Source organism: Elaeis guineensis, chromosome 14 (genome assembly GCF_000442705.2).
Source record: "Elaeis guineensis isolate ETL-2024a chromosome 14, EG11, whole genome shotgun sequence".
NCBI lineage: Eukaryota > Viridiplantae > Streptophyta > Magnoliopsida > Arecales > Arecaceae > Elaeis > Elaeis guineensis.
Window position 1 is genome coordinate 42,029,499 of NC_026006.2, and position 72,089 is coordinate 42,101,587.

The window sequence follows — 72,089 nt, forward strand, 5'->3', positions numbered from 1 at the left end:
TCTTCTCTTTGGTCTCTCCTTTGGATTCTTCTAGGGCTCAAGATCTCCTATGATTTTCAGCCTGAAAAATCAAATTAGATCTGACTTTCATCATAAAAATCAGAGAAAAAAGTTCTTCTTAAGAGTGTGAAAGGAAGAGAAAAATGTTCTCTCTTATGCGTCGGAATTGAGAAGAAAGGGTTTTTCTCTTGATCTCTATTGTAGAGATCAAATGCATGGATCCAAGAAGAAAAGAAGAGGGTCTCCTTATTCTTCATCTTCATCATGTTCCTCTTAGATTAGCCAAAGGATGGTGTCTTCGCAAGCTAGCACTCCCGAAGAGATTGATCAGCACAAGGGCTTCGTGTGGATACCCGTAGAGGCCGGATGCGTGTGCGGCTGTCAAGCATCATGAAGAACTATCTATCATGGATTTCAGATGCGGTGATCTGCTATCTGTGCTCAGGTATGAAGTTTTGAATTCAACTAATATTTAGATATGATCTAAATATAAATTAAATATGATCTATACTTGTTGGATTTTAGATTTCAGATGTGCATACATACGTATTAGTTCATGTCATAGATCCTGTATGGTAATTTAGATTTGATCTATACATGTATTGTAGATTAAATTGTTTAATCTATGTACGTTCTGCTGTAAAAAATTTGAAAATGCATGCACATCATCCACCATATTTTTTTTTCAGTGCCTTACTGACTTGACATCCCAAGCATGTAGGGGAATGGCATAAAGCGCCAGTAGCACCTTCACTTGGATATTGTGGGATTGATTTTCAAATATGAAGGACCAAGGTCGAGCAGAGATCAGAAAGTAGTCACGCCTCCTCTCACCTTGCCTAAGAGCTCGAAGCAGGCAACTCCTTGAGGTGAACTAACTGATGTAGAGGTTGTACCCCATCGAAATAGGATCCCATTCAAAGTTGGTTGTGTATCAATGCAGGATCCACTTCATTTGGCTAATGGAAGGGGATCTAACTCCCACTCTATTTGACTTAATACAAATAATGTCAGTAGAGGCAAGCTCCTCATAGCATCTTTGATCAGCATCGTCAAGGATCAAGAAGTTGGGCAAGTTGTTTGGCCTACCTGAGATGAACATACCTCTTTGAGCCTTCTTACCCCTACCAACACTACAATATTTAGTAGAATGCCCCACACAGAGGCACCAATGATAAGCCTAGTCATTTCGTCACTGAGATTTGAAGTGCCCAAGCTCCCTGCAGTGCAAGTAGGACCCAGGCTTAAATAAGGAAGAACGATGGTTGACAGGAAGAGAAGTGCATTTAAAGAGGTCATTGCGGGATGAGAACAAGGCATTACAGGGATTAAAAGCAGTGGAACAACTGGACAATGAAGATTTAAAGAGGTCATTCCACTTAAATCCATTAATGGAACTGTTGGGTATGAAATACTCACAGCCGAAGTCCTCAGCAGAATCAACTCCAGGAAGACTTCGCCCGGACTCCTACAGGAACCGGGCTCCGCCTACGACTCCGACCCCAAGGGGGACTTCGCCCGGACTCCTACGGGAGCCGGGTTTCGTCGCCAACGTCAACCGCCGGTAAGATTCGTCCGGACTCCTACGGGAGCCGGACTTCGCCTTTAACTTTGATTGCAGGAAGACTTCGTCCGGACTCCTACGGGAGCCGGGCTTCATCCTCGACTCCAACGGCTGCAGACAGACTTCGTCCGGACTCCTACGGGAGCCGGACTCCGCCCACGACTTCAACTGCAGGTAGACTTCGTCTGGACTCCTATGGAAGCCAAACTCCATCTTCTATTCCGACTGCGGAAAGACCTCGCCCAAACTCCTACAGATACCGGACCTCACTACCGACTCTAACCGAACTTCGGCCGACAAGTCTGGACCCCCTGGCAGGCCACAGTAACGGACAACATTGCTCCACTCCCTGCGGCGGGCCCTACGTAGCTCCATTACTCCCTGACAGGCCGTATTAACGGCCACGATTCTGCCCCACTTCCTACGGCGGATCCTGTGCGCCCCCACCACTCCATGACGAGTCACGACAGCGGACGTCGCTCTACTCCCCGTAACTGATTCCACGTGGCGAGCCACGATGATAGCCACGATCCCACTCCATTACCCTCCGCAATAAATTCCTCCTGGCTCTGGGCAGCCCACGACCAGACGGTTACGGGCGTCGCTATCAATTTGTTGCCCCCTCCGTCTATAAAAGGGGGATCCCAGATACGTTATTCTATAAGCTCTAATCTTTCATCTAAAAACTCTGCTAAATTCTCCGTTCGAGCACTCCATTTTTGTTGAGGCAGAGAACTGACTTGAGCATCGAAGGGTCTTGCCAGAGCAACCCCACCTCCGGTTTAGACTTCCTTTGCAGGTCCCGGCGGCGACCGCGACTTCCCCGACTCCAGCTTCTCCGGTGCAAGCGAGTTTTTGCACCAACAGGATTGACGCTAGAGGAAGGACTGTGTCTTCGCAATACCCTTGTTCTTAAAGGAGCGCTCAACGGATCCACCTCCGGTCATCTTATCCGGCACCCACTCCTCCTTTCCTCATCTGATGCCTTCTCGCGAGGCATTCGCACAACTACCTCCGGCTATGGTCGCCGACAAGGAGTGGCCGGACGATCGGCCTCTATCAGATTCCGTCAACACCATTTCGGGGGGATCCCAGCGGGAGGCAACCAACATACCAGCTGTATCCCCCAAGCGGCAAAAAATTGAAGAACCCATAACCTTTACCGAAGAAGACACCCAGGGAGTCCAATTTCCTCATAACGACGCGGTCATAGTTTCCTTGAATATAGAAAATTACGACATCCGTCGCATTCTTGTCGACAACGGAAGTTCGGCCGACATCTTGTTCTACGATGCCTTTTCAAGAATGTCTGCTCTTGACGGTCATCTGAGGCCGATTTGCTCCCCCCTGGTGGGGTTTACCGGTGACGCCGTTCCGATGGAAGGAATGATAGCTTTGACTGTGGCCGCGAGTCAATATCCAAAGCAATCCAGGGCTCTGATGAATTTCTTGGTGGTGAAGGCGCCATCCGCCTATAATGCAATCCTTGGCCGACCCGGCCTCAATGCTCTCCGAGCTGTCGTTTCGACCTACCATTTGAAGTTGAAGTTCCCCACCAACCAAGGGATCGGAGAAGTCCGGGGAGACCAAGCCCTGGCCAGACACTGCTACAGCATCGCCTTGCAAAGAAGCGATCAGGCTGACCCCTGTTCCGTCGATGGACTAGATGCTCGCGATGACCTCGCCGAAGAAAGGGGCAGCCCAATCGAAGATCTGGTACCAATCCCTTTGAATGATGGGAACGCGGAGCATGTGGCGCTAATCGGCTCCAACCTGGGGGAGGAGGTGCGGACGCGTCTTATTGACTTTCTACGGAGGAATGCGGACGTTTTCGCTTGGGTTCCAGCAGATATGCCGGGGATTGACACAGAAGTCATGGAGCATCATCTGGCCGTCGATCCAAAGCATCGACCGACGAAAGAAAAAATCCGGAGTCATGCCCCGGAGAGGCAGAAGGCGATAGCCGAGGAAGTGGATAAGCTCCTCTAGGCCGGATTCATTAAGAAAGTCAATTATCCTGATTGAATTTTCAATGTTGTTCTGATCAAAAAAGCAAACGGCAAGTGGAGGATGTGCATAGACTTCAAAAAGCTGAATAAGGCTTGTCCAAAGGACAGCTATCCCCTTTCCAGAATCGACCAACTGGTGGACGCGACCTCAGGCCATGAGCTCATCACCTTTATGGACGCATTCTCCGGCTATAATCAAATTAGAATGGCGTCAGAAGATGAAGAAAAGACAGCTTTCATCACTAATCGTGGCTTTTACTGTTACAGGGTCATGCCTTTCGACCTCAAGAATGCGGGCGCAACCTACCAACGGTTGGTGAACAAAATCTTCAAAGAGCAGATCGGCCGAAACATGGAGGTCTACGTGGATGATATGCTCGTAAAAAGCAAGTCTTCCAGGAATCATGTCACCGACCTCGAGGAGACCTTTGACGCCCTCCGAAAGTATAGAATGAAGCTGAACCCAACTAAATGCGCTTTCGGAGTAACCTCAGGAAAGTTCCTGGGCTTCATAGTATCGGGGCGTGGGATTGAGGCCAATCCAGAGAAAATTTGCGCCATCCAGGAGATGACCGCCCCAAAGTCGATCAAAGAGGTTCAGCGCCTCACAGGGAGGATAGCGGCTCTTAATCGCTTCGTCGCGAGGTCGGCCGAACGGTGCTTGCCCTTCTTTCAAACCCTCAAGCGGCCGAAGAACTTCTGTTGGACTCCTGAGTGCCAACAGGCGTTCGAGGAGTTAAGAAGCTACCTTAGCTCACCCCCGCTGTTGGCAAAGCCTGAACATGGGGAGGAACTATTTTTGTTCCTAGCGGTCTCTCCCATGGCCCTCGCGACCGTCCTTGTCAAAGAAGAAGCGAAAGTCCAGCGACCAGTCTACTACATTAGCCGCACGCTGAGGGACACCGAGACCAGGTACACCAAATTAGAAAAACTGACTTACGCCTTGTTGATTGCAGCTCGGAGGCTCCGACCCTACTTTCAAGGGCACACCGTGACACTACTCACCGACCAACCGATCAAGGCGGTCCTGCACCGGGCAGATACCTCCGGGAGGATGGCGAAATGGATGATCGAGCTCACGAAATTCGACATCAATTATCGACTCAGGCCAGCAGTGAAGGCCCAAATACTGACAGATTTCATAGTAGAGTGCACCATCCCAGAGGAGGCTGAACTTGAACAAAGCAAGGGTGACGACCTGAAGTCCCAACCGAACTCCCCCAATGAAGAGGCTAATCCCTCCGATCGCTTTTGGACCCTCTATGTGGATGGATCTTCCAACATGTAGGGAGCAGGCGCAGGCCTGATTTTGGTCAGTCCAGAGGGGGTCATCGCGGAGTACGCCCTGCGTTTTGAGTTTCCCGCAACAAACAATGGAGCAGAATATGAAGCTCTGATCGCAGGGCTAAGGATCGCCAAAGAACTGGGAATAGGTCAACTTCGGGTACACAGTGACTCTCAACTGGTGGTGGGGCAAGTCAACGGGAGGTATGAAGCGCGGGAGGACAGTATGGCCAAATATCTTGAGAAAGTAAAGGAGCTTACCCCCGCCTTTAGCAGCTTCGACATTAGGCAGATTCCAAGGTTGGAAAATACCAGAGCTGACCTTCTCTCCAAGCTGGCAACGTTGGCTCCGTCCGGGTTGCGCAAAGGCATTCTTTTTGAAGTTCTGAAGCATCCAAGTACAGAAGAATCGCGGCCCGTAATGGAGATCGACCACGAGCCCAGCTGGGTCGATCCGCTGATAACCTATCTCAGAGATGGAGTCCTCCCCCAGGATGCGAAGGAGGCTCGGAAGCTCCAAAATCAAGCCTCCCGATACATCCTTTATGAGGGCAAATTGTACAGAAGATCATACTCTTTACCCCTCTTAAAATGTCTCCGGCCCTCGGAAGCTGACTACGCCTTGTGGGAAGTACATGAAGGAATTTACGAAAACCATTTGGGAGCTAGATCTTTATCCCACAAGTTGCTCCGCCAAGGATATTACTGGCCAACGATGCATCATAATTCGATTGAATATGTCAAAAAGTGTGATCGATGCCAGAGATACGCCAACGTTCAGAGACAGCCCGCCACCGAGCTCACACCCTTGAGCACCCCATGGCCTTTTGCACAATGGGAGATGGATATCCTTGGCCCCTTTCCCATGGCATCTGGACAAAGGAAGTTCCTCCTTGTAGTGATCGACTACTTCACCAAATGGGTTGAAGCCGAACCACTAGCGAAAATCACAGAAGCGAAAGTGCAGGAGTTCGTTTGGAAATCGATCGTATGCAGGTTCGGTTTGCCTAGAACCCTAATCATTGATAATGGACGATAATTCGCGGGAGCAAAATTTGCCGAATTCTGTGAAGATCTAAACATCTCCCACAACTTCACATCAGTAGCCCATCCCCAGACGAACGGCGAAGCTGAGGTGACTAACAGAACCCTTTTGCAGGGGATTAAGACAAGGCTTGAAAAAGCAAAGGGAACTTGGGCGGACGAGCTTTATCATGTGCTATGGGCGTATCGAACTACCCAGAGGTTACCTACGGGGGAGACCTCCTTTGCCTTAGCCTTCGGTACGGAAGCCGTCATCCCAATCGAGCTTAAACTCCCATCGGCACGAGTCGTGGCATTCGACGAACATCAAAATTCACAAAGTCTTAGAGCCAACCTCGACCTGCTGGAAGAAAGATGGAAGATCGCTCAGGTTCGAATGGCAGCCTACAGACAGAAAGTTGCTCGATATTACAACGCCTGGGTCAAGAACAAAGCCTTTAAAGCAGGAGATCTAGTACTTCGACGAGCTGCTATCTCGCAACCTCAGGATCGGGGGAAACTCGCCCCAAACTGGGAAGGACCGTATGAAGTCAAAGAAGTAGTCCGGCCAGGAACTTATTATCTTAAGGAACTCGGAGGAGCCGACCTTCCGCGACCGTGGAACTCGAAAAACTTACGGGTGTACTAACAATAACTTCATTTTAATTGAAAGTTGCATACCTGCATGTCTTTAAACAATTCGCACAAACTGTGTCAGATGCGAAAGGGAAACGTCATCCCGACAAAGTCGAAGGTCCGGTTCCATTTAGACCGGATGGGGGGAGAGGCCTTACAATGCCCATATGAGCCCCCACAGCCCTGTTAGGGACAGGAAGAGAATCTCGCCCTAACTTGAGTAAAGTCGAAGGCCCGGTTCCATTTAGATCGGATGGGGGGAGAGGCCCTACAACGCCCATATGAGCTCCCACAGCCCTGTTGGGGACAGGAGGAGAACCTCGCCCTAACTTGAGCAAAATCGAAGGCCCGGTTCCATTTAGACCGGATGGGGGGAGAGGTCCTACAACGCCCATATGAGCCCCCACAGCCCTGTTAGGGACAGGAGGAGAACCTCGCCCTAACTTGAGCAAAGTCGAAGGCCCGGTTCCATTTAGACCGGATGGGGGGAGAGGCCTTACAACGCCCATATGAGCCCCCACAGCCCTGTTAGGGACAGGAGGAGAACCTCACCCTAACTTGAGCAAAGTCGAAGGCCCGGTTCCATTTAGACCGGATGGGGGGAGAGGCCTTACAACGCCCATATGAGCCCCCACAGCCTTGTTAGGGACAGGAGGAGAACCTCGCCCTAACTTGAGCAAAGTCGAAGGTCCGGTTCCATTTAGACCGGATGGGGAGAATGTTGGGTACAAAATACTCACAGCCGAAGTCCTCAGCAGAATCAACTCCAGGAAGACTTCGCCCGGACTCCTACAGGAATCGGGCTCCGCTTACGACTCCGACCCCAAGGGGGACTTCGTTCGGACTCCTACGGGAGCCGGGTTTCATCGCCAACGTCAACCGCCGGTAAGATTTGTCCGGACTCCTACGGGAGCTGGACTTTGCCTTTAACTTTAATTGCAGGAAGACTCCGCCCGGACTCCTACGGGAGCCGGGCTTTGTCCTCGACTCCAACGGCTGCAGACAGACTTCATCCGAACTCCTACGGGAGCCGGACTCCGCCAACAACTTCAACCGCAAGTAGACTCCGCCCGGACTCCTACGGGAGCCGGGCTCCGTCCTCAACATCAGCTGCCGGTAAGCCTTGTCCGGACTCCTACGGGAGTCGGACTTCGCCTTTAACTTTAATTACAGGAAGACTCCACCCGGACTCCTACGGGAGCCGGGCTTCGTCCTTGACTCCAACGGCTGCAGACAGACTTCGTCCGGACTCCTACGGGAGCCGAACTCCGCCAACAACTTCAACCGCAAGTAGACTCCGCCCGGACTCCTACGGGAGCCGGGCTCCATCCTCAACATCAGCTGCCGGTAAGCCTTGTCCGGACTCCTACGGGAGCCGGACTTCGCCTTTAACTTTAATTGCAGGAAGACTCTGCCCGGACTCCTACAGGAGCCGGGCTTCGTCCTCGACTCCAACGGCTGCAGACAGACTTCGTCCGGACTCCTACGGGAGTCGGACTCCGCCGATAACTTCAACCGCAAATAGACTCCACCCGGACTCTTACGGGAGCCGGACTTCGCACCTGTTTTGATTGCAAGGAACTCCGTCCGTGACTCCAATCACAGGAGGGTTCCGTCCGGACTCCCACGGGAGCCGAACTTCGCCTTGACTTCAGCGAAGAAAAACTCCGAGCGAAAAGGAAAAAGGAAGGCAACGGACTATGACAGCTACGATTGAAAAACGGACAGCGATCGAGGTACAGAAAATTCTGTCACCGCAAGGACTGGGGTTCCCATCGGGAGTCCCAGCTTTTGAGAAAGTTTTCAATACAAAACAGGACAACTTACTTAGGGTGACAGAAGCTCGGATCCCCGAACTCAAGCCCTAGGAGGGACCCCAGGCCCGAATGGCCCCAAGCGAGCCTGCAGCCATTGATGGAAAAATGACAACCAGGTATCTTCGAACGGCGTAAAAGTCGAAAAGGAGCTCGGCAAATAACAATCCAACACGAATAAAAGAGATCGTCGACGACCTTGGGACGACGTGAAAAAGAAAAGAAGAAAAGAAAGAAGAGAGAAGAAAGAAGAATAAAGAAGTTTTACAGACGACTACTCGATACAAGATGCAGACGAGGTAACAAAATCTCCTTTTCATTTTTCAACTGACAGGATGTACGTTACAAGACCCGGTGGGCCAAAAAAAAAAAAATGTGTATACATCATTGCAAGTCTCGCGAACACGGTTTGGAAAGGATGCACCGGAGGCCGCTTCAAGCTGCAAACTTCTCTTTCCATTTCTGTCCTTCCCAGCCGCATCGTCCAGTACGTGTGACGGGCTCATCGGCTTTCGCCCCGCCTTGTTTCGCTCCACCTCCGAAGTCCCAACCTCAGGGGAAAAAGGATGGGATAGATTCCCGGGGGCGGTAAGGGCAACGGCAGCGGCGACGAAGACCTGTTTCAAGAAGAACCGGAGTCACCCTGGGGGCAACGATGGCGCCGGAGATATGCGTCATTACCGAATACTCCGTGGTAGCCACCGTCCAAAACGCTCCGGCAAGGTCGGCATGCGCTACTTCCACCGTCCCCGCAACAAGTTTTACTGCCCCACCGTCGACGTCGACCGCTTCTGGTCCCTCGGCCCCGACGGCATCAAGGATCCCGCCACAGCTTGTGACGACAGCTCTGCCCTCTTGACCGGTATCACCCCACCTTGCTACTCCAAAATTCTCGGGCAGAATATCTTTACCGATGGCCCCCGTTATTAAACCCCTGTTGTTGAAGGAATTCTTCCTTGAGCCCCCTTTGAAACGACGGGGATCCTCAGCGGCCACTTGATGACCGACGAACTCACCGGCCGCTGTTCTCCTCCTCGCCTTCCTCCAGGCCCTATACATCCCTTCGAGGATGGCCTCCGGAGTGGAGGGCATGACGTGGGAACCCCTTAGAGAAGAATCGAGGGGCTGAAGACAGCGAGGGCTGGTGCGGAGGAAGTGGCTGAGTAGTTAGGCTCTCAGACGAAAGAAAGATGCTGTCCTTTCGGCAGGATGGAGTCCCGAAGGAAGAGTAGGGGGTTTAAATAGCCAGCGGATCTTAGCACAGTTATGGCGGTGGGTGTCCCTAGGCCAACTGGTGCATGCCACGTGTCCCACTCGCCGCTATCGAGGATTGACTGTTCGCAAATTTCTGTAGCGCAATGCTTGGGATCACGTTTCGACGGGAGTTCCGAAAAGACTCTTCAGGTCGCCCCGATCCGAAAAGACTCCAGCACGCGCACATTTAATGCCAAAATATCTGGGGGCGGCAGTGCGCAGGATTCGAGGGGACGATTTCGGCTGTGCCCATCTCTCTGTACTTCCTTCGTTCGAAATTCAAACTCGAAAGTAGGGGGACTGGTGTTGGGTATGAAATACTCACAACCGAAGTCCTCAGCAGAATCAACTCCAGGAAGACTTCGCCCGGACTCCTACAGGAACCGGGCTCCGCCTACAACTCCGACCCCAAGGGGGACTTCGCCCGGACTCCTACGGGAGCCGGGTTTCGTCGCCAACATCAACCGCCGGTAAGATTCGTCCGGACTCCTACGGGAGCCGGACTTCACCTTTAACTTTGATTGCAGGAAGAATTCGTCCGGACTCCTACGGGAGCCGGGCTTCATCCTCGACTCCAACGGCTGCAGACAAACTTCGTCCGGACTCCTACGGGAGCCGGACTCCGCCCACGACTTCAACTGCAGGTAGACTTCGTCCGGACTCCTATGGAAGCCAAACTCCGTCTTCTATTCCGACTGCGGAAAGACCTCGCCCAAACTCCTACGGATACCGGACCTCACTACCGACTCCAACCGAACTTCGGCCGACAAGTCTGGACCCCCTGGCAGGCCACAGTAACGGACAACACTGCTCCACTCCCTGCGGCGGGCCCTACGCAGCTCCATTACTCCCTGACAGGCCGTATTAACGGCCACGATTCTGCCCCACTTTCTGTGGCGGATCCTGTGCGACCCCACCACTCCATGACGAGTCACGACAGCGGACGCCGCTTCACTCCCCGTAACTGATTCCACGTGGCGAGCCACGGCGATAGCCACGATCCCACTCCATTACCCTCCGCAACAAATTCCTCCTGGCTCTGGGCAGCCCACGACCAGACGGTTACGGGCGTCGCTATCAATTTGTTGCCCCCTCCGTCTATAAAAGGGGGATCCCAGATACGTTATTCTATAAGCTCTAATCTTTCATCTAAAAACTCTGCTAAATTCTCCGTTCGAGCACTCCATTCTTGTTGAGGCAGAGAACTGACTTGAGCGTCGGAGGGTCTTGCCGGAGCAACCCCACCTCCGGTTTAGACTTCCTTTGCAGGTCCCGGCGGCGACCGCGACTTCCTCGACTCCAGCTTCTCCGGCGCAAGCGGGTTTTTGCACCAACAGGAACCAATGCCTGGTTGGTGGAAACCATGAACGTCAAGAGCAATCCAAGAAGTAGAGAGCTGGTGCCCTTTGATCAAAGATTCCCTGGCCTTCAGAAGGTACTGAAATGAGAGAAGGCCTTGATCCTAAAGTAACGGCGTTGGCACCCGTGAGGATAGTACAGCCTCAGAATCTAGACCCACCATTACCGTAGTTGATGGAAAATTGTGAAAAAAGCTGACCCCCTGCCCTACGGACTCCCTGAAGACCGCCATCCCTAGCACCACCAACCCTGCCACTACAATGGCCACCAGCTCTTCCACCACCACGACCATCAACTCGTCCGCCTCTACTACCTCACCTCCTCAGAATCTAGAATCTTGATGCGATCACCATAACCAATGTGGTCTTTGGAGCAAAACCACCCATCTCCGATGATGTTCTTGCCGAAGCCTTCCAACTGAATCTATTATTAATTATGAATTCAGCTTGTTTTTATAGAAGTTAGAAAAAGAATCTCATTCTTTGGAGTTTTAAAAATAGTTATTAGATTGAAATTGTGTCTTTTCCTATAACAACCGAGCCATATATCTCTGGTAATTCTTGGCCACCAAAAATAGACAATCCCTTCATAAAACTTGGCATAAGTAGAATCCTAGATTATTTTTTTGAGGGAAAAGAAAGCGATAAGTAGAACCCTAGATTATTTAAAAAAAAAAACTTTAAAAGTTTAGAATCTCTGTTGGTAGCAACTGTAAATACACTCTCCTACGGAGGAATAAGGGATTCTCCTGCTCTTCTTATAGTTCTCTTCTTTTTATCTTTTATCTTAGAATTTTGGATATTTTAGAGAAACTTCTTTTTTTTTTTTTGGCTTATGGCATCATGTAATTCATGTGTGAATGCTTCAATGGATGAATCTTTTTTATTACTCCCGTATCCTTGTATCTTCTTTAGTTTAGATCCTTTATTTGATATAGCTTATATCTATTAGTTCAATTCATTTTAATTGCTTTATTTTCATTTTTATATTTTGTTTTGAATCTGGTACAACTCCAAGATGGGCGGATAGGCCAAATTCCTTTGACCCCTATCCTCTTGGATTTCTGGAGATGTCACCATCCAAACGCTAAATCCAAGCCACCAAGATAAAGCCGGTTTGAAAGCTAAAACACCAATGGACGCCACCTGAAGGTTTCTAGAAGCAGACCCATATTTGTAGTGCAATGAAATCAATTCAGACATAAGGATCATACATGATTTACATTGTCATTCCACTTTCAATTATGGTTGGGAGGCAGCTACAACTCACATCGGTTCCGCAGGCTACAAATTGCCTAAACTAGTTGTATCCAAGTCTTTCGACAAAACAATTTAGCTCTCGTGCTCTTGACCAAGAAATTTCATGTATGATTTCTATGAAAAACCAAGTGTCCATTGATTGATTATATATAGCCAGCTCTAGTTGGTACTTTGTGAAGTTTAATGAAAATTAGATAATTCTTAATGCCAACTAAGTTGAGGGAAACAAATGAACCATAACAGAGTAAATTATGAAATAAGTGGATACCAAGATATGCCATTTCATCCACTGCACTTTATGATCATGTGACTAAATTTTGTAACACAATGGAAAGGATTAAGTTCATTTTATTTTATTACTATAATTTCCTTCTCTAAATGTTGTACAATCATAAGCATTAATTAGACAACCCACTTTTGGTACCCTACCCACACTTTTTGGATACCTCCCCTGTGATGCCCCGCACGGTAAGTCATTGCCCTTCGAAGGCAACAAACCATGGAAAAGTGTTGATATACATGCCTTGTCATGGAATAAATTTTTGTTGCAACGGTGATATCAGGTTATTGTTGTAATAAATCAATTAATAATCAAAAATTAGTGAAATATAGAGAGTAATATAAAATATTATTTATAAAAATTGATAAAATATATGATAATTGATAAAATATAAAAATTTTTATTGATTTGTTATAGATTTAACATGATATCATCATTGTAATGAATTTTTTTTTTTTGTTACGGCGGTGCCTCACCATCTAAAGGGTTCAAATCGTATCTTTCATGTGAAAGAGTAATTAATCTTTTTTCATGATGCCGTTCATTGGATCATGTCCCACACAACTTTCAAAGCAGTCTAAAATCTCTCATTCATTGGCTAGCACAGAAAGTAGTGTTTGTGCAATCCATCGGTGGATTCGCATGGAAGAAAGTAAATTATTCCTCCATACAAAAGATACAACCCGGCCCTTCCTTATCATAAACTAAAAAAATTCAACTCTTGATTCTCAAATAATCTGAATGGTAAATAGCCATCATCTGAGTGCCCTCTCACAACAAACCTCATGCTACATGCACCTGCCTCTCAAATTTAGAAGTCCAGATAGCTCAATCCTGTCAGTGAGATGCCCTCCATAAATGCCCCACTTCCCGTCCCCTCCAAAGGCACGCAAATAGTCATGGATTAGTTACTTGCCTTACATGCCATTCCATTTCAAAATTCTGAGTGGCCATCACATCTTCGACGATGTAATAGTACTCCATGTCAGAGTCGAGCATCACATTATAGAACCACATTCCATTGGAGATTGTCACAAAAAAGTCCTACAGATTGACCATCATGGTGGGACTTCTAAAATCATATTAGGTCATTGTAGCTTTCCTCATCACATAAGAACTGCCCTATGATAGCTGCAATCTAGGGTTAGTAATGTTTAGATCTTGCTCTGATTAATTAGGATTATGCTTGAGTTACTGGCCTAATTAAGGATTAAAGGAGACCAATGCTAATGTTATTGGCATGACCATCTTAGAGTTGACAGCATTGGTGTACCATCTCTAGTCCCCTTGGTCTTTCTTTGTATCCCCTTCTTCACTGCCCTTGCATAGATCCTTAGAAGGCGCTCATCTTGCTACAAGGAAAACTCCAACAATTGCACACGTTTTGTTAGGCTGGATACAGAGCCTAGCCCCTATAGGTTGGTACCAGACACATGGAATACAAATGGTAAATCCATATCCATTTTTATGGATTTAGATATGGTTACGCCTCGAATATTAATTTATATGTATATCTAGATGGGTTGGGATATAGACATAAATCTGGATAGAGACTACCCTTCCTACTTTCATCCCTAAAGGTGAAACACCATTCTGTTAAGGATTCAATTGTACCCACCAACGAGATGCCATCCTGAATTATGCTATATAATAGTATAAGAAATATGTTATAAGAACTATAGAATTTATAATTATTTGTGTGATTGACAATTAAAAGCTCTTCAGAAAAGAATCAGCAAACTCAATGATTATTGCTAAATTGGTGGTCGACACCCCATCCCATTTTGTGAGTGGCTTCAACTGGCCTTGGCAGCATAAGTATCTTGGCACGATTGCTCATGGTAGATATGCCCAACACCTTGGTCACTGGTGGCCCGACATGGACCTAACACCACCAGTCCAGACCCAGTAGGCTCTACATAAATCCAAACACGTACCTTGGGTTTCTACCGACAAAAAAAAAAAAACACGTACCTTGGAAAAACAATGGTGTTGTCGCACTTATGATTCCTCCAACTCCTTGACATCCTTTGCCCTGCTGCAAATCTAATCATGTATTCAAACAAGCCAACAAAATTAAATGCTCTCAGGTAAATGGACCATGCATCTAACCCGTACAAAACACGGCAAAGCAAAAAGACTGTTATAGGAACTTTTGCCGGTTTTTTTGGGAACGGCAAGAGAAGACGTGTGCGGCTGCGAGTCACGATCAAAAAAAGGTTAGTTGGTATTTATCTGGAATAAAAAACGTGGGAATAATAGTGCTCTGGGGAAGATGATTCCAATTGGCAATACCAATCCTGGTAGCTTCCAACAAAAAAAATTTACGGGGTGGAAATGGGACATCCTATCCTTTACAGATAAAGCAACTTTTCCGCATTCTATATCTTTATCCATTCCTACCTATTCTATACCTTGTGTGCATATATCTTCTCTAGCACTTACAGCCATAGAGGAGTTTAGAGCTTTTTCATGAAGCTACTCATCTCATTGTTAAAAGGCTTTATTTTATTTCATAGTAAATTATTTATGAACCTAAGGGTGCAGGTGGACTTGGCTTTCATTTACGGTAGACTGGATAGCAAGCTCTATTGCAAGTGAATAGACAATCTCATATTACATCATTATACATTGTAGGCACAATTGGTGTGCTCCAAATATAAGCTCGCAGGATCTTGACTATGTTACAGAAAACCTAAGATGCTCAATTGTATGGGCCAAACCTTGTCGGAAAAAAGTTCAGCACTAGTTCCTTTGGATAATTGGGAATGGTGAATCTATCAATATGTTTATGGATGCTTGAATTTTCAATATACCATTGAACTAGTGGCCTGCTTATACTAATGTTAATATGGATTTCCTTATCATACCCCGGATCCAACTTTCAAATCGGATACATGATGGCCGCACACTTCTTAGAGTAAGATCCTAAAGAATATATTAGGCCAATCTTTTTATCAGTATATCAACTCAACTCAGGTAGTGATAAAAATAAATCCAATAATTTTTATTTAAAGGAAAGATAAATTTTTCAAGACTAACAAGAAATTAAAACAAAGATCCAACAAAGGTCGAAAATAATTTTTATTCAAGATAACTAAACAAATAACACCTAAATCCTTATGCTTCTCAATGATTGCCCAAGCTCTATAGAATCTTCTAGATCTAAGACAAAAAAATAGAAGAAAAGAAGTGAGCTGTACAAGTTAGCAATATCTTTGAGGAATCAAGTATAATTAATTTTTAAAATATAATAATTTAATAGTAATATAATAATAATTTTTTTTCAAAATATGTCATACATATCAGTAAAATTCAAAAATTCTCTCTCAATCTTTTTGTGACTACGGCCATAATTAGCCCCATAATAAGATCCAAAAAAGACTAGCTCCAAAAAAACAAATATGCAATGCATCAATATATACCAGTAATCAGTCCTAACTGACTAGGTCCGAAAGAAACTAGCTCTGTTTCACACGACCAAAAATAGCATCATGATAAAGCAAAGAGACTAGTTCTAAAATATATACATATAATACATCAGCATATATCAGTGATTAGTCTCAATTGGCTAGGTCTAAAAGAATTAGCTCTACTAGCGATTAATCCTAACTGGCTAGGCTTAGAAAAAATATATTTTTGATATATAGCCAATGATCAGTCTTGTTGGCTAGATCCAAATCATAGTCAACTAGGAAGTTTTTCATAGATTTATAACATCCAGTATGAATATAAAATATTTTCAAAACTTATTTCTCTGATCTCATATAAATACTTATGCCTATATTAGTATCAACCAATTTTTCATATTTTATAAATAGGAAAGAAATTTTTATTTAAATTTTGTGCAAGCATAATATCATGCAATAATAAAAACAAAGGAAGTTTTGCATTCATGTCATAGTACCATTATGCTTGATCCAAGGTTTTGGAATTTCCTCTTATGCATATCTTCTAAACTTCAAAATTCCAGCATATATATATATATATATATATATATATATATATATATATATATATATATATATATATATATATATATATATATATATATATATATATATATATATATATAATATCTAGTTTTTGAAAAATGTCTTAAGAAAATCTCAGAGATAAAGAGAACGTACAGGCGACGAAAGCTTTGATCAAACAAATTATCAAGGCCATTAGCCTTTAGTTGAGAAAAAATTGGATGAAAAGAGAAAAAGAACCTCAATCTAGGTCAAGATTTGGGTCGATTCACAAGTCATATATATATGGTTTAGGTCGATCTAAAACTCAATTGAATTGAGATTTGATTCACAAATGGGTTCGGGAGGTTGAATCCATTTTTTTCTCTTTCTCTATCTCTCTCTTCTCTTTCCTCTCTCTTTCTCTCTCTTCTCTTTCCTCTCTTTCTCTCTCTTCTCCTTCCTCTCTCTTTCACTCTCTTCTCTTTTCTCTCTCTCTCTCTCTCTCTCTCTCTGGCTGAAACAAAGCCCTCTTATAGCTCTTGGAAATCGAGGAAAAAAAGGGCTGGTGGCACAATCGAGACAGCTTGAGGGGAAGGGGAAGTGATGGTGCGGTTGGTGGCGGCCAGGGACAGCGATCCAACCATGCACAAGGGAGCTGAAAGAAGGAAAAAGCACTGCTCCTTACTACCAAGGCGGCAGCATCCCAAGCCAAAAGAAAGATTGGGAGGGAGGATGGCTTACCGATGGTGGCAGATGGTGGAGAACGATCGAACGGGATGGATTCTGATAAGATTGACAACGACAAAATTTAGAATAGAGATAGTAGGGCAAGCTCGAGGTTTTGAGGCAAAAAGTCAAGGTTTTAGAGGGATTGCGGGACTCAGCAAGGCAACACGACAGTCACCGGAGATGAGGAAGAAGGAAGGGAGAGGAAGCGGGATGAGTTTTGGTGGAGACATCAATTGGAGGGGGGGAATTTAAATACTGGGGGGGTTGGACTGGATATGGCCGGCCTAATATCAGTCGTTCGTCAGTTGCACTGACCTCCAACAATTGTCGATCGTTCCACTAGCTCGCGATACCTACAACGGCCATGATTGTGTGGCCATATCCCCCACAACAAGCAATCAGAGTAGGAGATTGTAATTTCCCTATTTCCATCCATTTTTTTTGCAAACTTTAAATTGAAGTCGGCAATGCTTGCCGACTTCAGCCCAAAGCAAGCCCAATTGGGTTGGGCTTCATATTCTTTCCTCTTTAAAAAAATTTCATCCTCAAAATTTGAAAATATTTAAGTCTTTCAAAATTAAAATTGGGCACTAGATCAAACTACTCAAATGCCTGCAAGCAATCAATCACTCAGATCAAAAATGATGTTCATATGCGTTGCTATACTATAGCATAGACTCTTCCCAAGATTGCTTCACAACTCAACACCTTTGTGCCAACTCAAGAATTTTTGCCTCTTAAGTAATATATAATTCAAGATCTCATCTCTCCTCGATCAAAATTAGTGCGATAACTTTACTTGAATCAATTATCAAATATATTCCATCACATTTAAAATTAAGATATAGATTAGTATGGTTCGCACTAAAGAAGTGACTAATAAGAGTCCGAGATTAAAATTAAGTCATGAATATTGGCACGTTCAAATTTGGGTTGGGATTATTTGGATGCTAAAACCTCATAGTAAGATCGATCATTTAAATCAATTATATTTGGAATAGAGTTTGAAATAGATTTAGCATAGATAATATAGTGGAGTTTTGATCTCTAAAGATAATGACCAATCTTGATTAGAGTCACATCATTTGATGGCTAAGAAAGTGATCATGATTACATAGTGACGACATAAATAACAAAAGTCCATCATAAAATATGAGAATGATCAACATTGAATCATAAAAGTAAGTATGAGAAAATAAGGTACTTGATAGTATGATTTTTATGTTGAAGTTGAGATCATAAGGAGAAAACAACTAATGCCTGATTGATTTAGATACTTAACAAATTAAACTAAATTAGATCAGTAATCAAGTAACTCTAGACATAAGATGTTCAAAGTTTTCCTTAGTGCAGCCCACAATTGTTGAATCTATCCAAGAGAATAACATAGCCACAACATGGTTTGCCTAAACACCAAATTCACTTTTATTGAAAAATTAAAAGATACAAGATAGAGCAAGAAATCAGAGCTAGGATTGAAGACTGTGGAAGAAAAATAGATTCAAGGCACTAGATCGAATCAGACTGAGACTAGATCGATCAAGTCGTAGAGAATAGAAAGCAGATTCTCAAAAAATCTGGCATGACACATAGGTTAGTCAGCTCAATCTCAGTTTAAGTCGCCTCAGTCCCAGATTAGTTGACTCAGTTTCAGATTAGTCGACTCAGTTGCGCGGATAGAGCAACATGAGATTTCAGTGTTGGTCTAGGATTGAGTTTTGATCATAAGGTCTTAAGACCTGGATTGATAGGTCTTAAAGAGGCTAACTCAAGGGTTTGGACTAGGATTAAGTCCAAGGGATGAGAGCATATGAGACATGGGTTTACAAAGTTTTTGGTCGGACTTAATGGTTATATATATATATATATATATATATATATATATATATATATATATATATATATATATATATATATATATATATATATATATATATATTGTATTAAGATTTTCAATGAAGGGAATATAATTGATCTTTTCTTCCTAATTCTCTCTTGTTGGGTATAAAATACCCACAGCCGGAACCCTCAACGGAATCGACATCAGCAAGTGCAGCTCCGCCCGGACTCCTACGGGAGCCGGGCTCCACCGCCGACAGCAAGTGCAGCTTCGCCCGGACTCCTACGGGAGCCGGGCTCCATCGCCGACAGCAAGTGCAGCTCTGCCCGGACTCCTACGGGAGCCGGGCTCCACCGACGACATCAGTGCAGCTCCGCCCGGACCCCTACGGGAGCCGGATTCCGCCGCTAACATCAGAACAGCTCCGCCCGGACTCCCACGGGAGCCGGGCTCCGCCGCCAACATCAGAACAGCTCCGCCCGGACTCCTACGGGAGTCAGACTCCGCTCTCAGTATCAACTGATGGTAAGCTCCATCCGGACTCCTACCAGAGCCAGACTTCTCCCTTAACTTTGATTGCAGTGCAGCTCCACTCGGACTCCTACGGGAGCCGGGCTCCATCGACGACATCAGTGCAGCTCCGCCCGGACTCCTACGGGAGCCGGACTCCGCCGCCAACATCAGAACAGCTCCGCCCGAACTCTTACGGGAGCCGGGCTCCGCTCTCAGTATCAACTGATGGTAAGCTCCATCCGGACTCCTACCAGAGCCGGACTTCTCCCTTAACTTTGATTGCAGTGCAGCTCCGCCCGGACTCCTACGGGAGCCGGGCTCCACCGCCGACAGCAAGTGCAGCTCCGCTCGGACTCCTACGGGAGCCGGGCTCTACCGACGACATCAGTGCAGCTCCGCCCGGACCCCTACGGGAGCCGGATTCCGCCGCCAACATCAGAACAGCTCCGCCCGGACTCCCACGAGAGCCGGGCTCCGCCCTCAGTATCAACTGATGGTAAGCTCCATCCGGACTCCTACGGGAGCCGGACTTCACCTCTGACTTTGGTTGCAGCGCAGCTCCGCCCGGACTCCTACGGGAGCCGGGCTCCGCCCTCGACATCAACTGCAACACAGCTCCGCCCGGACTCCTACGGGAGCCGGGCTCCGCCCTCGACATCAACTGCAACACAGCTCCGCCCGGACTCCTATGGGAGCCAGGCTCCGCCCTCGACATCAATTGCAGCACAGCTCCGCCCGGACTCCTACGGGAGCCGGACTCCACCTCCGACATGAACTGCGGGTAAGCTCCGACCGGACTCCTACGGGAGCCGAACTTCACCTCTGACTTTGGTTGCAGCGCAGCTCCGCCCGGACTCCTACGGGAGCCGGGCTCCGCCCTCGACATCAACTGCAACACAGCTCCGCCCGGACTCCTATGGGAGCCGGGCTCCGCCTCCGACATGAACTGCAGGTAAGCTCCGATCGGACTCCTACGGGAGCCGGACTTCACCTCTGACTTTGGTTGCAGCACAGCTCCGCCCGGACTCCTACGGGAGTCGGGCTCCACCGACGACATCAGCGCAGCTCCGCCCGGACTCCTACGGGAGCCGGGCTCCACCGACGACATCAGCGCAGCTCCGCCCGGACTCCTACGGGAGCCGGGCTCCGCCGCCAACATCAGAACAGCTCCGCCCGGACTCCCCCGGGAGTCGGGCTCCACTCACGACCCCTACCGCCAGGAGGACCTCACCCGGACCTCAACAGAAATCGGGCTCCGCCCGTTGCCGAGCTTCAATCGACAGATCCACGCTCCCTGACAGGCCCTCAAAACGGCCACGACCCTGCTCCACTTCCTGTGGCGGACTCCGCGCAGTATCATCATTCCCTGACAAGCCGCAGTAACCATAGCCGCCCTGCTCCACTTCCTGTGGCGGACTCCGCACAGCTCCACTATCCCCTGGCAGGCCACAGTGACGGCCACGAACCTGCTCCACCTCCTGCGACGGATACCATGCGATTCTCCTGTCTGCTGACAACGGACGCTGCTCCACCCCTCATAACAGATTCCACGTGGCGGGTCGAGGTGATGACCACGTGTCTACTCCATTATCTTTCGCAATCAATTCCCCTGACGATGGGCGGCCCACTACCAGGCGGTTACAAACGTCACCATCAATCCGTTGCCTCCTCCGCCTATAAAAGGAGGATCCAGATACGTTATTCTTTAAGCTCCTTTTCTTTATCTCAAAACTCTGCTAAATTCTCCGTTCGAGCACTCCATTCTTGTTGAGGCAGAAAACTGACTTGAGCGTCGGAGGGTCTTGCCGGAGTAACCCCACCTCCGGTTTAGACTTCCCTTGCAGGTCCCGACGGCGACCGCGGCTTCCCCGACTCCAGCTTCTCCGGTGCAGGCGGATTTTTGCACCAACAGGATTGGCGCTAGAGGAAGGGGCCTGTGTCTTCGCAGCACCCTTGTTCTTGAAGGAGTGTTCAACGGAGCTGCCTCCGACCGTCTCTCCGTCATCCACTCCTAATCCTCCCCCGCGAGATCGACACTCGATGCCTCCGCGCAGGGCATCCACCCGGCGGTCCACGGCCTCCGCGGCCAGATCTCAGGCTCCGGCCTCCCCTCCCGTTTCACAGCCTCCTCCTCCTCCCCCTCCGACGACGGCGGTCGGCGCAGAGCAGTTTGACTTGCTGGAGCAGCAGGTCAAAGGCCTCGTCGAGGCCGTACAGGCAATGCAGCAGCAGCCACCGCAGGTGTCGGCGCATCCGGAGGGGGCATCTCCGGAATGCCAGAACCCGGCGGTGGGGCGGGCCACCTGGGCCAGCCGCCCCGTCCTTCCCGGGAAGGCGAATCCGATGGTAGAGAGCCCTCAATCGGACCACGACTCCACCCCTGGAAGATCTCTGCCCCCGTTCTGCCAAAGGACCCTCGAGACTCGAAGTCGAGAGGATTTCCTGGACCGGAGGCTCGAGGAGATGAACCGGCGGATCGAAGAACTCCGCCACGTGCCTCCCGCTTATGGTGAGGATATTTGCACTGACCCTCCCTTCTCCCAAATGATTATGCAGGAACCGATCCCGCCGAATTTCAAGCTCTCCCGGTTTGAAAGCTACGACGGGACGTCGGACCCGGTGGACCATCTGGAGGCCTTCCGAACGATGATGCTGCTTCATGGTGCTCCCGACGCCATCTTGTGCCGGGCTTTCCCATCTACTTTGAAGGGAGCAGCAAGGAACTGGTACTCGGCTCTAAAGCTGGGTACCATATTCTCCTTCGATCAAATGAGCCATCAATTCGTGGCCCATTTTGTCAGCAGCCGGCGTCCCTGGAAAGGTTCGGAGTCCCTCATCAACATCAAGCAGAGGGAGGGGGAGTCCATACGGGCCTACGTCAACCGCTTCAACATCGCGGCGCTGGAGGTCCGGAACTTGGACCAGTCAGTTGCCATGGCCGCCCTGAAAGGTGGCCTTCAGAAGAACGACCTCTTGTACTCCCTGGAGAAGAAGTACCCCAGGGATTTTGCTGATCTACTAACTCGGGCTGAAGGATACGCCCGAGCGGAAGAGGCCTTCAAAATGAAGGACGAAGAGACTGCGAGGGAACGTCAGGCGGGAGATTCTAGTAAGCCCGCAGTCGAGAAGAGGCCAAAGGAAGCCCGGCCTCGCTCCCGATCCCCTCCTGGACATAAGCGCGCCCATACTCCCCCCAGGGCACGCAGGCAGAGGAGCCCGAACAACAGGTTTCGGCGGGGTTCCCCGCCAGGGAAGTTCCGCAACTACGCCCCCCTCAACGCCTCGAAGGCCCAGGTACTGATGGAGGTCAGGGAGCTGCTCCCTAGGTCGGAGAGGATGCGCACACACCCCGGAAAGTGCAACCCCAACAAGTTCTACCTCTACCACCGCGACCACGGCCACGACACCGAAGAATGCATCCAGCTCCAGGACGAGATCGAGGAGCTCATCCGGCGAGGTCGACTCGACAGATTCATCTGCCGCAAGCCTGAGGGTAGAGGAGACCGGCCAAGAGCCCTCCCACCGCCCGAACTGCAGAAAAGGGAGGAGCAGCCCGAGGACCGGCCTCCTATCGGGACCATCGACTCCATCGTCGGAGGGCCTCAAGAAGGAGCGGGAATACTGTAAATGTATCGCTTACTATTTCGCTTTGAATCTACCTTTCTTTTTAGCTAACATGCTCTTCCCACCTAGCGTGGATGTATTATGACCGGATATGATTCCTCCAAAAACACGGCCATGTCAGGAATAGGAGGAGAACCTCGTCCTGACATGAGCAAGGTCAAAGGCCCGGTTCTTTTAGACCGGATGGGGGAGAGGCCTCACAACGCCCTAATGTACCCCCACAGCCTTGTTAGGGACAGGAGGAAAACCTCGCCCTAACATGAGCAAAGTCAAAGGCCCGGTTCTTTTAGACCGGATGGGGGGAGAGGCCTTACAACGCCCTAATGTGCCCCCACAGCCTTGTTAGGGACAGGAGAAAAACCTCGCCCTAACATGAGCAAAGTCAAAGGCCCGGTTCTTTTAGACCGGATGGGGGGAGAGGCCTTACAACGTCCTAATGTGCCCCCACAGCCCTGTTAAGGACAGGAGGAAAACCTCGCCCTAACTTGAGCAAAGTCAAAGGCCCGATTCTTTTAGACCGGATGGGGGGAGAGGCCTTGCAACGCCCTAATGTGCCCCCACAGCCATGTCAGGAACAGGAGGAGAACCTCGTCCTGACATGAGCAAAGTTGAAGGCCTGGTTCTTTTAGACCGGAGGGGGGAGAGGCCTTACAGCGCCCTAACGCGCCCCCACAGGCCAGGCTGATAACGAGAACCTCGCGCCGGCTCAAGCAAAATGGAAGACCCAGACTCCTACGGGAGCCGGGTTCCGCCGCCAAGGAAAGCTTCACCCGGACTCCTACGGGAGCCGGGTTCTGCCGCCAAGGTAAGCTTCACCCGGACTCCTACGGGAGCCGGGTTCCGCCGCCCAGGAAACCTTCACCCGGACTCCTACGGGAGCCGGGTTCCACCGCCAAGGAAAGCTTCACCCGGACTCCTACGGGAGCCGGGTTCCGCCGCCAAGGAAAGCTTCACCCGGACTCCTACGGGAGCCGGGTTCCGCCGCCTAGGAAAGCTTCACCCGGACTCCTACGGGAGCCGGGTTCCGCCGCCAAGGTAAGCTTCACCCGGACTCCTACGGGAGCCGGGTTCCACCGCCCAGGAAACCTTCACCCGGACTCCTACGGGAGCCGGGTTCCGCCGCCAAGGAAAGCTTCACCCGGACTCCTACGGGAGCCGGGTTCCGCCGCCAAGGAAACCTTCACCCGGACTCCTACGGGAGCCGGGTTCCGCCGCCAAGGAAAGCTTCACCCGGACTCCTACGGGAGCCGGGTTCTGCCGCCAAGGAAAGCTTCACCCGGACTCCTACGGGAGCCGGGTTCCGCCGCCCAGGAAAGCTTCATCCGGACTCCTACGGGAGCCGGGTTCCGCCGCCAAGGTAAGCTTCACCCGGACTCCTACGGGAGCCGGGTTCCGCCGCCAAGGTAAGCTTCACCCAGACTCCTACGGGAGCCGGGTTCCGCCGCCCAGGAAAGCTTCACCCGGACTCCTACGGGAGTCGGGTTCCGCCGCCAAGGAAAGCTTCACCCGGACTCCTACGGGAGCCGGGTTCCGCCGCCAAGGAAAGCTTCACCCGGACTCCTACAGGAGCCGGGTTCCGCCGCCAGGAAAGCTTCGCCCGGACTCCTACGGGAGCCGGGTTCCGCCGCCAGGGAAGCTTCACCCGGACTCCTACGGGAGCCGGGTTCCGCCACCAGGGAAGCTTCGCCCGGACTCCTACGGGAGCCGGGTTTCGCCGCCAGGAAAGCTTCACCCGGGCTCCTACGGAAGCCGGGCTCCATCGCCAAGAAAGACTTCGCCCGGGCTCCTAAGAAAGCTGGGCTCCATCCGCTACTTCGCCAGCAAGGGTTAAAAATGGTGGCGAGGCTTGGCCACATGACGAGATCGGATGGAAGGGAAGAGCCCCTTCCCACGACGACCTCTAAGCCAAACGACGAGAAAGGGTCAATGAACGACAATATCGCTGCTACGCGCGGACAAGGTAACACAAAGTGCTTTTTCCTCATTTCCGATATATGTACTACAGGGCCAGGACGGCCAGAGAAAGAGGGACAAAACGACAAGAAAAAAAAGGGCAGCTGCAAAAAGGGGGTGACTACAAAAGAACTCTAAGGAGGTCCTGCTCCCTCTAACCTAGGGTGATCACCTCCATCCCTCAACCAGGACTGCCTCAGGCTCTCCACCGTTTCCTCTACTTCTTCCTTCTTTTGCAGCATATCCTGGAGCGCCTGACGAAGTCGCCGGCTCTCAGCCTCCGCTTCCCGATGCCACTTCCGCAAAACTTCGGACTCCACCTCTGCGTCCGCGACGGCCTTCCGCTCAAGCCCCAGTTGGATTTTTACTTGTTGCAGCTCGGCTGTCTTCTCCCCAAGGGAGACAGAAATCCCTTCGACAGTGCCTCTCAGGGCTTGGAGCTCTTCGGTATCTTGAGCGTTAGCAAGCTGCACCCTAGTAACCAACTGCCTCTGGAGACGAACCACCTCGTCCGCCGCCTGACGGAATCTCCCTTTGTACTCTTCTACCTGCCGGCGCCAGCTGGCCCGCTGCACATCGTGGCTCACCTCAGCATCTTGAAGCTGCTTCTAGAGGTCAGAAACCTTTTGTGACCATATCTGCTCATCCCGCGCTGTGAGCCGGGATGAGTTCCCTTCCAGCTGGCCGATCCTCCTCTTCGCAGCTGACAGCTCCACCTTAAGGGCGCTGATCCTAGCTTCTTGAGCCCAAGTTCGGTCGCTGGCGCTCTTCGTGCATTCCTCAAGCTCCTTTGTGAAGTTCGCCTTCCTCCGGCTGTAGTCCATGATTGCCTTCACTTGGAGACTCCTGAAGTGGGCGACCTCAGCGGCGGCCTCGGAATAGCATTTTTTCGACTTGCGGAGCTCGTCCTCCGACTTTTTCAACTTCTTCGTCAGGTGGAGGACCTCCTTTTTCAGCCATTGGATAGTTGACTTCAGCGAGACCCCCAGGGGCAAGGGGAGTGCTTCGACGGGGCGCTGCCATCGGAAGATGCAAACGTCAAAGACCGACTCATTACAAGAAGAAAGGCAGAAAAGGAGGAGCAGGGGGAAGAAAAGACCATCCACAATAAGAAATTCGACTTTATTGATTAATTTTAAGACAAGCGGAAAGGAAACATGGCGACAAAAGAAAGATACAAGATCGGAGGTCTCAGACCTCGGGGGCAGGGGGTGGAGAGCTCGGCGCGGGGGGTGCGACTGCGGCAGGGCGCGGGATTCGAAGGGACGGTTCCGGCTGTACCTCTGTGTACTTCCTTCGTTTGAAATTCAAAACTCAGATGTAAGGGGACTAGTGTTGGGTATAAAATACCCACAACCGGAACCCTCAACGGAATCGACATCAGCAAGTGCAGCTCCGCCCGGACTCCTACGGGAGCCGGGCTCCACCGTCGACAGCAAGTGCAGCTTCGCCCAGACTCCTACGGGAGTCGGGCTCCACCGCCGACAGCAAGTGCAGCTCCGCCCGGACTCCTACGGGAGCCGAGCTCCACCGACGACATCAGTGCAGCTCCACCCGGACCCCTACGGGAGCCGGATTCCGCCGCCAACATCAGAACAGTTCCGCCCGGACTCCCACGGGAGTCGGGCTCCGCCGCCAACATCAGAACAGCTCCGCCCGGACTCCTACGGGAGCCGGGCTCCGCTCTCAGTATCAACTGATGGTAAGCTCCATCCGGACTCCTACCAGAGCCGGACTTCTCCCTTAACTTTGATTGCAGTGCAGCTCCGCCCGGACTCCTACGGGAGCCGGGCTCCATCGACGACATCAGCGCAGCTCCGTCCGGACTCCTACGGGAGCCGGACTCCGCCGCCAATATCAGAACAGCTCCGCCCGGACTTCTACGGGAGCCGGGCTCCGCTCTCAGTATCAACTGATGGTAAGCTCCATCCGGACTCCTACCAGAGCCGGACTTCTCCCTTAACTTTAATTGCAGTGCAGCTCCGCCCGGACTCCTACGGGAGCCGGGCTCCACCGCCGACAGCAAGTGCAGCTCCGCCCGGACTCCTACGGGAGCCGGGCTCCACCGACGACATCAGTGCAGCTCCGCCCGGACCCCTACGGGAGCCGGATTCCGCCGCCAACATTAGAACAGCTCCGCCCGGACTCCCACGGGAGCCGGGCTCCGCCCTCAGTATCAACTGATGGTAAGCTCCATCCGAACTCCTACGGGAGCCGGACTTCACCTCTGACTTTGGTTGCAGCGCAGCTCCGCCCGGACTCCTACGGGAGCCGGGCTCCGCCCTCGACATCAACTGCAACACAGCTCCACCCGGACTCCTACGGGAGCCGGGCTCCACCCTCGACATCAACTGCAACACAGCTCCGCCCGGACTCCTACGGGAGCCGGGCTCCACCCTCGACATCAACTGCAGCACAGCTCCGCCCGGACTCCTACGGGAGCCAGGCTCCGCCCTCGACATCAATTGCAGCACAGCTCCGCCTGGACTCCTACGGGAGCCGGGCTCCGCCTCCGACATGAACTACGGGTAAGCTCCGACCGGACTCCTACGGGAGCCGGACTTCACCTCTGACTTTGGTTGCAGCGCAGCTCCGCCCGGACTCCTACGGGAGCCGGGCTCCGCCCTCGACATCAACTGCAACACAGCTCCGCCCGGACTCCTACGGGAGCCGGGCTCCGCCTCCGACATGAACTGTAGGTAAGCTCCGACCGGACTCCTACGGGAGCCGGACTTCACCTCTGACTTTGGTTGCAGCACAGCTCCGTCCGGACTCCTACGGGAGCCGGGATCCGCCGACGACATCAGTGCAGCTCCGCCCGGACTCCTACGGGAGCCGGGCTCCACCGACGACATCAGCGCAGCTCCGCCCGGACTCCTACGGGAGCCGGGCTCCGCCGCCAACATCAGAACAGCTCCGCCCGGACTCCCCCGGGAGTCGGGCTCCGCTCATGACCCCTACCGCCAGGAGGACCTCACCCGGACCTCAACAGAAATCGGGCTCCGCCCGTTGCCGAGCTTCAATCGACAGATCCACGCTCCCTGACAGGCCCTCAAAACGGCCACGACCCTGCTCCACTTCCTATGGCGGACTCCGCGCAGTATCATCATTCCCTGACAGGCCGCAGTAACCATAGCCGCCCTGCTCCACTTCCTGTGGCGGACTCCGCACAGCTCCACTATCCCCTGGCAGGCCACAGTGACGGCCACGAACCTGCTCCACCTCCTGCGACGGATACCATGCGATTCTCCTGTCCGCTGACAACGGACGCTGCTCCACCCCTCATAACAGATTCCACGTGGCGGGTCGAGGTGATGACCACGTGTCTACTCCATTATCTTTCGCAATCAATTCCCCTGACGATGGGCGGCCCACTACCAGGCGGTTACAAACGTCGCCATCAATCCGTTGCCTCCTCCGCCTATAAAAGGAGGATCCAGATACGTTATTCTTTAAGCTCCTTTTCTTTATCTCAAAACTCTGCTAAATTCTCCGTTCGAGCACTCCATTCATGTTGAGGCAGAAAACTGACTTGAGCGTCGGAGGGTCTTGCCGGAGCAACCCCACCTCCGGTTTAGACTTTCCTTGCAGGTCCCGGCGGCGACCGCGGCTTCCCCGACTCCAGCTTCTCCGGCGCAGGCGGATTTTTGCACCAACATCTCTCTTTCTCTCTGGTTCCAACGCCAAACCCTAGCATCTCCTAGAGTAGCGCTCTATTGTTTTGCTTCTGCTTTCTTCGATCTTCTTTGTTGCTGGATTAATATTTAGGTCCGTGCAAAGGCAATCCGCATCTGGTATGGGAGTTGTACCGGAGGTTTGCCTAATAGAACACTTTCAATGTATGTGGACTTCCTTTACAGATTTTCTCAGGCATCTCTAATCTCGGACGGTATCCAACTCCAGTCACATCAGCACTCTCTCGAAGTCTTGCGGCAATATGGACTATATGTAGGACATATCACATATTTACTGGTTTGTATTTGGAAGACTTAGAAGTTTATTTCATAATAGGTTGCTTTTGTAGCCGTTGTGGACTGTTGGCAGTGTTCTATGTGTGTGGACTTTTTTTACAAATTTTCTTAAGCATCTCGAATCTCAGACAGTATCCAACTCCAGCCACATCAGCACTCTCTCGAAGTCTTGCGGCAACATGGACTATATGTAGGACATATCACATATTTACTGGTTTGTATTTGGAAGACTGGAAGTTTATTTCATGATAGGTTGCTTTTGTAGTTGTTGTGGACTGTTGGCAGATTTTATGGCGTATGTGTTTGTGAGAAAGACAGTGGGTAGTGATAATACTACAACAGTTGCATGACTTATTTAATTGGTTTGTTCGATTTTCAACAGATTTAGCTATATATTTTTTATGGCTATTTGCTCAAGAATCAAGATCTTATCTGTTAGTTGGTATGATTTAATTGCTGACTTATGATAAATATTACATTGGTAGATTGCAAAGAGTTTGAGGTAATTTTATTGAATTGGATTTTTTTTTTGAATGATTTGTTGTTAATTTGAATTTAAATAATAATACTAAGTTCAGGTATAATTCTGCAGTCTAAATAATGAAATTATTAAAAAAATTAATAAGCCCAAACCAAAATCAAAAGTCTAGAACAGGAAAGCCCAAAATCGAATTATCGAACCAAACCAAAATTACTTTGGTTTGGTTTGTTCAATTTTAGGCTACTTCGGTTCAGCTTTGGTTCTATAAAAATGTAAATTCAAAAATTTGGATTTTTAAAGCATTGGTTCGGCTTGGACCAAAATAATCAAATGCACACCCCTATCTAGGCCTTCTTGTGGCAGTGCTTCACCATCCAGAGGGTTCGGGTTGTAGCTTTCGTATAAAAGAGTAATTGATCTTTTTTTTTCATGATGTCATGCACTGAATCATACCCCACAGAGCTCTCAAAGTAGTCCAAATCTTCTCCTTCACCATCTTGCATAGATCTTGATGTCGCATTGGTGCAATCCATAAGTGGATTCACATGAGAGAAAATGAGTTATTCTTTCACACGAAAGTTACAACGCCCATCCCTATCATAAACCAAAAAATTCAACTCTTGATTCTCAAATAATCTGAATGGTAAATAGCCATCATCTCAGTGCCCTCTCAACAAACCTCATGCTACATGCACCTGCCTCTCAAATTTAAAAAGCCAGATGGCTTAATCCTATCATTGAGATGCCCTCCATAAATGCCCCACTTCCTGTGCCCCTCAAAGGCATGCAAATAGTCATGGATTGGTTACTTGCCTTACATGCCATTCCATTTCAAAATTTTGAGTTAGAGGAGGTTCCACTGAAGTTATAATGCAGTGCAGGTCCCACATTTTAAACAAGGTATCCAAGCAGCCACTGGTTGAGCGGCCATCACATCTTCGACAATGCAGCAGGACTTCCACGTCAGAGTCGAATATCACATTATAGAACCACATTCCATCGGGCATGGAGATTGGCACAACAGAGTCCTATAGAGTGGCAATCATGGTAGGACATCCTAACATCATATTAGGTCCCTGTTACTCTCCTCATCGCATAAGAATACTATAACAAAAAGTTATTTTTCATAATAAATTATTTATAGCATTTCTTATCATATACCGTTAAATTTTTTTTATTACATTTTATAAAAATACCGCTATCTTTCAATAAATATTTTTTTTTATTAGCATACTTTATTATAAATGTTGTTATAAATTTTTTTTTTACGGTATATAACTTGAAGTGCCGGAAATCAGAACTACTATTATTATATTTAACTAATATACCGGCAAATAATATCATCATTTACGTAATTTTGAAAAATTACTTATAAATTTTAAATTATTAATTTTTATATAGAGCTTGATTTAGTTATACTGATATCATAAAATATGTTATTATGTATATATATTCTTAGTATTACTTATTTAATGACATAAATGAATATTAATAAGTTAAATAAATTATTTTTGTATATTAAGAATACAAGTTATAGTTTGGTGGTTAAGTTAAAGTAAAACTGCCCTATGGTAAAACTGCCCTATGGTAGCTGCATTCTAGGATTAATAATGTTTAGATCTTGCTTTGATTAATTAGGATTAGGCTTGAGTTACTGCTTGATTAAGGATTAAAGGAGACCAATGCGATGCTGATGTTATTGACATGACCATCTTGTAGGGTTCAATGAGCATAATGGAAGTAAAATGAATTTTAAAATTTTTGCATAATAAAACTCCACATAATCAAACTCTAATCCCAAGAATCTTTTGATGATAAACAATCATATGCATATATATATATATATAGGTAAGTATAGAAAAATATCTATCATGCCATATCCAAAATTTCAGCAGGGTTTCTACTAAACGTCCAAATGTTCACCCTCCAACGTTGATCTACACATAAGTTGGGTTCAAGCCTTTCGCTCCTCACAATTAATTCCTCTTGCTGAATTCTTTCTCAAAGATTCTTTTTGGGCAGCACAATATTGTCCTAAAGCTTGGCCTTCCTTTCTCTCCTCCTAGCCTTCTCCCTCTCTTCCTTTCTTTTCTCTTTGTCTTGCCTAATTTTTTTCTAAGCCCTTATCCTAAAGCAAACCTTTTATCCTTAAGAGGACCTTGTCTTAACAAGGAAAGGAAGAGGATTATTGGGACAATGGTGGAGAGGCTTGTAAGAAAGAAAGATTGGAATGAATAGAATACCCAGGCGCACCACCTATTTATAGGTGAAGAGCGAACACTTATCCACCACATCTCACACCCTTCCAAGGTCATCTAACGCCCTTCTTCCTCATCTCATGCCCCTAATGATATTTCGTGACACGTGGATAAGCCTCGAAAATTAGTTTGAAGAGACGTCTTCTTGCAGAAGGACTCTTCGGTGAAATTAATTCTCGATGTTTTTCTGAAGTATCGCGAGGCTTCATAAGGAGCGCCTACTTTATCCAACGGATAGCAAACCATCAAATGGCCAAGATAGGAGGTGCCAATTCAGAAATGGTGTGAAGAAATTAAAAGACCATAAGCACTTGGACTCTAAGTCCAAGTGGTGCCAAGAATAAAAAGGGCGGCATAGGTTTATGCTCATCCATTTATTCTGATGACACAAGAAGTAATTAAGAGGTAGAAGGACTCTTCTATGCCTCTTAGTCATCTGAAGTCCATGCCACATATTTTTATTTGTGGAAAATTTTTGGACAAACTCAAGGAAGAGGCACCCCACACCAAGGGGCGTCATTTCAAATGTGCGCAAGAGAGAAACACCCACGCGCCATAGAGAGAGACTCTTTGGTGCAGGGGAAGACAAATGGTTGGCACCATATCTCTTGGCACAATCAGCTAAGGGTCAACCCAAATTAGATCCAATTCAATCATGAGTCCAATTAAATTTAATTAGCCCAATCAGGAATCAAAAAAATTGAATCCAGTTCGATTAGGAGCTAGAGTTTGGAACACGTGCGATGCTAGGATATTCATCCTGTAAATATGATCTAATCTAATTAGATCTTTGATCAATTTTTTATGTATATGAACCATTGGGTTCCATATCTAGCCAGCAGTAGATCGGGCGTAAGTTGATCTGATTTGATTAGAGCCCTTTCTAATCAATTTAGGTCCAATCGTATTAATCCGATTTCAACAATTAGAATCCTTTCTAATTGGTGATCGAATTAAATTCTTTAATTTTATTTAACTTACAAGACAAGATTGATATTTAGCAATATATCATGTCTATCTGAAAGATATAAAATTTTGATAGGAATACCAAAAATATCCTTCAGTGGTAAGTTGCCATACAATTGAATCCTGCGATCATACTGCATCCCAAATATGACTATGGACATGAAATCTTGTCAAATTCAATTTTATATTCATATTTCACTCAATCTTGTAATGACGATTTAATTAATAAAATATTAAAAAAAATTTTAATTTTTATTCTGCTTTGATCAAAGTTTTCTTGAATCATCAGTTGATTAAAGCAAGTAGGATGCGATCTTCTCTTACTATGAGTAATCAATTTCATGTTGACCTACTTATAATCTTCATACATAATCCACTATATCCAAAATATCCCATATATGACTAAGTCATAAATGAGTATGAACCAAAATATGAATTCATATATACAAGATTCTATAGTAGTCTCTGATCAAAGGATTACTTGCACAACTCTCACTAAGAGAAACACTTTCTGACAAATAAGTAAGACTTCATAAGATATTCTCAAGATGGATCAATTCAGTAAACTCATTCTCTAATGAGCACCCACATCCTTGTATTAGTATTTCACATAAGTAATTATAAGATCAATCACCCTCTCTTTTGAGCATATAAAGGATGTGTCAGTCTTAACGAAAATATTGATCTGCGAATCAATGATCCATCGATTAAGAATATTTTAGATTAAAATTTTCAGATTTTATCTCACTGATATGATCTCATCATAATCTTAAAACTATTATCCTAATTTATGGGGTTCATCATAATCTTAACAAATATAAAATACAGCATATAATAAAACGTAAATACATTTTATTTATCCATAAAACATCAAGTATATAAGTCAAAAAGATTAAAAAAAATTCATCAAAATATAAATTTTGATTGACTTGTAGGATATTATTCTTTCAATCTCTCACTTGCATTAAAGCCAATCGCTCTTAAACTTTAACCCCATACAATCAAGGTGGTGAGTTTTAGTGAACGGATCTACTATGTTGTTCTTTGTATCTACTTATTCAATGACTATATCTTATCTCTCGACAATCTTACGAATGAGATAGAAGCACCTTAGAATATCCTTGGATGTATGATGAGACCTTGATTCCTTTACTTGAGCAACTACTCCAGTATTATCACAGTAAAATAGTACTGGATTCTCAATCTTAGAACGACATCTAATTTAGTGATGAACTTTTTCATCCAGATTACTTCCTTAACGGCTTCACTTACAGTTATGTACTCTACCTCAGTAGTTGAGTCAGCTACAGTCTGCTGCTTAAAATTTTTTTTACTCACTGCTCGAAACTTTTTCAACTTACTACTCTATTATTTAGAGTAAAGACATATCCTAAAATAGATTTGCTATCATTTAGATCTGATTAAAAATTAAAGTTAGAATATCCTTCTAGTTTTAAGTCAGATCCATCATATACCAAAAAAATATCTTTAGTTCTTCTCAAGTACTTAAAAATATTTTTCACTGCTTTCCAATGATCCTCTCCTTGATTAGTCTGAAATCTACTAGCTATGTCTAAAGCATAAGCAACATCAGGCCTGGTATATAGCAGGCATACATAATAGATCCTACTATCAAAGCATAGAAAATAGAACTCATTCTATTCCTCTCTTCAGGTGTCTTAGGAGACATCTTCTTAGAGAGATGTATGCCTTGACTTATGGGTAAGTAACCTTTTTTACTCCCATCTATGCTGAACCTCTTCAGCATAAGGTCTATGTATTTAGACTGGGACAATCCTAGCATCTTTTTAGATCTATCCCTATAGATCTTTATATCAAATATATAGGATGCTTCTCCCAAGTCCTTCATAGAAAACTTATTTGATAGCCATATCTTGATCGATTGTAATATTGAGATGTCATTCTCAATGAGAAGTATGTCATCTACATATAAAACTAAGAAGATAATGGTACTTTCACTTATTTTCTTATACATGCAAGGTTCATCCATATTTTCGATGAAGCTAAACTTTTTATCTGTTACATCAAAATAGATGTTCCAACTCTTCAAGACCTGCTTTAATCTATAAATTATTTTTTTAAATTTTTATATTTGATTTACTCTCCCACTTAAGATAAATCCTTCTAACTGAGACATATAAACCTCTTTCTTAAGGTAACTACTAAGGAAGGCAGTCTTTGCATCTACTTACCTAATTTCATAGTCATGGTATGCTGCTATAGCAAGCATAGCTCGAATAGATTTGAGTATAACAATAGATGAAAATATTTCATCATAATCAACATCTTACTTTTGTCTAAAATCTTTAGCCATCAATCTCGCTTTGTAGGATTCAACTTAGCCATATACTCCAATCTTTTTCTTATAGACCCACTTACAATCTATAAGGGTAACACTCTCATGTGCATCAATCAAAGTCCACACCTAGTTGGCATACATAGAGTCTATTTTAGATTTTATGACTTCTAGCCATTTGTCTGAGTCTCTACTCATGACAGTTTTCGAATAGGTTAGAGGATCATCATTCTCAATGATGTGGGCTTCATTATTCTTAATAATGGATCCATACCTCAAAGGTGCATTTTGCATTCTATCTGACCTACGGAAAGGAGATGTGTGTAGTAATTGTACCTTATCAATGGATATTTTTGATTGAGGAATATCTATGTATCTATTTGTAGGTCTTAAACTTCATCAAAGTTCAATTTTTCTCCCACTGCCCTCTTCTAGGATAAACTCTTTTTTCATAAAAGTGGCATACCTTGTAACAAAATTTTTTTGTTCAGTAGGGTGGTAGAGAAGGTATCCTAGACTCTCTTTAGAATATCCTACAAATAAATATTTAACTATCTTAACCCTTAGTTTATGTCCAAAACTTTTTTTGACATAAACCAAACAGCCCCAAATCTTAAGATATTTAATATTAGGCTTCTTACCTCTCCATATTTTATACGGAGTATTAGATACAGATTTTGAAGATATTCTGTTTAAAATATATGCAGTAGTCTCAGGACATAACCTCAGAAGAAAATAGGTAGATTTGTAAAGCACATCATAGACCGCACCATATCTAATAAAGTACGATTTTTCTTTTCTGCTATACCATTTAACTGTGGTGCATACGGAGAGGTCTATTCAGAAAAAATATCTTTTTTTTAAGATGATCAAAAAACTTATCAGAAAGATATTCACCTCTCGATCTAATTGAAAGATTTTAATATACTTTCCAATTTACATCTTGACCATACTTTGATATTCTTTAAATTTATCAAAAGCTTCAGATTTATGTTTTATAAGATGTACATATCTGAACCTAGATAAATCATCAGTGAGTGTAATAAAATAAGAGTATTCTTTTCTGGCTTGAGTTGTCATAGGACCACATATATCTGTATGCAAAAGTCCTAATAACTCACTTATCATTTCTTTATGTCCATTAAATGAAGTCTTGATCATTTTATCCATAAGACAAAATTCATAAGTTCTTAATGATTCATAATCATAAGGATCAAAGAATTCTTCTTTGTATAACTTATTAATTCTTATCTTACTTATATGACCAAACCGATAATGTCAAAGTAAAATATTATTTATATATTTTCTTTTTTATTTTTTATTTTCATCAACATAAAAATATTATCATTAAGAGATAGAATTAAAAGATCATTATCAATAATGCCATCACAGAAATGCTCATTAGAAAAAGATATAGAGCAACTATTATCCTTTTCATTAATTTTAAATCCACGTTGTAATAACAATGGTACCGAAATTATATTTCTAATGATCTGAGACATATAATAACAATTCTCTAATCTAAGATCTTTTCGAAAGATAACTTCAAGAGATATGTTCCTACAGCTTTAGTCTGGATGGACTCTTCTCCAGTGCCATAAAACTCAAAATTATCTTTTTTCAAAACTCTAATTTTCTGCAGTCCCTACAATGACTTGCAAGTGTCAGTGCCACAGGTGGTATCCAATACCCAAAAGTTTGATATTGAAGAATTTAATGATAGAATAGTATGCATCTCATACATACTTTTTGATGCAACGCTTGCACCAGTCTTTATAATTGTAAAAAAAGCCTTACAATTCCTCTTTCAGTGAGCTGCCTTACCATAGTAAAAAACAGATAACTTGTCTGGAGGCTTTCTTCTCCTTCTTCTTCATCTTGCCATCTTTAGGGTTCAATCTTTTTTTTTAACTCTTCATGCCTGATTTTTTCTTAGAGATCTCATCCATAAGAAGAACTGGAGCTTTATTTTTCTTGATGTGGCTCTTAGCTATTTTGAGCATATTTAACAGCTCAAGCAAAGAGGTATTTAATTTATTTATGTAATAATTCATAACAAACTGAGAGAATGATTCAGAGAGAGATTGTAGGATCAAATTCTGACTCAGTTCTCTATCCATCACAAAATTTAATTGACTTAATCTAGTGATCAAGTCAATGACCATAAGGACATGGTCTTGTATGGATGATCCTTCACTCATTCTTACATAGAATAACTGCTTAGATATCTCATATCTAGCAGTTCTACTCTATTTTTCATTCAACTCTTTCAAATTAAAGAGTATGGACTGAATATCCATGCCATTATGCTGTCTCTATAATTTATTACTCATGAAGGTCAATATAATACATTTGACAGTCAAGCTATCATTCTTCCACATCCTACATGTGGATATCTCTTCCTTGGTAGCATCTTCCCCAACCTCTTCTGAGCTAGAAAGATCAAGAATATATGAAAGCATCTTCTGAGTGAGTACGATTTTCAAATTCCTCAATCAATCTATATAATTGGAACCGATTAATTTAGTGAAATCTAAAATTCTATGCAATGATAATGAAGATGCTATGTAAAATTTAATCTACATAAATAAAGAACAATACATAAGCAGACAACTCATCATGATACACACAATTAAATAAGATCTTCTATCTAATTAATTATATCTTTCACTATTTTATCGGATATCATAGCCCTTATCTATAATAAATGGGATATTCTAAATAATTTTTTTAGTGAAATTGAGATCCTAATTCCTCATAAAGGCTTTGTGGTTGCACAACAAACTTTTATGAGTTTATAGATAGGAAACTCTTTTCAATTGCATCTCATGCAATTCTCAACTTTATCTTAACCTCTAAAATATTAATAGTCTTGTGGTTGCATAATAAACTATAATGTCTTAGTTAAGTTAGACCCTTCATTTTCATACAGTCAAATTTGAATATCATTATCCTTATGGTTGCACAATAAAGCAGCATACCCAAAAATATCGTAAGCATTTTATATGCATAAAGACTATATTATATCTATCTCTATAGCAAGCCTTATAGTTGCACAACAAACTTACTATAATTTTTGACATAACATTGACGTAGCATGAACGAAGGCTCTAAGTAGTATTTTCAACATTAGATTTTTCAATTTTAAGATCGCTTAACCAAATTAGCCAATTAAGTAGGTGGGAGTGTTGCCTGAATTAATTTTGATGATAGCAAAAGTATTTGAGTATAATTGGTTATGTTACTAATATTATTTTTAAGGATGTGTAGCCTTCAATTCTTAGTGCTCACCAAGTTTCAAGAGTTTTTCATTAATTAAATGAAGTACTACCACTTAAGCAATGTGTGAAGAAACTCTAGACTAGACAAACCTTAAAAAGAATGTTAATAAGAATTAAAATCAAATTAAGAAGGCAAGTCTAGTCTAGAAATTAAATTGGAGAAGAAAGACTATCAAAGACTTCATGGCACACTTGGTACACAATTTGAGTTGACTCAGTGGATGTTTGAGCCGACTCAGTATCAGGAGACTTAGTCGATCTAGATTCAATTTAATTGATCAAGGTAGGGTCTTAGTCAACTCCATCAAAAGGTTAGTTGACTCAGTCCCAAAGGACAGTAGTAAGATAGAAAGACAGATTTTTAAGCTTTATCCACTTAGCTGATCAAGTCAAAATTGAGTCAACCAAGATAGGAGAGTTAGTCAACTCTGATATTTAATTAGTCGACTCAATCTCAGAGGATAGACAGCACAGAAATTAAAATTTTGGATCAAATTTATTGAGCCAACCAAGTGATTACTGAGCCAACCCAGAAATCAGTTGAGCCAATCCAGATGGAAACTGAGCCGACTCAATCACAGAGAGGTATCAAAAGATAGAAAAGTCATTTTTTAGCTCTCTAATACTTAGTCGACTAAGTTACTGTGATGGTTAATTTTTTAGATCTGTACTTTTTTTATCCCATCTTGTTTCCGACAGTAATATTTTTATTTCAAATGGCTAGGATATTAAATGAAGCCTCTCCAGATATCTTAGAGTGGTGGAAAAGTCTTGAAATATAAATAGAATACTTATGAGCTTTAAAAAGAATTTTTTGAATACTTATTGAAGAGCATTCAAGTCCTCAAGTGCATTTAATTGTGTGAGCCAATTTGTGAAGTGAAGGAAGAATTTTTTAGAGAATATTTTGTCCTTTCAATCATCCTCAAAGTGAAAGAAGTTAGGCCATAAGCATTGAAGAGCTTCACCAACTTCTTTTAAGCATTCAAGGAGAAGAAATTAAGCCAACAAGCAATATTCAAAATTTCTTCTCTTGGGCTTCATTGAGTTTTTGTTTCTAAACTCATTTACTCTTGTATTTATTATGATAGTATATTTTTATTTTCAAGTTTTTTATGGTGAGAAACTTGGGTTGGTTTAAGCCTAGACTTCGATGTTGTATTAGTTTGATTGGTGAGCTAAGATTAAAACCAATCATGGTTGATTGTTAATCTAAAAAATAATCATTGTACGGTTGTGGTTGGTAAGTCTAAGTTAAAATCAACTGGATTAGATTGTGAATCTAAAAAAAACAATCGAACTCAAGTTAGTGATTATAATTGAATTCTCAAGTAGTTTACTTGGAGAGTGGATGTAGGTGCCAAGTTTGGCACCGAACCACTATAAAAGTATTGTGTTTGTGATTGTGTGATCTTTTCTTTATTATTCTCATTTATTACTTATATTTTAATTTATTTCATCAAGCACTTTATAGTAATTTCAATATAATTAAAGTTTAAATTTTTAAATACCCAATTTACCCCCCTTTTGGATAGCCATCTTTGGATAACAAGTAGTATCAAAGCAGGTGCTCACTTGTTACTCAATTCTTTAAGCAAAAGATTTAATGACAAATCTAATTGAGACTTCATTGGTTGAAGGGTAATCAATCAATAGACCTTCACTTTTCAATGAGACCAACTATACCTATTGAGAAGCAAGAATGAGAATATTTATCCAAGCACAAGATTATAACATGTAGAATGTCATAATAAAAAATCCACACATGCCCACAATCATAATTGATGGCGTGTCCATCTCCAAGCTCGAAAAAGATTGGGATGAACATAACAAAAAAAAAGCTCAACTCAATGCCAAAGCAATGAATGTGTTATATTGTGCTTTGAATACAAATGAGTTTAATAGGATATCAATATGTTCATTGGCCAATAAAATTTGGGATAGACTTGAAGTCATCCATGAGGGTACTCATCAAGTCAAAGAATCTAAAATAAATATGTTGGTACACAAGTATGAGCTATTCAAAATGGATCCACATAAAACTATCACCAAAATGTTCACAAGATCTATCGATATCTTGAATGGTTTAAAAAGTTTTGAAAAAGATTATTCTAACATTGATGTTGTGCATAAAATTCTTAGGTCTTTACCGAAAAATTGAGAGCCAAAGGGGACTACCATTCAAGAAGCAAAAGACTTAAACAAGTTAGCATTAGAAGAGCTCATTGGTTCTCTTATGACCCATGAGCTAAACATGAATTAAGAGAGAGAAGAAGAGGTGAAGAAAAAGAAAAGCATAGCCCTTAAAGCTACTGTCATCCATGAAGAAGAAAGCAACTCCGAAGAAGATTCGGAAGATGATGAGGAGATGGCTATGATAGCAACAAGATTCAAGAAGTTCATGAGAAGGAGAAAGAAATTTGAATAAAAAAAATGTATAACAAGGGAGAAGGTAGCAAAAAGAAAGAGAAAGAAAAAAAAAAGAACAACCTCTTTGCTATGAGTGCAAGAAACCCGAGCATTTTTGGATGAATTGCCCACTATTGAAGAAAAGCTTCAAAGAATCAAGAAACAAAGCATATAAAGCTACATAAAGCAATGATGAGGATTTCTCTTCAAGTAAGGAAGAATGTCAAAGAGAAGAGAAGGCAAATCTTTGCCTTGTGGCACTTGATGACAATAAGGTAAATGATGACTCAATTTCAGATTTTATATTTGAAGAATTATATGATGCTTTTAATAATCTAATATGTGATTTTAAGAAGCTATCTCATAAGAATAAAGAACTCAAGAAAGAGAATCAATATTTAAATAAAGATAAAGCTAAAATGAATGAAGATATGAAGGAATTACAAGGTAAGCTAAATGAATCAACTAATAGAAATGAATCTTTATAAGAAAAAGTGAATAAATTAAAACTTGTAGTAGATAAATTCACACTAAGCTCTCAAAACTTGCAAATGTTAATTGAAAAATAAAAGATAATTTTTGATAAAGCCGATATAGGATATAGTCTACTAAAGAAGCAAAAATTTTTAAAGAATGTGTTTACAAAATCTCAAAATCAAAGTAAGAATATAATGTATTTTAAATGTAACAAGATTAGACATAAAGCTATAGAATGCAAAACAATAAATATAAGTAAAAGTTTTAACATAATCAAACCAAAGATAAGATAAATTTGGATTCCAAAAAGAACCATTTGTGCTAACCCCGAAGGATCCAAATTAGCTTAGGTACTTAAATTTGCTTGATTGCATGCGTAGGTGTGCTTAGGATCTATGAGAGCTAAAAGAAGATGGCATCTTGATAGCGGATGCTCGAGGTATACGATGGAAAATAAATCTCAATTTATCTCTCTTGAAGCTAAGAGTGGAGGTATGGTGACTTTTGGAGATAATGGTAAAAGCAAAATTATTGGTCTCAGTAATATCTTGATAACACCCTCCACTTGTATAAAAAAATATTTTATTAGTTAAAAATTTAATACATAATTTACCTAGCATTAGTCAATTGTATGGTAGAGATTTTAATATTTCATTTAAATCATCTCATTGCATTGTAACTAGTTCATTTGATGATAGCATTAAATTCATAGAAAAAAGACATGATAATGTTTATATTGTTGACCTTGATAAACTCAAAAATAAAAATATTGAATATCTTGTTGCTATGAATGCTAAAGTAAATGAATCTAGTTGGATTTGACATAATAGACTAGGTCATGCAAGCATGAACTCATTGGCAAAATCAATTAAACTTGACTTAGTAAAAAGTTTACCTAAGATAAATTTTGAAAAGAATAAGATTTGCAAAGCATGTCAACTTGGTAAACAAATAAATTTTCTTTTCAAATCTAAGAATATTGTTTCAACTTTTAGGCCACTAGAACTACTTTATATGGATTTGTTTGGATCTATTTCAACTACTAGTCTTAAAGGATTTGATTTTGTTATAATTAATGATTTCTCAAAATTTACTTGGGTTTTATTTTTATCACACAAAGATGAAGCTTTTGATATCTTTGTCGATTTATTTAACAAAATAACAAAAGAAAAAGATTGTTGTGTTTTGAATATAAGAAGTGATCATGACATCAAATTTAAAAATTATAAATTTAAAAATTTTTATTCTAAAAATAAAATTAATCATAATTTTTCAGCACCTAAGATACCTCAACAAAATGAGATGGTAGAAAGAAAGAATAAAACTTTAATTAAAATGGCACGAGCCATGTTTTATGAAAGTAACCTCCCAAAATATTTTTGGATGAAAGCTATTAACACTGCATGCTATGTACTAAATAGAGCATTAATTAGACCCATCTTGAAAAAAACTCCATATGAACTTTATAAGGAAAAAAAACCTAATGTTTCATATTTTAAAACTTTTGGATGTAGGTATTTTATTTTGATAAATGGTAAAAATAAACTAGAAAAATTTGATGTAAAATCTAATAAAGATATTTTCCTAAGTTATTCATCTAATAGTAGAGCATATAGAGTGTTAAACAAAAGAATATTAGTTGTAGAGGTATCCGTGCATGTTATCTTTGATGAAATTAACTCTCTTAAAGCAAGAGAAGAAGAGCTTGATGTGGATGCAGGTAACTTTGAAAAGAAGTTGACAAACATGACACTTAAAGATACTCCTCCTCAAAAAAAAAGAAGATGAAGAGCAAGATATTGAAGAAGAGGTGCCACAATCCCAAGAAGAGCAAGGTACATCCAGTCTAACAAATGAATGGAGGTATGATCATAGTTATCCTAAGAAATTAATTATAGATGATCCATCTCATGGAGTTAAGATTAGATTGTCTCTTAGGGAAGCTATGAATCATGTTGTATTTGTATCTCATTTAGAACCTAAAAATGTAATTAAAGCTGAAAAAGATCCAAATTGGATATTAGCAATGCAAGAAGAGTTAAACCAATTTGAAAGAAATAAAGTTTGGAAACTAGTTGAAAGATCTAAAAATTTTTTAGTAATTGGTACTAAATAGATTTTTAGAAATAAGCTTGATGAGAAGGGTAATGTAATTAGAAACAAAGCTAGATTGGTTGCACAAGGATACAATCAAGAAGAAGGGACTGATTTTGATGAATTCTTTGCACCCATAGCTAGACTTGAAGCTATTAGATTACTTTTAGCATTTGCTTATTTTATGAATTTTAAATTTTTTCAAATGGATGTAAAAAGTATTTTTTTGAATGAATTAATTGAGATGAAAGTTTATATGGAACAACCTCCAGGGTTTGAAAATCAAGAATTGCCTAATCATGTTTATAAACTTAAGAAAGTATTATATGGATTAAAATAAGCCTCAAGGGCTTGATATGGTAGGTTAAGTAAATTTTTATTAAACAATAATTTTAAAAGAGATAATGTAGATAAAATATTGTTTATTAAGAGAAAATCAAATGATTTATTAATTATGCAACTATATGTTGATGACATTGTATTTGGAGCTACTAATGAGATTTTATGTAGAGAAATTACTAGTCTTATGCAGAAAAAGTTTGAGATGAGTATAATGGGAGAGTTGAACCTTTTCGTCACACTCCAGATCAAGCAATCAAATGAGGAGATCTTCATCAACCAAAGCAAATACATCAAGGAGATGTTAAGAAAATTTTGGATGAAGAATGTCAAAGGAAGTGGCATCCTTATGAGCACAAGTTGTAAGCTTGATCAAGATCTGAAAGGAAAAGCAGTAGATCGCAAGCTATATCGAGGTATGATTAGATCTTTGCTTTATTTAACTATAAGTAGACTGGATATAATATTTAGTGTATGCATGTGTGTATGTTGTCAATCAAATCCTAAGGAATCTCATGTAGCTGCGGTCAAAATAATTTTTAAGTATTTAATAAACACTCAAGATGTAAGATTATGATAATCAAAATAATATTCATTAGATTTAATTAGATACAGTAACTCTGATTTTGTTGGCTGTTGCTTAGATAGGAAGAGTACAAGTAGAATATGTCAATTTCTAAGAGTGAATTTGATTTTTTGGTTTAGCAAGAAATAAAACTCAGTAGCTTTATCTATGACTAAAGCCGAATACATTACTGTTGAGAGTTATTATGCTCAACTACTATGGATCAAACAACAACTAAAAGACTATGGTATTACTTGTAACAATATTTTTATTCGATGTGACAATACTAGTGCCATAAATTTGATTAAAAATTTTGTATTACATTCATGAACTAAACACATAGAAGTAAGGCATCATTTTATTAGGGATCATGTGCAAAACAATGATATAACTTTTCAATTTGTGCCAACTAAAAATCAAATTGCAGATATTTTTACTAAATCTTTAAATAAAGAGAGATTTTGTATCATAAAAAAATAATTAGGTTTATTTGATCTATATTGTTAAATTATTGAATATGCTTATGTGTTGAAATGATTGTTTTAATATGATGATTTTTTTAAACTATTTATGTTTAAATTCCATTAGAAAATACATGTTTCATTGCATCATTTTTAGTTCTGAAACCTTGAATGTTCAGCTCTCGGCCAGACTGAGCCGACTAACCTTTTCCTTCATAAAAAATTTAGTTGACTCAGAACTTAGCTAACTCGAAATAATTCTGAGCCAACTAAGTGTCTGACAGTCTTTTTTTTTTAACGAGATTTTTTGTGGGCCAACATGATTTATTCCCATTTCATTTTAGTCATCTATCTCCCAAACCTTAAGAGCTCCACCTCCAAAACCCTAGAAACCCTAATCCCACTCCAAAAATCACAAATCCACTTCAATCGAGCGAGGCTTTGGATTCATGGCACTGAAGAGGAAGCAAGTCTTTATGCATCCCCGCTTTTCATTACATCAGATTCGAGAAGAAGAAGGCCGGACCAAGCATCGTCTAGATCGCTCTGATCCATCTCAGTCCACTCCATCTCCTCCTCCTCCTCCTTTGGCCGTTCCTCCTCCTCCGCCTGTTCCACCATCTTCACCGACTCCAATGCAATTCACTCCTACCCCAGTTCAGCCCCCAGCACAGCCAATGCCATCACCTTTAAAGCTGATTCCATTTTCTTTAAGGATTGTGACTGCAGAGAGAAAAATAGATTTCGAATTCTTGGAGAAAGAAAGATTTGAAATTGATGAGTGCATTAAATTTCAAGGTTGGGAGTATCTTGGTTCCTTAAATTTACCTACTTACCCTAATTTGGTGAGAAAGTTCTATGGTAGTGCTAAAATCAAGGCAAATTTATTTGAATCTGAGATTAAGGGTGTAAGAATTAATCTATCTATTAAGAAATTGGGATAGTTACTGAGATTGCCCACTATAGAGGTAGAAATGCAGGATGATTGTGCCTAAGAGTTGCATCTGCTGTTTGGTAGGGATGATGCACTTGATTTTGAAGAGATTTTGGTCAACCATCTGTCCACTGAGCATCGTCTGCTTCATCATATGGTCTACAAAATTTTCAACCCCCAGATTGATGGATTTGACTATGTTACTAAAAATGATAAGAGAATTTTGTATCATATTCTGAAAAAAGAGCAGTTTAATTTTTCAGCCTTGATGATAGGGATAATGTAGGAAGTGAGGATGAGAGCCAAGCCTGCATAACCTTATGGAAAGTTCCTCCCTAGTTTTTAAAGACTTTGGTATAGACATAGAGGGTGAGTCTTTTAAGGAATTAAAATGTTATGATACTTATAATGAAATATCTTTGGGGAGGTTGAGCTATAAAAAGATTGACAGGTAATGGGTTAAAGTTAATGATGAAGAAGAACCTGTGCTACGGTCTGCAAGTCCATCAGTTCGGCCAGTGGCTCCTGCGTCAGTCCGTCTTGAGGAGGATTAGATTATGGATATCATGCATCGTGTTGTTGATAAGATGTCTGATCATATTTCATCGTTGGTGGATAGTGCTGTGGAGTGACTTCTTGCCAGGCCACATTCTTCGGTGACTATTGATCCATCCTACTCTACCCATCCTGACCCCATCTTAGACTAGGCCACATGTAGTTGCATACCTTTGAGCTTAGACATTTTGCTGTTTGACTTAGTGCTTGTTGTTTGAGCTCTTTTTTGGATCTATGATGTATGCCTATTTTGAACTTATGTTTATGTTTAACCTTTTAATATATGAATGAAGTTCTTATTTTCCTTCATATACATATGCCATGTGTAGTGTGTGATGTATTGTCTCCCTTGTGCAATGTGTAATGCTCTTAATTGCTAATATTTACTTTTTTGATAATGACAAAAAGGGAGAGAATAAGAAGCATAATGAGTATAAATTTGGAGAATGAGAAGAATAATGAGTACAATGTTGAAGCTTTAAGAAATTTGAAACCCTGGAGAACAAATGGCACACATTAAGGGGGAGTAAATACAAAATTTAAAATTAATTTAAAACAAAGTTATCATATTCAGGGGGAGGAGTTCATGAAATTTGATAAACTTTAAATGAATATGATGCATATGCATTGATTGAAAGAGAAGTATTTGAAAATTGAAAAAAAGATATACTTAAAGGATTTTGTCATCATCAAAAAGAGAGAGATTGTTGATCTCTAAATTGATTTTGAGAATAACAAAAGTATTTGAGTATAATTGGTTATGTTACTAATATTATTTTTTAGGATATGTAGCCTTTAATTCCCGATGCTCATCAAGTTTCAAGTATTTTTCATCAATTAAATTAAGTACCACCACTTAAGCAATTTATGAAGAAACTCTAGACTAGACATACCTTAAAAAAAATATTAATGAGAATTAAAATCAAGTTAGGAAGGCAAGTCTAGTCTAGATATCAAATTGGAGAAGAAAGACTGTCAAAGACTTCATGATATGTTTGGCACGTAATTTGAGTCGACTCAGTGGATGTTTGAGCCGACTCAGTATCAGTGATAAAAAGCTAAATTTTTGGATGCAGGAGACTTAGTCAATCCAGATTCAGCTTAGTCGACTAAGACAGATTATTAATCGACTAAGTCAAAAAGTTAGTCAACTCAGTCTTAGAGGACAGCAGTAAGACAGAAAGGTAGATTTTTAAACTTTGTCCACTTAGCCGACCAAGTCAAAATTGAGCGGACCAAGATAGGAGAGTTAGTCGACTCAGATGTTCAGTTAGTCGACTCAGTCTTAGAGGATAGACAGCACAGAAACTAAAATTTTGGATCAAATCGGATGAGCCGACCAAGTGGTTACGAGCCAACCTAAAGATCAACTGAGCCGACTCAGATGGGAACTGAGCCGACCCAGTCGTAGAGAGGTATCAAAAGATAGAAAGGCCATTTTTAGCTCTCTGATACTTAGTCAACTAAGAGGGATTTTGAGTTGACTCAGTGAAGGACTTAGTCGACTCAGAAAAAAGTTAGTCGACTAAGTTGCTGTAACATCTAATTTTTCAGATCTGCATTTTTTCGATCCCATCTTATTTTCAATGGTTAGATCTTCATTTTAAATGGCTAAGACATTAAATAAAGCCTCTCTAGATACTTTAGAATGATAGGAAAGTCTTGGAATATAAGTAGAACAATTATGAGCTTTAAAAAGAAATTTTTGAATACTTATTGATGAGCATTCAAGTCCATCAAATGCATTCAATTATGTGAGCTAATTTATGAAGTGAAGGAGAGATTTTTCAAAGAATATTTTGTCCTTTCAATCATCCTCAAAGTGAAAGAAGTCAGGCCATAAGCATTAAAGAGCTTCACTAACTTCTTTCAAACATTCAAGAAGAAGAAATCAAGCAAACAAGCAATATTCAAAATTTCTTCTCTTGGGCTTCATTGAGTTTTTGTTTCTAAACTCATTTACTCTTATATTTATTGTGATAGTATATTTTTATTTTCAAATTTTTTGGATGAGAAACTTGGATTGGTCTAAGCCTAGAGTTGGCGTTGTATTAGTTTGATTAATGAGCCAAGGTTAAAACCAATTAGGATTAATTATTAGCCCAAAAAAATAGGTTGTAGTTGGTGAGCCTAGGTTAAAATCAATTGAATTGGATTGTAAACCTAAAGAAAACAATCGAACTATAATCAAGTTAGTGATTATAGTTGAATTCCCAAGTGGTTTACTTGGGGAGTAGACGTAGGTGCCGAGTTTGACGCTGAACTACTATAAAAGCATTATGTTTGTGATTGTGTGATCTTTTCTTTATTATTCTCATTTATTACTTATATTTTAATTTATTCCAGCAAGCACTTGTAGTGACTTCAGCATAATTAAAGTTTAAATTTTTAAATATCCAATTTACCTCCCCTCTTGGGTAGCCATCCTTGGGCAACAAAAAGGCTCCCCATGCTTTCGCAACGGTCCTAATTAAGTAACAACCTTTAGTACTTTTATAGACACCAATTGATCAATTGATCAAGAATTGGTTAGCCAACAGTTGCTGTCATTGCAACTTAATATAATTTTTATGAGGGCTTTTCTGATCTCTTGCATATTCTAATATGAACATATAAAATTCAACTACATATCAATTAAATCTATGATTCTATCATATATATATCAATTCATATCAAATCATATGAATACATAATCATACCAAGATTATTGACCTAGTATAATTTATAACACGCTTTAATTCAACAATATGAGCATATAAGCATACCACTGTAGGGTTCAATGAGCATAATGGAAGCAAAATGAATTTTAAAATTTTTGCATAATGAAACTCTACATAATCAAACCCTAATCCCAAGAACCCCTTGATGATAAACAATCACATGTATATATATAGATAAGCATAGAAAAATCCTGTCACGCTATATCTAATATTTCGGCAGAGCTTTCACTAGGCATCCAAATATTCGTCCTCCAATATTGATCCACATTGGAGTTGGGTTCAAGACTCTCACCCCTCAAAATTGGTTTCTCTTGCTGAATTCTTTCTCAAGGAATTCCCCTAGGTAGCACAACATTGTCCTAAAGCTTGGCCTTCCTTTCCTCCTCCTAGCCTTCTCTCTCTCTTCCTTTCTTTTCTCCTTATCTTGCTTAATTCTCTTACTAAACCCTTATCCTAAAGCAAACCTTTTGTCCTTCAGAGGACCCTGTCTTAACAAGGGAAGGAAGAGGATTATTGGGACAATGGTGGAGAGGCCTGTAAGAAAGAAAGATTGGAATGAATAGAATACCCGGTGCGCCACCTATTTATAGGTGAAGAATGGATGCTTATCCACCACATCTCATGCCCTTCCAAGGTCATCTCATGCCCTTCCTCCTCTTGTCACGCCCCTAATAATATTTCGTGACACGTGGATAAGCATCAAAAATTAGTTTGAAGAGATGTCTTCTCACAGAAGGACTCTTCGATGAAATTAATTTTTGATGTTTTTTTGAAGTGTCACGAGGCTTCATAAAGAGCACCCACTCTATCCAACAGATAGAAAATCATCAAATGGCCATCCAATGGCCAAGATAGGAAGCACCAATTCAGAAATGGTGTGGAGAAATGAAGAGACCATAACCACTTAGACTCTAAGTCCAAGTGGTGCCAAGAATAAAGGGGGCGGCATAGGTTCATGCTTATCCATTTATTCTGATGACACAAGAAGTGATTAAGAGGTAGGACTCTTCTGCACCTTTTAGTCATCTAAAGTCTACACCACATATTTTTGTTCATGAAAAACTTTTGGATAAACTCAAGGAAGAGGCACCCTACACCAAGGGGCATCATTTCAAATGTGCGCAAGAGAGAAACACCCACGCACCAAAGAGAGAGACTCTCTGGCGCATGAAAAGCCTGATGGTTGGTGCCATATCCCTTCGCACAATCAGTCAAGGGTCAACCAAATCAAACTCAATCCAATCATGAGCCCAATTAAATTTAATTAGCCCAATCAGGAATCAAAAAATCGAATCCAATTTGATTAGGAGATAGGGTTTGCAGTATGTGCTAGTATGTTCATCATGCAGACATGATCTAATCTAATTAGACTCTTGATTAATTTTTATATGTGTGACCAACTGGATTCTATATTTAACCAGCAATAGGTCTGGGTGCAAGTTGACCTAATTTGATTAGAATCCTTTCTAATCGATTTAGGTCCAATGTGCTAATCTGATTTCATTAATTAGAATCCTTTCTAATTGATGATCAAATTAAACTCTTTTATTCGATCAAATCTATAAGACAAGACTAATGTCTAGTAATAAATCATATCTATTTGAAAGATATAAAATTTTGATAAAAATATCAAAAATATCCTTCAGTGGTAAGTTACTGTGCAATTGAATCTTGCGATCATATTGCATCCCGAATATGACTATGGACATAGAATCTTTTCAAATTCAATTTCATATTCATATTTCTCTCAATCTTATAATGATGATTTGATTAATAAAATATTTAAAAAAAAATTAACTTTTATTCTACTTTGATCAAAGTCTCCTTGAATCAACATTTGATTAGAGTAAGTAGGATGTGATCTCCTCTTATCAGGAGTGATCGATTCCATGTTAACCTACTCACAACCTCCATACACAATCCACCATACATCCAGAACACTTCGTACATGACTAAGTCATGAATGAATATGAACTAAAATATAGATTTATATATATATGGTTCTATGGTAATCTCAAATCAAAAGATTACTTGCACAACTTTCACTAAGAGAAACATCTTCTGACAGGTAAGTAAGACTCTATAAGATGTTCTCAAGATGGATCAATTTAGTAAATTTATTCTCTAATGAGCACTCATATTTTTATATTAGTATCTAATACAAGTAATTATGAGATCAATCTCCCTCTCCTTTGAGCATACAAAGGATATGCCAGTCTTATTGAAAATATTGATCCCTGAATCAATGATCCATCGACTGAGAATATTCTAGATTAAGATTTTAGGATTTTAGATTTTACTGATATGATCTCATCACAATCTTAAAATCATTATCCTAATTTATGGGGTTCACCATAATCTTAACAAATATAAGATGTAGCATATGATGAAACATAAATACTTTTTATTTATCAATAAAATGTCAAGTATATGAGCCAGAAAGATTAAAAGAAAAATCTATCAAAATATAAATTTCAATTGACTTATAGGACATTATTCTTTCACATCTTAGACTTGATAGCATTGGTGCAGCATCTCTAGCCCCCTTGGCCTTCCTTTGTATCCCCCCAAAGCCTTCTTGCTCAAATAGTACTGGCCTTGCATAGATCCCTTGAAGGCGCTCTTCTTGCTGCAAGGAAAACTTCAACAATCGCTCATGTTTTGTTAGGCTTGTAGGTTGGTACCAAAAACATGGAATAAGAATGGTAGATTCATATCCATTTTTAAGGATTTAGATATGGTTATGATACAAATATTAATTTATATTTATATCTAGATAGATTTGGATGTTGAAATAAATCTGGATAGAGACTATCCTTCCTACTTTCATCCCTTAGGTTGTATTTGGTAGTTGGCAATCTATCCAAATTGTTGGTAATTTAAAGTGGGCCCACTGGATTGCTACGTTTGATATATTTTTTGAATGATAATTCAAATTGCCTCCCATGAGGCTATTTGGATTGCCTTAGAGAGGGATGACTATCTAGATTATCACTTCTTTGACAATGTTGTAATAAAAATATTGGATAAAATTATCTCTTAAAAAAAATTACATAAAATCTATTGCCCAACCCTCCCTCCTCCTCCCCCCCACTCTACTCCGAGCGCACCCACTGTTCACGGCTCCTCCATCTCCCTTTGCCTACTTGTAGCTCTGTCATCCTTGTCCCCCACCATCCTTCTTATGGCTCCTCCACACTCATCCCCACCACCCCCATGACTCTACACGCACCTGCCCCCTCCCCACCCCCCCAATGCCCGCAGTTATCCACACCCCCAGATCCGCCACTTCTCCATGCCATCATCATATCCACATCACTCCCGCCACTTCTCACACTACAACAAAATAGATTATTAGCGATGAAAATTTTTCATCGCTAATAACCTATTTTCATTGTAAATAGTTATTAACGATGAAATTTTTATCGTTAATTATTCATCGTAAATAATCGCATCATTGATAATATTTTACGATAAAAAAAATATTTTATCATTAATAATTTTTATTTATGATGAATAATTTTTATCATTAAAAATTTTTGATGAAATATGTTAATCATAAAAAAAAATATTTGTGATGAATTATAACATCGCTAATAAATAAAAAATTAATAATGATAAAAATTTTTTCATCGTTATTAATTTAATTAATTTTTTTGAAATAAAATATTTAAAAACTTTTAGCGATGAAAAATTTTCATCACAAATAAATTTTTTTGCAACAAAATTTTTTTATCGCTATTAATTTAAAAATAAATTTTTTTAAAAATTGTTAGCAATGAAAAACTTACATCGTAAATATGATAATTTTTTATGAAAATTTCTATCACTAATAATTATTTACGATAAATAATTTTTATCACTATTAATTATATATAAAATTTTAATAATTTTATATTTATTAAAAAATTAAATTATCATACTAAAATATTTTTGATGATGAATATTTCATCGAGAATAATTTTATCACTAATAATTTAAATATATATTTTTTTTAAAAATAACTTATGAATATATTTTTAATTTATAACTAAAATATTTTTTATAAATTAAAAAAAATAAAAATAAAAATTTACATAATAAATAGATAAATAAATTTTATTATTTTATTATATTAAATTAAATTTATAAGAGATTTGAAATAAAAATAAAAAAGTACATGAAGAAGTCAAGTGTCAGCATCTGGAGAATAAGTTGAGGAAGGAGAGCACTCGAAAGAGCTCAAACCGATCTATTGCTGCCTTATCAGCTGTATTGTTTGCTCCATCTATGCCATCCACTCCATCATCTGGATCTTGAGCTGCAGATACTGATCGACGCATGCAGCCAATTTCTGAGCTCGCTGCTCAGCCTGCTATCAATCCATAGCAGCCTGCTGTCGATCCTCGACAGCCTGCCTCTGCACCTCCATCAGTCGAGCCTCGCACACAGAATGGATGTCAGTCCTAGATGAGGGTGAGGATGAGGGAGCATTGATCCCATACCCTAGACCCCTAACATAACAGGATCTCATACCAAGCACCTGATCACAGATCTCATCATCTATAGGTATGATCGAGCCCTCAGGAGTAGACTGGGATCTCATGTCTGTCATATGATCCTGAAAATTAAAGTTATAGCTATTTTAATTTTATAATAAAAATCTGACTATGAATGAAAAAATAATTTAAAAAATTTACAAAGGGCTCCTAGCTCTCCATCATCCACTCCCCTGACCGTCGCTGGTGGGTTCGTTGGTAGATATCGATCCTATCAAGAAGCTTGCCACTCTCAGCATCTCTCTACAATTTGAGAATTAATTAAAAAAATTTAAATAACTAAATTATTATATGCTAATTAAAAATTAAAAATTACCTACCATGTGCTCCATGTGACGAGCGAACGACCTCAAATCTCCATAATGCAGTACGGTCTGTCTCGTCCGATTCGCGACGTTCTGGACACATCTTCTCTGTACAGTTACCAGTCAAATTAGTAGATAATAAATTTAATTTAAAAATAAATGATTCAATTATTAAACCCTAAAAGAAGAAGAAGTTTGGATGTGTAACCTGATATGCCGGATCCTCGTAATGTCGATATATGACAGTCTAGTCATCCATAATGATGCTGTCATATGGCTGCTACCGTGCTGCCTCCTCCCCATGATCCTGCACCACATAATACCAATGCTGATGCATGTGATGGCGATAATCTTTGAAACGCAACGATAAATGAGTGTCCATGGCTCACCTCACACGATTCTTCTCAAAATTAATGATGTCGAATACACCCTGTCAATAACAAATATTAAAAAAATACTATATAAATTAAATATTCATAATATAATTTATTTTACTTATAAGTGGGTATAAAAAATCTTTCTCTAAGCCGGTAGAATGTGACGCCAATCGAAGAGCATTATAGGAGAATAGCTGCGGCATATGATGCCCAGCTCAGTCTACCACGGCTCGCACCATCTCCTAATAGGCCTGGTGTAGCTGGCTGGTATCTCGATACGAAGATGCTTTCCCGGGTGCTCTTATCTCCAATGCTCTAGAGTGAGGTTCTTCGATAGATCTCACCCTCACCTCACTATCGATAAAGATTGATCTGAAACAATAATAAATAAATTATTAGTATAATAACTATCCAAATAAAAGAATCAAATTTCATTATATAAAAAATACAATAATATCACTCAGACCTGTCTCACTCAGTCTCGCCTCACTGGGACCCACCTTACTAGGGCCTGCCAGTGCAGGATCCTCTAATAATGGAGCCAGTGCGGCAACGAAGATTGGTGAAGGTGCCTCAACATCTGGGGTAGACTGTGAACGCGAACGTCATCATCTGTTTCCTGATGCCATATCTACAATAATTGACATATAAATAAATATAATATTGAATAATAATAAAAAATAAATTACATTCTAATGAATATAATTATATTGCATACCATTATTGCAAGAGAAGATTGAACGAAGAATATAGATCACTCATCAATATTCGTATCTTCCTTGATGTGTAGATCCTCCTCCGAATCACAATAATCGATATATGTGTCATCTTCTATCTTATCATCATTTATCAACTAATCATCGTCCTCCGACTCATCAAGATTAAATACAAAATCAACTTCAACTTCATTAGACGGCAGATCAATCCTATTCAAAGGTGCCGTTACAAGTTTTTCATTAACAAAAGCTCGGCTAATGTTTGTTCTTCTTGCTGAAAAGCTTCCTCTTTATGTAAATTCGAATTTTCATCCATCTCTAATCAGGTTGGTATGTCATATATGCCTCTAAGTGTTATTTTTTGTACAACATACCAATTACCTCGATACTTTAGATCCTTTAGATATATTACTTGTTTCGCTTGAGTTGCTAATATATATGGCTCATTTTAGTATCATATTTGTACAAAATTTACACTAATAAACTGTGAATCGATATGCATACCGATCTTTTTATTACTAATATCCCACCATTTATACTGAAACAAGAATACAGAATTACTGGACCTATACTTCAGTTCTATGATATCTACCAGTACACAATATTCAATCTCTTCTTCTCCTTCATATCCTATTGTAGCAATCCCACTATTCTGGATCCGTCGTTGCATCTCAAGCTCCCTTATGTAAAATCTTATTCTTCTAATGATACAGGATACGTAGTGATTAACCCTTCGATCAGGACTACATGTTAAATCGTATAACTCATTGATCGTACCCACTTTTTTATTGAAATACTTATGTTTCATCTACATTATAACATAAAAAATGATGTTGGTTCAAATAATATTATTTATAATTAAATAAATAATGTATCACTAATGTAACTTACAAGATCACCAAACTATTTTATAAATTTTCTCTTATGTCGATCATCAACATCTATATTATTCTCTCTACATAGTAAACTCTTGCACTCACTGTAACAAGTTATGATCTTTAATTTTACATCGACATGAAAAATTTACTTCAAATATTAAGCAGTATGCTAAAATGGTACTTACTCAATGAAATCTTTAATTTTTTCATAATTATTTAGAACGTAAAAGTGTGCCTTGGATAGCTCATTCACGTCCATAAATTTATATCTCCTTACACCAATAAGTCAAACCATTTGTTTAAATATAGACAACATCAGTTTATTGTCACCCTATTCACAATCTACATTATGATCTGTATGATTGAATCTGATTTCGATATCATCAAGATACATCGAGCAGAATGTGACACAATCCGTAGCTACATATGCTTCTGCTATAGATCCTTCAGGTCTTGCTTTATTGCGCACATATTTTTTTAAGGTACATAAAAATTTATAAATAAAAATAAATTTTAATTTTAAAATATATTTACATCTTATAATTGATATGACAAAGTGCATATAATTTTTTTACCTTTCAATAGGATACATCCATCAATAATGTACCGGTCTGGTCAAAAGAACTTCCTTTAGAAGATGAACAGCTAGATGCATCATAACATAAAAAAATAATGATGAAAAAATTTTTTCTAACTTACAAAGAATAAATACAATATCCTTCTCAGATCTCTTAAGTAAGTTAATCTTCAATTTTCGGTAACACGGTTCTCGAAAGAACACTCCCAGCTCAATCAATGCACTTTGAACAACACCATCCAAATAGCCATGCATGACCACAGAAAGCAAACGTTGCATCATCACATGAGAGTCATGACTTTTCATGCCAGAGATATTGACGTCATTGTTTCTAACACACTGCGATACGTTTGAAATGTATATATCAGAAAACTTTATGGTTTTGAACCATCCATAAAAATTCTTTTTTTCCTCACCAAATAGCGAATAACATACAGATGGCATAAAAAATCTCTCACCTCAATGAACTAAATACAACTCCAATAAGATTTTTATTTTCTGTAAATCAAAGCGAGCTTTTGTACCATCTTTTATTTTTTCTGAAATGTTTAATACAGCATCGATAATATTATTACAAATATTCTTTTCAATATACATTACATCCAGATTATGATGAATTAGTAGCAGCTTCCAATATGGTAGTTCGAAAAAGATGCTTCACTTCATCCAATTCAGCTCAGCTTCAGTACGCTTCTGTTTGCGAGCACCCGATGTTTTTCCAAATTGGACATTTTCAATGACTTCAAGTTGTTCTAAAATTTTTGCTCCACTTAACTCCTTAGGTGGCGGACGTCGGTCAGACTTACAATCAAAATATTGGTTATAACGGATCCTTCAAGAATGATTATCAGAGAGAAATCACCGATGACCTATGAAATATATTTTCTATCCGTGCTTTAAATATAAGGAGGATGCATCCCTATTGCATATTGGACATGCAAGATATCCTTTGGTGCTCCATCCAAATAAGTTTTCATATACAGAAAAATCATTTATGGTCCTAAAATCAAAGCATGCAACTTAAAATTACTTCGACTCACAGAATCATATGTCTATACCTTATTTTTCCATAGCTCCTTCAGATCATCAATTAAAGGTCGTAGATATACATCAATTTCATTACTTGATACTTTCAGACCCAGAATCAACAGTGACATAAAAATAAATGGTTCTTTCATGCACTTTCAAGGTGACACATTATATACAACTAGCATCATAGGCCACATGCGGTAAGAGATACTCAGATTGCCAAAGAGATTAAATCTATCTGTCGCTAGACTAAGCTGGATATTGCGTGGGTTACTCACAAAGTACGGATGCTTTGCATCGAAGTCTTTCTACACTAAAGAGTCAGTCGGATGGCTAAGTATGTTCTCCTCTAAAATCTATTGCTCATAATGCCATTTCATTTCTTCAGCTATCTTTGTGGACATATACAATTTTTGAAGTCTTGGAATCAATAAAAAATATCTCAAAATCTTTTGAGGTATCTTTTTTGCTTTCCCATTATCGATTTTGCATCTAGGCTCACCATATTTCAGACATTCAGTTGCCTATTCGTTATCCTTATAAAATAATATACAGTCATTTTTGCAGGCATGTATAGAAATATAGTCAAATCTCAATTTCTGCATGTATATTTTTGCTTCAGAATATGATTCGAAAGTCTCTCTCCATCGGAAAGAGCTACTTTAATCAATGTCAAAATTTGATCAAATGACTTCTAACTCCATTGGTTCATGATTTTAATATGAAATAATTTTATCTAAAACTATAACTTAGAAAATTTTATACAATTTGGATAGAGTGGCTCTCGTGCATCCCTTACAAACTTTGCAAACTGTTCAGAAGTCTCTTCTATCTCAAGCCATATATTATGTTCATGATCAGAATTGCTTTTAGATGCAGTAGTACTCATGCATACATTTAAATAAGCACCCTAATGTAAATCATCTAATAATTCTCCTATACCACTATATTCGACAGGTCCAGCAGCATCACTATCATCTTCAGTATCATCATCGTCGCACATCACTTCATTCGGATCACTCTCCCTGTGCCATATTCAACAAGTATACTTCTTATCCATACCATAATGTAGCAGATGCTCCTCAACAAGTGTTATGTGACAATATATTATATTGACACATCTCTTGCATGGACACTTTATCCGACTAGCACTGTCAGCCTTATGCCGTACAAACTCAATAAAATCTCGAACTTCTTTTCAATATTCAAAAAAAAATACCTCTAGCATTCATCTAATTTTTGTTAATATCCATCTAACAACAAACACAAAATCATTAACAACCAAAAAAAGGCTCAGTGGTATTCTAGATCCTGATCCAAATTTCGGACTGAATCGCGATCCGAATTCTGACCAAAATCTTAATCCGAATCCAGACACGGATCACTTTATACAAAACAACACATATTAAAAAATACAGACTAAACAATAGCATAGAAAATATTCTTCCATCAATTTAATGAAGTAAAAATGGATGATCCTATTCATTTCAAATCATTATTAACAGATGTGGCCCTATCGCTTTTAGAAAAGTAATAATCTTATTATTGTTATTAGTGAATATTTTATCTCATTTTTATAAAAATTTAGACAGCATCTCCTCATGGTTCTCCAAGTATACGATGTAAATATAGTGCCTACGCACCCTATCCACCATATATCCAGAGAACAATGGATAGATAACTACTGAATACTACATAATGAAATAAAATATCAACTATTAACAATAATAAAATTATTATTTTTCTAAAAAATCTAAATATGGGATATCCAAGAGTCGATCTCAATGAAGATCGACTCTTGAACGAAAATCTTTGGCTCAATGTAATTTAACTACCATCTATGAACATGCATTCGAAGATGGATTTCTAATTTATCAAAAAAGAATAACTCAGCATTAAAATTTTTTCATCAAAAATTTCAATAAAGTTTTTTTTTAAATAAAAATATTTTTTATATTTAATTATAATAAATAAAAGCATATAAAATAGTATATAAAATAATTAAATTATAATAAGTAACAGTACTGTGCATTGTGTTAGTGAAAAAATAATTAATCAAATAATTAAATAATTTCAACAGTAACACTAAAAAATTTATGCAACAAATATAATTAATCAAATAATTTTTTTGACCCCGTCTCCACCGGCCGACACCCTCCTCAGCCCCGTCTCCCTCGGCCACCCCCTCCCCAGCCCCGTCTCTACCGGCCAACACCCTCTCCGGTCCTATCTCTCTCAACCACCAGCGGCCCTATTCCCGACCCCATCTCCTTCGACTGCCGACAGACCCCCTCTCCAGCCCCGTCTCCTCCGACCACCCACTGCCCCCTCCCCGGCCCCGTCTCTGCCGGCCGACACCCTCCCCGGCCCCATCTCTCCCGGTCGCTAGTGGCTCTATCCCCGGCCCCACTCCTTCAACCGTCGACAGGCCCCCTCCCCGGCCCCATCTCTCCGGACCGCCAACCGCCCCCTCCCCGACCTCGTCTCCGTCGGCCGACACCCTCTCGAGCCCCATCTCCCCCGATCGCCCCCTCCCCGACCCCATCTCTACCGACCAACACCCTCTCGGGCCCTATCTCCGTCGGCCGCCGGCCGCCCCCTCCCCGGCCCGATCTTCTCTTTTTATTTTTTTTCTTTTTTTTCTTTTTTTTCTTTTTTTTTCTTTCTTTTTTTCTTTCTTTTCTTTTTTTCTTTTTTCCCCCTCCTTTCTCTCTTCCCTTCCTCCCTCCCTGCCGTCGACACCCTCCCCGGCCCCAGACCCCATCCTCGCCGGCCCGCTCACAGTCGCCATCGGTCCGGCCCTATCCCCACTATCTCGACCCGGCCCCATCCCCGTCGGCCCGGTCCCATCCCCGTCGGTCCCCCGATGGCCCGAGAAAACCCCAAAAAAAATAAATCCTTACTGCCGGCCCGATCACAGTCGCCGTCGGCCCCCTGGTGGCCTGAGAAAACACCAAAAGAAAAAAATAAATCCTTACCTCCGACGACGGATGACAGCGATGGATGGTGGACGAACGCGGACGGCGATGGATGCGACGGTGGGACACGGTGGTAGGAAGAGGGGGGAGAGCAGAGAGGGGGAGGGGGAAACAGATTTCATGCGAAACGGGGTAGGGGGGAAAATGAGTTTCGCGATGGGGACTTGATGGGACGCGAACTATTAGCGATGAAAACTTTCATCGCTAATAATCAATTTTTATCATTAATAATTCAGAAAAAATTCTTCGATAAAAAAAATTTGAATCAAAAATATTATTTGCGATGAAAAAAATTTCATCGTTAATAAGCCTATTAACAACGAAAAAAATTTTCATCGCTAATAATTTTTATCAAAAAAAATTATCCTATTTTTTCGCTAAAAAAGGCTTTCTACCAAAAAAAATATTTACGAAAAAAAGCTTTGTGTCGTTAATTAGATTATTAGTGACGAAAAATATTTTCATCACTAATAATTCATGAGAAAAGAAATTGCCCCAATTTTTCAAAAAATTTATGACAAAAATAAAATATTTCATCATTAATTATCTTATTAACAATAAAAATTAATTTTCATTGCTAATTATTTTTCATGAAAAAAATTGAAATAGATATTATTTTACTATATATATATATATTCTATTTTTTTTTTCAGCAACTTGATGGCCTTTAAGGCTTCAATATTATTTTTGGAGGATAGGTTAAGGATAGGGATCTTAGTCTAAAGATAAATAGGGTTGTTACGAGGGACGATCTGGGTGTTCCAAGCTTTACTTCTTATGACCCTTAATTTTTTATATTTCAAACACCACCAGCACATACCCCCTCCCTAATTTTTATATGTCAAACACCCCCTTAGCTCATAATAATAGTCGAAGCACCTGTTGAAGCCATAATAGATTCCACTAGAGGGACATTGTGAATATTACTACTTGGTTTACATCGAACTAGTCAAGGAGTAGATTATGATATGAAACACTCTTTCCACTCGAAACAATCATGTGTGCCATGTTCATTGCATTGTTGAGGATATAACTTATGTGAAATTATTTGGAAAATAAGCCCAAGAAAATGATGAAAAAGACTCCCAGTGGGCAGGAAAAAAAAATACATGTGGGCAATATATTAAATTTTATAGATATAATAATATGTACAAATAAAGATAGCTGGATTTTGGCATCCCAAAAATCAAAATACAAAAACAATTCTAGCTGTAAGAATTGACAAGAAGGTGATTCAGCTAAACTGTAGATCCACTTCTACACTTAAGATATGGAAGTAGTGATATATGGTATGTACTATAATAGTAGATCACATGATTAATTTGCATAGTACTGATATCGAGCAACTTCTTTTGACTCAAACTTAGATTAACATGATATGATATTAGTTTAGAGAAAAATAAATTATTTTTGTGAATCAATATGGTACTGTACATGGACCAACAATAGAAACCTTGCCTACCAAACCAACCCAGTCTATTCAATAAAGTACAAGAGCTTCATCAGAACTTATTAAATTAAACAATGCTAGTTTCGAAACAAAGCCTGGCAAGTTGATTAAAAGAAAGTAGAGTTGAAAAGAAAAGTACAGCTCCAAAGAGGATATGGACAAAGTACTCTAAGAAAAAAAAAAGAAAAAATAAAATAAAGATTAGGTTCTAGCTAACATACGAATAAAAAGAGTAAGATTAAGAGTATAGAAAGCTGACAGTAACAACTTATTGTGTTATAAAGAAAAATTTATAATATTTTTATTTCAAATAATTAATTATTTATGATGAAAAAAAATTTCATTACTATTAATTCAAAAATTTTAAATTTTTAGTAATTTTTATTTTTTTTAAATATTAGCGATAAAAATTTTCGTCGTAAATAGATGAGTATTTATGACGAAAACCAAATTTACATCGCAAATAAGTATTATTTACGATGTAACATTTTTGTCGCAACTAATCTGTTATTTTTAAATTTTTAAATTTTTTTAAATATTAACGATACAAATTTTTCATCGTAAAAACTTGAGTATTAGCGACGGAACAATTTTATTCGTCGCAAATATGTTAATTATTTATGATGAAAAATTTTTCACCGCTAATAGTCGAGTTTTTAATTTTTTTATTTTTTTATATATTAGCGGCGAAAAATATTCTTCAAAAATCATTACATATTTTGCGATGGAAAATTGAAATTCCATCGTAAATAAAGGATTATTTACAATACAACTTTTTCATCGCAAATAATTTAAATTTTTAAATTTTTTGATTTTTTTAAATTATTAGCGATGCAAATTGTTCGTCGTAAATATGAGAGTATTGGTGACGGAAAATGCTTTTGCATCACAAATAATCATATTTTTATAATATAATATTTTAATCGCTGATAATCTATAGTTTTTAAATTTTTAATATGTTTCAATTTTTTTTATGTAATAACGATGAAATATTTTCATCATAAATAATTTATATTTATGATGAAAAATCTTTTTTTATCGTAAATACTCAAGTATTTGCAACGTAATATCTTCTTCGTAAATAATTTATAATTTTTAAATTTTTTAAATTTTTTATTTTCTTTCAAATTTTAGTGATGAAAATTGTTCGTCATAAATAATTCAGTATTTGCAATGAAAGTTTAGTTTTCATCGTTAATACTCATTATTTACGACGTAATCTTTTCATCGTAAATAATATATAATTTTTAAATTTTTAAATTTTTTTATTTTTTAAATATTAATGATGAAATTTTTCGTCGTAAATAACATGTATTTGCAATGAAAAATTAGTTTTCATCGTAAATACTAAAATTATTTACGATGAAAATATTTTCATCATAAATATTTGAAAACGTAAAATTAAAATAAATATTTTATTATTTGTAATGATTATTTTCGTTGTAAATAATAAGTATTTACGATGAATTTTTTTTCATCGTAAATATGGATCTATTTGTGATGAAAAATAATTTTCGTCATAAATATTTTATTATTAGCATTGAAAATAAATTTTCATCGGAAATAGATTTATTGACGATGAAAATATTTCTGTCGCAAATAAATTCATTGCAAAAACTTACTTTTCTTGTAGTGTCACTGAAAAAAATGAAGAGCATCAAGATAAAATTTTTGGAGATATTTTAAAATTTTGATTTTACATTACTGATAATTTGATTGTAATACCAAATATATCAGCATTATCTACATGCGTAAAATATAGTAATCAATATTATTGATAATTTAATAATAATAATTTATTTTGTAGATAATTTATGTTATTTTTTAAGGTTGCCTGATTTGTCAAACGCAACCTAAAGGTGAAGCACCATAGTGTCAAGGATTCGATTTGTACCCACCAACGAGATGCCATCCTGAAATATGTTATATAATAGTAGAAGACACATGTAATAAGAACCATAGAATTCATAATTATTTTATGTGATTGACAGTTAAAAAGCTCTTCAAAAAGGAATCGGTAGTACTAAATGCAGTCTCGACGGTTATTGCTAAATTGGCGGTCGACACCCCAACCCACTTTGTGAGTGGTTTCAACTGGCCAAGGGAGCATAAGTATCTTGGCACGATTACCTATGGTAGATATATGCGCAACATCTTGGTAAGTGGCCTGACATGGACCTAAAAGCACTATTTCAGGCCCAGTTGGCTCCGCATAAACTCAAGAGCAATTCTTTGTGCACCACGTGCGGCGTAGAAAACTCCACATCATATATGATGATTCGTTTATGTACGGTTCAATAATATCGGTGAAAAAAAAATTTTTTTTACTGATTCTACCTGGGAGCGAATCATCATGTACAATATGCATTTTTCTCCACCATGCAGTGCACATAGAATTTCGCTAAACCCAAACACATTGCGAAAAAAGAAAAAGGTGTTGTCGCACTTACGATTCCTCCAACTCGTTGATATCTTTTATCCATGCACAGATTTAAGATGCATTTGATTATATTATTATTAATTTTTAATTTTTAATTTAAAAAAATATTTTTTATTTTTATTTATTTTTATTATTGAATAAAAATAAAAAATATATTTGATAATTATATTATTATAAAGTAAAATGCAACATTTGGAGACAACAGATGAAGAGCTCGATGAAAAAGAAGAGTTCGAAAAAAGAAGAAGAAGTGGGTGAAGAGCTCGAAGAGAGAGAAGAGAGTTTGAATTATTTATTTTTTGATTTGATATTTTAAATGTATGGAAATAAAAAAAATAAAAAAATAAATTTTGAAAAATAAAAAATATTTACTTTGCATATAAAATAATTATTTTAATTTTTTAATTTTTAATTTTTATAATATTATCAAATATTTTTTTTTTGATTTTATTTTTTAAAAATTAAAAAATAAAAAAAATATTTTTTTTAATTGCTAACCAAACGCACCCTTAATCAAACAAAGCTAGCAAAATTAAATGCTTTCAGGCAGGGACCATGCATCTAACTCCCGTATAAAATGCTAGAAAGCGAAAAGACTTTTAAAAAGCTTTTGCCAGTTTTCTTGGTAATGGCAAAGCTTGGCATCTGGCAAATTATTGAGCACCAAGGGAAAGACGTGTGGGGCCGCGAGTAACGATCAAAAAAAAAGGTAAGTCGATATTTATCTGAAAAAAAAAAGCGTGGGAATAATAGTCCTCCCTCGGCATCCTTTCAATGGAAGATGATTCTCATTGTCAATGGCAAGAGAAAGATGTGTGGGGCCGCGAGTCACGATAAAAAAAAAAAAAAAGTAAGTCGATATTTATCTGAAAAAAAAAAAAAAAAGCATGGAATAATGATCCTCCCTCGGCATCCTTTCAATGGAAGGTCATTGGCAATAGGAATGGAAATAATAGCTCCATAAAAAAAAATAATAATAAATTATAAAAATATTTTTTTTAATTTCAATTTAATTTTATTTATATTTTTTTATTTTAAAATATATTAAATTAATTTTTTTAATTTTTGTCAATACAATCTTATCATTCATTTACCAACTAAAGATACTAGTTTTCTATTTTAACAGATAAAAATGTTCTTTGCTCGTATTGAATGGATTATCAAAAAAGAAGAAATAGAGGTGAAGAGAATTATTATGAAGGAGGAGAATAAGATCACGGAGATCGACGTAGAAGAGAAGGATGGTCTCAAAGGCCTCATAAACGGGATTGGAGAAGAAAGAAGAGGAGAAGGGGTTAGGAGAAAGAGGATAGAGAAGGAGGAAAAGCACTCATGGGTGGGCTTAAAGGAGAAGGAAGATGATGAGAAAAAGTGAGTGAGAAGAAAGAAGAGGAGGAAGAAAGAGAAACTACCGGCAAGGAAGGACGAAGGTAGAGAAGGAGGAGATGGGGAAGGAGAGACGGGCAGGCTTGGAAGAGAAGAAAAAGGGGGAGAGGAGAAAGGGGAGGAAGGAGAGATGGACGGAGATAAAGAGAGCCACTATAGAGGAAGAGGGCTCACAAATGAGCTTGAAGGAAGAGAAAGAAGAGGAGAAAGATAAGGCAAAGGAGAAGTAGATAAAAAGAAAGAGGAGGGGAAAGGGGGTCATGGGTGAGTTTGGAGGAAGAAAAGAATGAGAAAAAAATGGATGAAGAGGAAAGAGAGGAGGGAAAGTAGAGATTGTCGGTGAAGAAGAGACGAAGATAGTAGGGGCCACTATAAAGAGAGACATGGACAGACTTGAAGAAGGAGCGAGAGGAGGAGAAGTGGAGAAAGGGGAGGAGGGGGAAGGGCTTGGAGGATGAGGAGACAATCAGGAGAAGAAGGAGATGATAAGGAAGAGAAGGATAGGATAGGACGGAGGAGAGACATCGACGTCCGAGGTGGAGAAAAGGAGCAATCAGAGAGGAAGAAAAAATGAGATGGAGATAAAGATAGTTTAATTATTTTATAAAATAATGATATCATTTCATGAATGGAGATAGATAATAGGACCACATTAGAATATTTCAAAAATTTAAAGGATTAGTTTGATATATTTTAAAATCAAAGGGATGTAAGTGAAATTGAGCTAAAGTTGAAGGGATATTCCTATAATTTTTTCTAAAAAAATTATGAAGTAGAAATGGAACATTCTATGCTTTACGGATACAATAACCTTCTGCATTTTATATTTTGGTCCATTCATATATATTCTATACCTTATATGCATATATCTTCTCTGGCACTATCAGTCACAGAGAAAAAGTTTAGAGCTTTTTTGTGGGCTCACTTATCTCATGGTTGAAGGGCTTCATTTTATTTCATAATAAACTATTTGTGAACCTAGGGGTGTGGGTGGACTTGGGTTTCATTTATGGTAGATTGGATAACATCATCATATTTTGCAGGCACAATTAGTGTGCTCCAAATATAAGTTTACAAGATCTTGACTATGTTACAGAAAACCTAAAAGATGCTCAATTGTATATATGGGCCAAAACTTGTCGATCAGGAGAAAAAATTCAGCACTAGTTCTTTTGGATAATTGGAAATAGTGAATCTATCAATGTGTTTATAGACCCTTGGATTTCTAATGTACTGTTGAGCTAATGGCCTGCTTATATTAATGTGATTTCTCTAGTTTAACAATTTAAGATTCATTACAGTAGACAAAAAATAGGACATTGATCAGTTGGCTAGATTTTTTAATGCTAACATAATGCCCTCCATATGTCGAATCATTATTGCACAAGGTTTGTGGTCTGATCAGCTTGGGTGGTGTAACTTTAGAACTAATTATATCTCAACTTAGGACATGTATCATATCCTTACAATGCACCACCCTGGCTACTGATACAAATGAGTTTAATTGGATGTGGAAGCTAGAAATCCCTATGACGATGAAATACTTTTGGTACAAGCTTCTATTGCGAAAAATGCCATGCAAAATGTTTTGATCTGAAGGGGTCCGTTGCCAGAGGAAGAAGTTTATTGCGATCTCTGTGCAGATAGCATAGAGGGTGTCAACATTTTATAGTGACATTGTAGGATTTTTGTGGTGCCCCATAGCCTCAGAGGTGACCAAAGGTGGAGCCGGTCGATAGGCTTCAGGTTCACTATGACGAACGCGGTCATAGGCTAGGACGGGAGCGATTTTAGGATAGAGATGGTGCATAACATACACAGACTCGAGGTTCAGACGATAAGGACTTCGAGAAGCTTGGTTGGAGCTCTGGATATCTGAGGACACAAGGTGGAGCGAAAAATCAAGAAAGAGCTGAAGACTACGGTGGAAAGCAGATTTCAAGGCATTAAGGACTCAGTGCCAGATTGGATCGATCAAGTCTAAGAGAGATAAAAAATAGGCTCTCAAAAAAACTAGCACGATATGCAGGTTAGCCGACTTAGTTTCAGACAGAGTTGACAAGTACCAGGTTTGTCGATTCAGTCTGAGACTGAGCCGACTCAGCTGCACATGCAGGGCACAGCGGGATTTTTGATTTCATCTGAGATCGAATTTTGATCCTAGAATCTTAAGGACAGGTTTATTAGGACTTAAGGTGGCTAACTCTAGGGTTTGGACTGGGATTAAATCCAAGGGTGAGAGAATGTGAGACATGGGTGTTCATGGACTCGGGTGAGTACTTTCATGTAATTGGATTTAGCCAGAGGAGTTTTTTAGCTGGAGTTTATTAGGATTTGTGTGTAAACTCTAGGGTATATAAATCATGTATTGTAACGTATTATTATGATGGAACCAATATATAACTTTTCTCCCTAAAATCCTTCATCTCTTTCTCTGGTTTGCATGACGCCCTAGGTAGAGGTCAAGCAAAATCCTAATATCATCTTCTTTGGTGTAGGTTGCTGGTGTTCTCAAGTATCTACATCCTGAAAATCTACACAATAATTTGGTATAAGAGCCAGATGAAGCGTGGAGAAGGAAGAAGATGCTAGGATTGAAGTTCTCTGTTAAAGGTATCTTTCTCAATCAGATCTGTGTTGTTTGTAATTGTGGTTTGAGATATCATGAGCAGTGGGTTGAAGATCGATTTTGAGAAGTTTGACAGAAAGGAGAACCTCTCAATGTGGAGGATAAGGGTTGAGGATTTGTTAGTTCAGCAAGAGCTGGATCTAGCTTTGGATGAAAAGTCAAAGGGGATGACAGATCGGACTTGGAGTTCTCTAGAGAAGAGGGCTTGTTCGCTGATCAAGTGTTGTTTGATGGACTCGATATTGTACGGCATGCTGGAAGAGAAGACATTCAAAGGTTTGTGGTCAAAATTGCACTCCTTGTACATGGGAAGGAACATGTGTAACAAGCTTATGCTGAAGAAACAACTCTATAGCCTTCAGATAGAAGAAGGTGGAGATATATTGGGACATATTCAGTGGTTTGACCAGTTGAGTATGAATCTACTTTGGATGTAGCTATGGAGGAGGAGGATAAGTCTCAGATGTTGCTGTGCTCACTATCCGAGAGCTACGATCCACTGGTGATGACTTTGTTGTACGGGAAGGAGATCTTAGTCTATGAGAAGGTAGTGTTGGTCCTTCGGATGAATGAGCAAAGGGAGCAGATGGTGAGAGATAGTATGGAGGTTCCCCAAAATGCTATGGTGGCCGATGAAAGGTCAAGGAGTGGGAAGGATAGACGCGAGACAGTGGGGAGGCAGACATCCCCAAAGAGTATCGGGGAGGCAGACATCCCCAAAAAGTATTAGAGAGGTTAGGTGCTACATGTGCCGGCAGCTAGGGCACATGAAGAGAGATTGTCTTCAGAGAAAGAGAGAAAAAGGAGAAGGTTCTAGACTAGAGTCATCTAGTATGGTGGCTGAAAGCGATGTATCAGATGATCTTCTGATGTTATCGGCTGGACATAGGGAGGAGGTAGATCAATGGATACTGGACTCTGCTAGCTCTTATCACTGTACACCACACGAGATGTGGTTTGCTTCTTACACGCAGGTGGGTGAGAGACAGCAAGTGATACTAGGAGATGGGAGCTCTTGTGGTATATATAAAAAAAGTGGGTTCCATCAGGCTAAGGATGTTTGATGAGAGGGTACAGATCTTGACAGATGTGCATTATGTCTCAAATCTGAGGAGGAGCATTGTATCACTTGGATACTTAGAGGAGAAGGACTTCATTTTCAGAAGCGATTCAAGGGTGCTGAATGTCTCCAAGGGTAGCAGGATTGTGATGAAAAGGAGGAGGTTAAGGAGTTGGCTATATCAGATGGAGGGATCGATTGTGTTCGGAGAGGCCAAGGTGATTGTTTCAGTCATGAAAGATCAATCGGAGGTCCAGTCGGTGCAGATTGAATAGTTGATGGTGTGTTTATCAGAGTTGTCTATTGCAGGATCGTCGGATCATAGGGAGCTGGAGCACCAAGGACATGTGCGTCCACACATGGAGGAGGAGGAGCACCGGGGAGAGCTTTCTTCACGGATGATGATGAAGTCCATGGCCATGGCCCGAGCTCTAGGAATGGAGGTGCAGAGAGAGGTAGAGTTTTTCAGATGCTCGAACGGTGGTGAGTAGGCATCAGGAGAGGGCCTAGAGGCTTATGTATCGGAGATAGATGCTACGGCGGCAATAGGATATAGAGAGGATCCGAAGACCTATGAGAAGACTTCCACCAGCACAGATCATAGGTGGGTCGGAGACAGGAGAGTGGAGCTGCGATCACTCCAAAATTTTTCGATGCTACAGCAGGTAGAGTCGCAGGAGCAACGGCAGTCAGAGCCAATGGGTCAATGGTGATTAGAGCCACTAGAGCATCAACGAGCAGAGTCACTGGAGCTACGATAGTTGGGAGTCGTAGATGGAGTAGCTGGTGGCACAACAGGAGAAGTCATGAAGGCAACAATGGGAGCAGCTGCTAGATCAGTGGTGGGCATAGCCGCTAATGACAGGACCTATAAGAGAGGTGTCTGGACGAAGGATGAGATCTTCAGCCATAAGGGAGGCGATGGCGGTCTCCCAGACAGCTCCAGGGCTGAGATATACTACGATGGCGAGGTGGTCTGTACGGCTGGCTTTACTCCTTATTGGCCAGGTCGTGTAGAGGATCAGAGCTCAGTAAAGAGTGGAGATCATCAAGGCTTTGAGAGCACCAAGGTAGAAATTATAGGATTTTTGTGGTGCCCTATAGCCTTGGAGATGACCATAGGTAGAGTTGGTCGATAGACTTCAGATTCACTATGACGGATGTGGTCATAGGCTAGGACGGGAGCGATCCTAGGATGGAGGCGGTGCATAACATCCACAGGCTCAAGATTCCGGCAACAAGGACTTCGACGAGCTTGGTTGGGGTTTCGGATACCTAGGGGCACAAGGTGGAGCAAAAAACTAAGAAAGGGCTGAAGACTATGCTGGAAAGCAGATTTCAGGATACTGAATCGACTCAATGCCAGACTGGATCGATCAAGTTTGAGAAAGATAAAAAATAAGCTCTTGAAAGAACTAGCACGGTATGCAGGTTAGCTGATTTAGTTCCAAACTGAGTCGATTAAGTACCAGGTTAGTCGACTCAGTTTGAGATTGAGCCGACTCAGCTGTGCAGACATAGCACAACAGAATTTTTGGTTTCATCTGAGATCGAATTTTGATCCTAAGGTCTTAAGACCTGGTTTGTTAGGTCTTAAGGTGGCTAACTCAAAGATTTGGACTGGGATTAAGTTTAAAAGTGAGAGCATGTGAGACATGGGTATACATGGGCTTGATTGAGTACTTTCATATAATTGGGTCCAGGGAGGAGAATTTTTCAGCTAGAGTTTATTAGGATTTATGTATAAACCCTAGAGTATATAAACCATGTATTATAACATATTATTATGATGGAATCAATATATAGCTTCTCTCCCTAAAATCTTTCATCTCTCTCTGGTTTGCACGCCTCCTTAAGTAGACATCAAGCAAAACTCTGGTGTCATCTTCTTTGGTGCAGGTTGCTGGTATTCTCGAGTATCCACATCCTAGGAATCTGCACAACAGACATGTCCATTTGCTATATAGTGCTGAAATCAACTAGCCATTGATGCAGAGCTTCCATTAGTCCCTCGTTTGCCGATGTTGGATAATATTTTATCTAGTGCCATGGAGGAGAAGAGGGATGTTGTGCAGAATCTGGTACCATACGTTGTAGTAGAAAGAAAGAAGAAATAAAATAAAAAATACAATCAAATACATAGATCAGCCAAAGATTCACCTCCCTAGGGCATGCAAGCTTCATTATAAGAAAAGAAAAAATTTATAAGAGGAGATCACACCCTCAACCCTCATACACCAATTCCTCTCTCTCTCAACAAGAAGCTTTTCCTCACAAAATCTCTCTCTAAGAGACCTCTTGAACCTCTAAAACGATCGCTATCCGCTACCTGACAATCTTTCCGAAGCCCCTACTTCTACTCTCTGTCGGCGCCTATCTTCAGGGTTTGCCGCTGCTACTGCTGCCGAACTTGCTGCTGCTGCACCTAGGTTTCTGTCGAACCACCACACCACTTAATTCTTCATGCTCCACCCACAGGCCTTTTATAGGCCTGAAATCGACTGTAGATCAGAGAAAGGAATCCAATTGCAACTCAAAATGCTTCACAGCTGTCGGATCTTCACCGCTAGTTCCAACGCTCGTCGGATCCTATCGCACATCAAGCCATCAAACTGCCACCCGTCATTCGATCACGCTGCAATGCTCCTTGATCACACGATCATGCATTAGATGCTTGTAAACCCCATAATTCACCCGTAAACCAAGGTCGGTCCATCGAACAACTCTAAACCATGCGAAACGGTGTAGAAACCACCTTCCGGTCTATGTGGACCGTGTGAAACGAGGCGGGAAACACCCCC